We start from the raw sequence: 72,089 nt of genomic DNA, 5'->3' as shown, positions 1-72,089 counted from the left end.
CTTTCTGTACCTCTCCACGGTTTCTCCATAACGTTTGCCACCGGGTCAATGAGGTCAGGGTATCTCTAAGTTCCAGTTTGCATCTTGGCGTCTCCAGTCTCCTTCTCTCAGGGTTCATTACTCTCTAGGCCTGCTGCACAGTCATCTTCTGGGGATTTTTCCTGAGATGGAGCCCCTATATCCCGGGCCCCTGATCTCTCTTTCTTGATTTAGTCCCTTGATTGGGCATCTCCTCTAGGAGTTTAATCAGGTTCAGAGTGTCAGAGGGTCTGGTGATGACAGCCCCATCCTTTCTGCCTCTTGACCACCTTGAGGTGATCAGTTTGGACTCTCTATAGATTTCGGTCTTCCTTTCCATCACTCTGGAGACGCCCTTCCTCCCAGGTGGAATTTCCTCTTCCTTAGATCAGAAGTCTTCTTGTCTCCTGGCCAGCTCCCTTGTGTAATTTGTGATTTTGTAATACTTGCATCTTGTATTGTATTACAATACTTGTAATACTTGTGATTGTAATACAATCACAAATTGTAATTTGTGATTTTCTAATACTTGCATCAACATATTAAAATACAGTGGTTCCTCCTTATCAGTGGGGATATGTTTCAAGTCCCCCAGTGGACACATGAAACTGTGGATAGTACCAAACCATACAGTTATATAGATATATATGCTATGTTTTTCTTATACACACACGCCTATGAGTTTGTGCATGCTAAGTCACATCTGTCATGTCTGATTCTTTGTGACCCTATGGACTGTAGCCGCCAGGGTCCTCTGTCCACGGGGATTCTCCATGGGGATACTCTCTCAAGTATCTTCTGAGAAAGGAAGTGTAGGGTAAGAGTTTTTAAGATGTTCAGTTCAGTTCAGTTCAGTTGCTCAGTCATGTCCGACTCTTTGCAACCCCATGAATCGCAGCATGCCAGGCCTCCCTGTCCATCACCAACTCCTGGAGTTCACTCAGACTCACGTCCATCGAGTCAGTGATGCCATCCAGCCATCTCATCCTCTGTCGTCCCCTTCTCTTCCTGCCCCCAATCCCTCCCAGCATCAGATTCTTTTCCAATGAGTCAACTCTTTGCATGAGGTGGCCAAAGTACTGGAGTTTCAGCTTTAGCATCATTCCTTCCAAAGAAATCCCAGGGCTGATTTCCTTTAGAATGGACTGGTTGGATCTCCTTGCAGTCCAAGAGACTCTCAAGAGCCTTCTCCAACATCACAGTTCAAAAGCATCAATTCTTCGGCGCTCAGCCTTCTTCACAGTCCAACTCTCACATCCATACATGACCACAGGAAAAACCATAGCCTTGACTAGACAGACCTTTGTTGGCAAAATAATGTTTCTGGCTTTTGAATATGCTATCTAGGTTGGACATAACTTTCCTTCCAAGGAGTAAGCATCTTTTAATTTCATGGCTGCAGTCACCATCTGCAGTGATTTTGGAGCCCCCCAAAATAAAGTCTGACACTGTTTCCCCATCTGTTTCCCATGAAGTGATGGGACCGGATGCCATGATCTTCGTTTTCTGAATGTTGAGCTTTAAGCCAACTTTTTCACTCTCCACTTTCACTTTCATCAAGAGGCTTTTGAGTTCTTCTTCACTTTCTGCCATAAGGGTGGTGTCATCTGCATATCTGAGGTTATTGATATTTCTCCCAGCAATCTTGATTCCAGCTTGTGCTTCTTCCAGCCCAGCATTTCTCATGATGTACTCTGCATATAAGTTAAATAAGCAGGGTGACAATATACAGCCTTGACGTACTCCTTTTCCTATTTGGAACCAGTCTGTTGTTCCATGTCCAGTTCTAACTGTTGCTTCCTGACCTGCATACAGATTTCTCAAGAGGCAGGTCAGGTGGTCTGGTATTCCCATCTCTTTCAGAATTTCCCACGGTTTGTGATCCACACAGTCAAAGGCTTTGGCATCGTCAATAAAGCAGAAATAGATGTTTTTCTGGAACTCTCTTGCTTTTTCCATGATCCAGCAGATGTTGGCAATTTGATCTCTGGTTCCTCTGCCTTTTCTGTGAAATTATCTTCATTCTACCCTTGAGGATGATTAGTAGGTTTTGCCTGGGTGCAAAACTCTGATTGGAAAAAAATAATTTTTCCTCAAAAAGTGTTGTTCTCTTGTTTTCTAGCTCCCTGTGTATTTCTGAGAAGGACAAGGGCATTCTGAGACTTAATCCATTGCATGTAATCTATAGTTTATCCTTCTGAAATGTGTTGTGCCTGATTTTCTCCCTGTGTTCTAAACTTTCATAGTGACAGTAAAGTTCATCCATTTTGCTAGACTATTGCCCTGGACTGCCTCAGTCTGGAGAGGCACGTCTTTCAGTTCGGGAGGCTGTTTGATCTTCTTCATCCTGCTTTGTAAGTTCTTTTCTTCAGAAATTCTTATTACCTGGATATGCTTCCCCACCCAGTGGCTCAGATGATAAAGAATCTGCCTGCAATGCAGGAGACCCAGGATTGATCCCTGGGTCAGGACGATCCCCTGGAGAAGGGAATGGCTACCCACTCCAGTATTCTTGCCTGGAGAATTCCATGGACAGAGGAGCCTGGTGGGCTATAGTCCATGGGGTCACAAATCATCAGACACGACTGAGTGACTTAAAAAAAACCAAACACATTAACTTAGGTCAGGTCCCCAAGAAGCAGACCCTGAGATGAGGGTTTATATGCAGGTGACTAAAAAAATACTCCAAGGGCAACTGAGGAGGGAGTGGGGAAGAGGAGAGGGAAGGGGAAGCCATCCGGGTGAGATTTTGGTCCACTTGGTCCAGCAGGAAATTCTGGGGCCAAGTTACACTTTAGAACTTTCCCATCCTAAGGCAAGGGAGCTGGCTTTTCACACTCCTGCACCCCATTGCCCCAGGGCCAACCAGGGGATCTTGACCTCCAGCTCTTCTACCCCTCACAGCCAAACCCTCTGATGCTGGGGGAGGGGAGCATATGTGTGTGGGGCACTTTTAGTGAATGTTAATGGAATCACTACATGGTTTCCTGGACAGACTTATGTTTTTTTTTTTTTTTTTTTTAATCTTTTTATTTTTCTGCCCTATTTTCTAGTTCTGCCTTCTTTCTCTCCTTGCTGGGAGATGTTCTTGAAATTTTATCCCATTACTTCTATTAAATTTAAATTTTTTACTATCATATTTTTAGTTTTCAAGGGTTCTTTTGTTTTCTGAATATTCTCTTTTTAGGGTATCCTTTCACATGTCATAGATGCAATATCTTTTCTTGTCTCCCAGGGACTTAAAAAAAAAAGTATTTACTTTTTTTATTGAAGGATAATTGCTTTACAGAATTTTCTTGTTTTCTGTCAAACCTCAACATGAATCAGCCATAAATATACATATATTCCCTCCCTTTTGAACCTCCCTCCCATCTTCCTCCCTATCCTATCCCTCTAGGTTGATACAGAGCCCCTGTTTGAGTTTCCTGAGCCATACAGCACATTCCCATTGGCTATCTATTTTACATATGGTAATGTAAGTTTCCATGCTTTCTTTCCATACATCTCACCCTCTCCTCCCCTCTCCCCACGTCCATAAGTCTATTTCTCTATGTCTGTTTCTCCATTGTTGCCCTGTAAATAAATTCTTCAGTACCATTTTTCTAGATTCCATATATATGTGTTAGAATATGGTGTTTTTCTCTTTCTGACTCACTTCAGTCTGTATAATAGGCTCTAGGTTCATCCACCTCACTAGAACTGACTCAAATGCATTCCTTTTTATGGCTGAGTAATATTCCATTGTGTATATGTACCACGACTTTAAGTCAAAACCTAAGAATAATAAATGTTCTTCTTGAGTCACTGCTGTCGGAGTCCTTTCCCTTGCTGGAAGTCAGAGTCCACCTTATCTCCCTAAGATGCCCTCCAACACTGTGCTGATCTCTGGACCTGCTCTGGGGGCAGCTCAGATTCTAATCTGGTCCTACTCCTGTGTGTTCTTGCCTCCAATGTCCACAGCTATCAAAACTAGTGCTTTTTTTTTTTGGTGGGAGCTCTCAATGACCTTTTATATTTTCCATAGACACAGAGTCTGCCTAGTTGATCATGTGAATTTAATCTGTAGTTTGTACAGCTGGTGGGAAGGTTTTAGATCTTCCTTAGCCACACTGCCCCTGGGTTTCAATTGTGGTTTTATTTCCACCTCTGCATGTGGGTCGTCCACTGGGGTTTGCTCCTGAGGCTGCCCTGGAGGACTTGGGTTTGCCCCTGTGAGGGCCAGGTGTGGAGGTGGTGCAACTGCTTGGGTCACAGGGGTTCTGGCAGCACCAGGTACTCAAGGGGGTTGGTGGCTAGGACAGCAGGTAATATAGTGCTCTAGAAGGACGTTCCAGTATTCTTGCCTGGAGAACTCCCCACCCTGACAGAGAGGCCTAGCAGGCCTCAGTCTATAGGGTCACAAAGAGTCGGACATGACTGAAGCAACCCTGCACGCATAGATGCAAGGCTTTTTTTGCCTGAGGCAGCTCTGCCCCAGTGAGAATTGAGTGTGAAGGTGGCTCAGCTGCTTGGCTTGTGGGGACCCTGGCAGTGCCAAGTGTGCAGAGACACAGACTGCCTCCACTGCAGGAGTTAGGGTTAGGGTTATGACCCTATCAGAGTCTTTTTTGGAGCCTCTTGTGGCTGGCGATCAGAAGGTCTCTTTGGCCAGTCTTTTCTCTGTAGCTCCACCCGTTCAGGCACTTAGAGGTCTCTCTTGCCTGGGGTCCTTCTTTGTTGTTTGGTGTTTCAGGCACATAGAGGGGTCTCCCTGGGTGGGGTCCTACTCTGTAGTTAAGTGCATCAGGCTTTTGATGGGCCAGCCTCTCTATTGTTCAGCTGCGGATGCTGGCATGTTGGGGGAGAGAGGCTCTGGTGATGGCTCCATCCCCTACATGTGACTCAGCAGTATCACCTTGCTTCCATGGCTGTCTGGCTTTCCTCCACAGGCATTTCCCACTACAATCTCTTCCCTAACATACCCTCAATCTGTCTCTCCAGAGTCAAAAGCAGCCCTTGCCCTGGGATTGCTCCAAAATCTCTAAACTCCGGCCCCCAGCCACTGCGCCTTCCAGGGGACCAGTGTTCCTCCCGGGTTATGTATGGCTGTGCAAGGACTGTCTGATGCTCATTCCATTTAGGTTGCCACAGATCAGCTGTTTCACTGTCAGCCTTAATTGTTTCTCCTCTGACTCGGACAGTTGCCCTGATGTGGGGATCGGACCCCTGCCTCAGTTCCAGCACCCGCCGAGGGCAGGTCCAGTCCTACTAACACTCCTGTTTCCCCCCATAGTTCCTTCATCCTCCTGAGTTCTGCGTGGTTCCATATTTTATTTTCCTCTGGTCAGGTACTCCTATCTGCTCTCAGCTGGTGTTCTGCATGCACTTCTGTGTCTGAAGGTGTATTCCTGATGTATCCGTGGAGAGAAATGTACTCCATGTCCACCGACTCCTCCACCATCTTGTTCTCCCCCAGAGACTATTAATGATAGTCTTTCACAGGAATTTCTCTTCATGTGTGTGTTTCCTCCACATTCTCATTGTCTCTCTCTCTCTGTCATGACTGGCTTTCCTCAGGAAGCAACTAGTCTTTGGCCTCAGATCTGGGGCTAAAATGCTGCTTAGGAGCTATGAGCTATCTGTTGCAGGGGGTGGGGACGGCGGAGGCGGGGGCTCATGCGGGAGACTTCAGTGTCTTTTTCTTTCTGTCTTTCAGACTAGTAGGTTTCCTCAGAATTTGAATACCCTTTTCATCTCTTGCTGGAGGGTAAAGTCCTGCTTGCAGGGTTCTGGAGCCAAGAACGGGAGACTGCATGCAGTGGGTTACATCCTGGTGTTTGGAATGGTGCTCATGGCCTCACTGTGCTGGTCATGGCCTAGGAGCAAATCTCCGGGCTTCCTCTGGGGGGGAGGACATGTCCCTCCCCCCGTGGGTGAGGGAGGGTGGCCTCTCCAGCAAGATGGATTGAGAAAGAGGGGGCCGAGGGGGCCCAACTGCTCCTCAAACAGCTGTGGACCAGTCCTCTTTATTTCTGCCCTGTTGTGTCACTCCTGATTCTGGAAGTTCTTGGGGCTGCCAGTTCCTGTTGAGAATTTCACAATGTGATTGGGGTTGATTCGTTACTTTCCCTGCTGCTGGCTTAGGAATTGCCTTCTTCCAATTTGTCTTTCACTTTTAAAATTGTGCTGGTGTTGCATCTTTCCCTTTATCTTTGTGGATGTATGTCTTTTAAAAGATTTCTTCACTTAAAAAAAAAAAACTGGAGTGGGTTCAGGAGAAGGTAAGATTAGGTGTGCATGCTCAGTTAGGCATCCTAAGTGAGAAGTCTGTCTGTCCTTCAGAGGCCCCCCAGTGCCCCGAGAGCACAGAGGGCATGTGTATGTGTCTCTGGAGGGGCAGACTCGATGCAACCATCCCCTTCTGTAGGCCAAGCAGGCCCAGCTGCAGCCTGGGCCTCCAGGAACGGGTACCCAGGGCTTCGGACTGCGTGCCATGCTGCATGGTGCCTTTCTAATGGTGTCTGCCCTTAAGTAGCGGTATTCTTCTAGCCAAGGGGAGTGAAGTGGGGTGGCAGGATGATCCAACAAGTAGGAATGGGTCACAGACTCCTGGAGAGGGGGCTATGGAAGGTCAAGTGGTGATCCAGTGCCTGCATTTGCAGACCACAAGCCCATGAACTTCTCGATCAAGGTTGACTTGTCCTCATGTGTGTGTGTTCAGTCATGTCTGACTCTTTGCAATCCCATGGACTTTAGCCCACCAAGCTCTTCTGTCTATAGAATTCTCCAGGCAGAATACTGGAGTAGGTTGCCATGCCCTCCTCCAGGGGATTTTCCTGACCCTAACAGATTCTTTACTGTCTGAGCCACCAGAGAAGATTTCTCACTTATTTCTCATAGTAACTTTATGAGATGGTTATAGTTACACCCCTTTAAGATGAGGAAGTTAAGGCCCAGACAGGTGGACCAAGGTGTGTCTAATGGTACAGAGCTAGGAGGTGAGGGTGCTGTCATCCTAACTCCACATCCAGAGTCTTTGAAGCATCCTGGAAATAACGTGGAGGCAGAGGCTGCACAAAAGCAGTGCAGTATCGTTCATCGAACCTGGACTGGCGGGGCTACTGCACTGGGACGACCCAGAGGGATGGTATGGGGAGGGAGGAGGGAGGAGGGTTCAGGATGGGGAACACATGTATACCTGTGGCGGATTCATTTTGATATTTGGCAAAACTAATACAATTTTGTAAAGTTTAAAAATAAAATAAAATTAAAAAAAACAACAAACAAACAAACAAACAAAGAAAACAAAAGCAGTGAGGGAAGGTGTTTATGTTGGAATTAATATATGGTTGAGGTATCCATATGATTTTAAGCAATTTACTCGACTCTCCCTAGTTGATCCCTGTGAAAAAAGCTAATGAGAAAGTGTTAGTCACTCAGTTGTGGCTGACTCTTTGAGAACCCATGGACTGTAACCTGCCAGGCTCTTCTGACCATGGAATTTTCCAGGCAAGAATACTGGCGAGGGTTGCCATTCCCTTCTCCATGGGATCTTCCTGAGCCAGGGATCAAACCTGGGTCTCCTGCACTGTAGGCAGATTCTTTGCCATCTGAGCCACCAGGGAAGCCCTATTCTCTGGCCAAAGAAACATTTGGAGAGGGAAGTTTTTCTGAAAAGAAACAGAGATTGCTGGGGCTCATTAAAAACAAGTCATGGCTTAACAACATTCAGCTTCATTGGGCAGATATACTAAGCCATAAGCCCCAGAGCTCCTAAATAAAGGGCATTGTGGATTCTATAAAACATTTGGCAAAGTTTGTAATTACGTTACTGTGGACAAAATGGGAACATGGGCCTGAAGGAGAGTGACTGCAATTAGACGGGCAGAAAGTGGGCGGAGCTCCGTGCCCTCAGCCTGAGTGATGAACCTCGTTTGGTTCAGATACATTTTCTATACCATGGCTGCAGGCTCTGTGGCTCTGACAGCTCATTTTAATCCATGACCTAAATCATTGGTCATTGGCAGGCTCACTTATACTGTGCAGAAGGAAAAGAATCGGGGAGGAGAGCTGCTGTGCTGAATGAGAGGTTCCAAGGAGTACTGGGACGGTGACATAGCAGGAAGCTGGGTCTCAAAGGCACAGGCGTAGGCCTACAGTGCCCATGGGGAAAACAAGCCGCGGTTTGTCATGGGGCTTGGATGCGGGGATTGTGATGCGAAATTGAAGCTTTCCCAGAAGGTTCGTGATATTTTATAATCAGTCCTGCTACCTAGTCTACCAACACCCTCCTCAGGGTCTCAGAGGTGTTAATTCAGAGAGCTCCTGCGGGCCCTTCTTGCTTCACACTCACCCACCCACCTTCCTACCAGTCTGTTCAAGCATGCTCCATCTACCACCTACTGTCACTCACCAACTGGCCCACTCATCGCCCATCAGTCATTTAACTATCTATCTGCCCAACCTTCATTCACCCGTCTATCCACATACCACCACACCATCCATCAGTCCATCCCACCAACCCACTCATCCACGCATCTTCCCACCAACCAACCTACCCGCCTGTTCATCTACCCATCCTCCTAGATACAGCACCCAGCATATGTCTGTTCTATCTTAGGCACTGTACCAGGTGCTGGAGGGCTAAAAGATAAATTAATGTGCTTCTATTGTTAGAGAACTCATAGCCTGCTTATGGGTGGGCATGTTTGAGTGTCCCACAGGACAGAGAGTCAGAGAAGGTATTATAAAGCGTGGAAGCAAGATCAGGCTGAGGCTATGGTCAGTTTAGGAGCTCTGGAGGCCCCAGATATCATTATTGCCTGAAAAATGGAATTCTGTTATTCCCCAGGTCTGGTGTTCCTCAGTTCATCCTCTTTCTACCATGCTTGCTTCCCCTCAAACCACTCTTTCCTTTTCTAGAATTATGAGAGTTGGCAACAGCCAAGGGTCAGGGGAGAATAAGTGAATTTCCTGCTTGTAAATCATCCCAGGAGCACAGAATATTCTCTGCAGTTTCACCCTGACTGCTAACCATTTATTTGTATAATACGTTTATTTATTGCTGGTTGACTGTTTTGCATTGAGATATATGTGCAAACTTAAAGTGCCAATGATTTGCTTGCAAACATCAAAGGTAGGACAAGAAAATGAAATTGGGCATATTAGATTATTCGGTATTGAATTCAGTGTCTGCAGCCTCCCATTTTTCTCCATCTCCTGCCTTTTGTACAAATCAATATACATGACTTTTGCTGGAAATATTATTTAGTATCAAAATCTGTAGGCAAAACGCAGCCGTGGTGATTGTTCTCGTACCAGCAGGCAGTGGAACACGGAGCAGAGTCACTGCTGGGCTGGTGTCGGAGTGTCTGCGCTGAACAGACCGCCGTCCTTTCCTCCTGCACACAGGCAAACGCACACACACACATGTGCATACAGGCACACACATACATGATGAACCAAAGTCACTGTATTGTAATTGGCGGTATTAAAAGAATGACAACTAAGGAAGGTTAGGCTTGTCTGTAAAACCTGCCCGGGCTTAGGGAAATCACAGGAGGGTCTCTGGGTTCTTTATTAGGAGGGCTGCTCCGGGGTGATGATGCCCTATCTTGGGTCCATGAGGATTGAAGATGCACATGTTCAGCTGTTAAGCTCACCTTTCCCCCACTTGCCCTTCCCTTCCGTTCCCTGTGGAGGCAAACCCAGCAATGTGTGTGGGAGGCTGGCCACCATCCAGGCACCAGTGAAGACGGTCCCCCTGCCCCCACTGACCACAGCACGTGTGGCCAGGGCTCCTCTTTCCTCTCTGGGGCCCCTGCACCCATTCCTGGAAGCCTGCCTGCTTTCCTCCCAGTTGAGCCCCTCAGTTTCCTTGTCATTTGTTTAGTCGCTAAGTGGCGTACAATTCTTTGTGACCTTATGGACCGTAGCCTGCCAGGCTCCTCGGTCCATGGCATTCTCCAGGCAAGAATACTGGCGTGGGTTGCCATGCTCTCCTCCGGGGGCTCTTCCAGACCCAGGGACGGACCCTGGGTCTCTCATGTCTCCTGCACTGGCAGGTTCTTTAGCACTAGTATCACCTGGAAAGCCCACTGGAACAGTGACATACAGGCAAAGACAACAATGTTTAGTCGGCTTTGTTTCTACCTGGCTTGTAGCTCCGTGCAAGGCCCTGTGTGGGTCTCAGTGTCCCCATCTGTCAAGCAGGTAATTCCGGGCTTGCTTAGGTCATCAGGTGTTATAAGAATCACATGAAGGAAAGAATGTGAAAAGTTAAGCTATACTCTAGAGCAGTGATCAAATGCGGACCTGGCGGGGTGGAGTGAGGGTGGCTGGCTGGCCTCCACCCTATTCACCAGCTGTGTGTCTCTGGCAAGTTGTCTGGGATCTCTGGTCTTGGGATTCTTCCTGTGTAACACCTGCTTCAGAGGGTTGTCCCCGTGAGTGGTAGGGGCCTCGACAGTCCACAGTGACCAAGCAGGTGTGTGCTTACCTTGGGGCCTGCTGCATTCTGAGCCGTCAATGGCTGTAGTGGTTACTACGCACTTTTAAAATGATATTAAAGCATGGGGAAGTTGGATGATTGAGAAACTGTGATTATTTTATGAATCAGGAAAAATTCTGAAAATGCTGGGATCTTTTGGGAAAAGGGTTTGTTCTTCCATGTGGCACATCCTGTCCTCCTTTGGGGCAAGGTGAACAAATATTTACAAATATTATTAGGTCATATTTGGGGGGAGAGATTCGGAACCAGCCACCTGGAACCTGGGGCCCCGGGGGCTGCAGGTCCTCCCTGTGCTCCCCTTTCCGTGCTCTGGTTCCTGTGACTCCAGAGGCGGCTTTGCTCTGAGCAGGCAGGTGGCCATGCAGAATGCCTCCATCATACTCTTCCCACTCCTCCTGTGAGTGCTCCCACCTCCGCTCCAACCAGGGCTGTGACCAGGCCTCCACCTCTCCCCCACCCCCACCCGCCCATCCTCCCCTGCCACCAGCAGGAAGCTGGGCTAATGAGGTGCACTTGGCCGCCTGCTGGGCTGGGCAAAACCTCTCCGTCAGCATTTCTTCAGTTGCTAATAAACCGCAGAAAAATTCCCTGCAGACAAAAGCTCAGCACTGAGGCCCTCTGCTTAGAAAGGAGTTTCCTCTTGAAGTTAGAGCGAAGTCAGTTTCCAGGGCTGTCTCCCACCCCACGGTTTCCTTTGGAGAAAGGATGTGGAAGGCCAAGGAAGGAAGAAGGCAGGAGACCGGCCCTCCATCTCCCTGACCCCTCCTCCTTCCCCTTTCTCCCTCCTTCCCACTTACAGGGTCTGTGGCTGCAGTGGTGTTACTGTTTAAAAACCTACAATGTCCACCATCACACCTTCCGCCAGAGAGGAGCATGGTATTTTGTTGGTGCGAAGTGTCTCAGTCTTTAAGATGCTATATCTGACATGTGTGGTTTTTTTACATGTTACCACTTGGTTCTGGCTCCAAACTGTTGAGCTTCTGGAGTGAGGTGGACCTGGATTATGTTTCCAAAGCTTCCTTTGATTAGATTGGGGATGTGTAGATTTTCACATCCGTGTACACGTAAGTGCACACAGCTGCTGCCTAATAAAGGTGCAAACTGGCATGCATCTCTGAAGATTCTCTACAGTTGCTCTCACACGCATCTTTTCTTTTGGGTGCTGCACAATAGGAAATGACTTATCAAGTCTGAAGTAGCCTCTGAGATAAACAGCCAGACGCGGGTTAAGGAGTGAGAAAGTTCTACTGTGTAAGCATTGCAGTGAGGGGAGAGCTCCATTCGGATTTAGCAGAGGTGACTGGTGCCCTAATGTGGGAGTAGGGAGAGTCAAATGAAACATCACAAGACACAGGTGAGAGGCTGGACTACGTAGGTGCCAGGTCTGCATCACACCGGGACAAAGGGCCCATCCTTCCTGATGATTGCACTTTTAAAACTTTATATTTTATGTTAGAGTACAGTTGACTAACAATGTTGTATTAGCTTCAGGTGTACAACAAAGTGATTTGGTAATACCTATACACGTATTTATTCTTTTTCAAATTCTTTTCCCATTTAGGTTGATGCATAATATTGAGCAGGGTTCCCTGTGCTGTACAGTAGGTCCTTGGTGATTATTAATTTTAAATATAGCAGTCTGTACACCTAAGTCCCAAACTCCCGAACTAACCTTGCCTCCATCCTTCCCCACTGGTAACCATAAATTCATTCTCTAAGTCTGGGAGTCTGAAGGCCTGACTCCAAGCCCTTGAGAAAGAGACTCCCAGGTGGCAAGAGATACATATACATCTCAACAGAAGGAAGGATTTACCATTTTAATCTTTCTAAAAGAACTAGGGTGAAACAAATTTTGGCTGAAACAAATGTCACATCCTTTGGCAGCCTCATGCTTCCTTCAGCGGCAGTTCTTTGCAGGTAGATTGTGACCTTAGGCTGCTAGAAACCGTGTTAGAGTTGTCCAGGTTTCCTAGTGTGGGTGTGGATGGGTGGAGAAAATTGTTTACGTTGAAAGTTGCAGTTCTTTTCAGCTCCGGTGGAGGCCTGGTGGCAGAGGGCTCAGGGGAGCCAGGCTAGAATCAGTCAAGAGGCATAACGATGTCAGCAGTGGGAGTGTAAGCAGGAGCTAGTCCTCCCATCTCACCAAGGAGCAGACTGAGCCTGGGAGAGATCTGCCCAGGCACACGTGAGTGACTGGGGGAATACCGTCATCCTGGGCCCATGCCGGGTTTGCACCTCTGGGTGGAAACAGGTGTGACAACCTAACTGGTCACTCAAAGGAAGGGCAATGACTGTTTGTACACCAGGCCTCAAGCTACTCAGAACCAGGCCCTGAGACTTTCCTGCTCTGGGTCCATGGATGGGAGGTTTTTGGACTCCAGGGACTTTTTGGATGGAACTTCAGGGGCCACTGTCTGGGCTGGACACAGGGGAAGAAGGTGGTGTCAAATTCATGCTGTTATTCTTTCTGAACCCTTAGTTCCTGAGAGCTGACTTCCCAGGGGGTGGTGTGGGGAGAACCGCATTTGTCATTCCCTTTCTTCCTGGTGTACGGGCCCTCCTTCTTGAGCCCTCAGTTTAGGGGGTAGTCACCAGCTTGGGCCTTCCAGGACATATTTCACTGTGACCAAGTTCTTATGTGTGAGTAAACAGGGGTGCCAACTAGTGTTGTCCACAAGTAGGGGCTGCTCACATCTCCCTGTGTCAGGGTTTATACCAGCTCAAAGATGTCCACTGGCAGCAGGCCACAGAGCCTTGCTTCAGAACTCCTGGTGGCATTGCTTAAAATACAGACCTAGGGATCCACCTGGGCCTAAGAACTGTATCGATTCAAGTGGGCTATAGGCCTGGGGGCTGGGAGTAGAGAGTGGCAGGCTCCCTCCCAGCCTGAGTCTGATGCTGGGCAAGGCGTGGGCAGTGTGGCCATTCCGACCTTGGAATATTCACCCTTGAACCTAGCCCAGCACTCAGAGGGGCTCCTTCCTGCTGCTGGGGCATGTGCAGAAGTCAGGGAAGGAGCGCCTTTCCTGGGGTGTTTTTCCAACAGGATTCTGACTGCCCGGTATGCATCAGGCTGTCTGTTTCTTTCTGTGTGTCTTAAAAACACCATTCCTTTTCAGAGGCAGCTATTATGACTTCAACATCTGGGCCATTATTATTATTATTGTTCCTTCTTCTTCTAGGATTCAGGAAGGAAACCCCTCCCTCCTTTCCTAAACTGCAGCATCCTGAGCATTAGTCCATGACTAGAACGGGCAGGGGCACAGAATCTGCTCATGGCTGGCTGGGGAGACAATTTCCCACGACCCACCTGAGATGATCACGCTGTTTCCTCCCCACATCATGATTTCCCCTTCCCTGTCAAGATACAGGTTTTAGGCCCAGCACAATGCTGGCTGACTTTGGACCTTCGTGTCTCAGATGTGGGACCCCCTGATGCCCTCCACACCCCATGTGAGAGCTCAGCTTGTCCTCTGGCCTCCAAGATTCACAGACCCGGGATCTAGGCTTCCTTCTAGGAGGAGCTTCGGGTCTGTGGTCTGGGACGAAGAGTGGGCCCATCGTCACAGCACTTAGCAGACCAAGCCTCCTTTTCCCTGGATACTGGTGAGAGATGGATCTGGGTTTGATACAGTCAAATTCTCTGGGAGGGGAACTCTTCCCCAGTCTGTTGTGTACATCTCTTCCCATAACCTCTGTTTGGTACCTTCAACCCCCTGGAGTGGGGCAGGACCATCCTCACTGTGCTGGTGAGATGCTTCTATTTTTTGGCTCAGAAAGACAGACCACCTGGGTGGGACCACAGCAGACCCATCTGAGCCTGCTTTCCCCAGTGGTCACTCAGCTTTCCCAGCTCATACCTGGGATAATCAGAACACTGCGCTCAGGGACAGTGGAAAGCTCCCTCTGGCCTGGATGTCATGCACAGATCAGCACTTTTCCTGCCTTCTTCTGATAGGAGACATTTTGACTTGAGTTGCAATATTCTTTCAAAATCTGCTTTCTTTGCTGTCCTCTGGCTCAGCCTGGAGAGAGGCAGTGTGGTGAGATGCAAAGAGTCTAGCCTATGGGAGACGGCTGACCTAAATTTGAACCCCACCCTAGCAGTCATTTTCCAGAGCAGCGAGTTTGCATGTTTTGCTCACTTGAAAGCCTCTAGCTCCTCGATCACGTGGTGGGTGCACTGTGCATACCTGCTAAATTCATGAACAGATACATATAAGGTATTGGTACCAACGAACAACCCACTCCAGTATTCTTACCTGGAAAATTCCACCAACAGAGGAGTCTGGAAGGCTACAGAGTCTATGGGAGTCATAAAAAGTTGGACAGGACTAAACAGACAGACAGACCAATAAACAGAAGTAACAAAATGAAACAAAAACCAAGATAACCCCAAACTTTGTAGCATCTTTTCCCCGGGCTTCTGCCCAGCCAGCTCTCCCTTATTCTGTGTATTGAAGTATGAATTTTCGGGACTTAAATCCAAGCAGTCAGATACCTACGGGGCAGCCTCCAGTGTGTGTGTGTTGGGGCTCCCCTCCTCCTCGCTGAGCATAAGTCCCTCCTGCATGGCCCACAGCCAGCCTGCCCAGATTCCTTCTCCTGCTTGGTCTGCACAGCATGCTCTTTGCTCGCAGGAGCCCCCTTGGGGGGTCCTTGGCCTGGGCGCACTCTCAGTCTCCAGCAGCTGGGCCTGTCCCCTGTGCGTCAGGAAAGCCTAGCTAATCGCACACATGGGCCCTGCTGCTGGCATTCTGATTTGCATTGTGGGTGTATCCCTGGTCTCCCGGGGGTCTTGTTCTGGTGCTCTGCCCCTGTGCTCATCCTAAGCCGTGTCTGTTCCCCATTATGGCTTCTTGTCTTCTGGAAGCTATGAGTTTGGGGCCCTTGGGAGGTGCTTGGGTCATGAAGATGGAACCTTCATGAATGGGATTAGTGCTCTTCTAAAGTGTTAGTTGCTCAGTTCTGTCTGACTCTTTACAATCCCATGGACTGTAGCTCATCAGGTGCTTCTGTCCATGGAATTCTCCAGGCGAGAATACTGGAGTGGGTAGCCATTCCCTTCTCCAGGGGATCTTCCTGACCCAGGGATTGAACCTGGGTCTCCCACATTGCAGGCAGATTCTTTGGCTCTTTATCTGAGCCACCAGGGAAGCCCACCCTTATAGGAGACCCCACAAAGTTCCCTAGCTCCCTTCTACCAAATGAGGTTCCTAGAAAACTGTGACCCAGAAGAGGGGCTTCACCTGACGGCGCTGGCACCCTGATCTTGGCCTTCTAGCTCTAGAACCATGAGCGATGCATTTCTGCTTTGTAAGCCACCCAGCCTGTGGTATTTTGTTATAGCAGCCCAAACAGACTAAGACAGTCTATCTCCCTAACAGCCTGGCCCCTGAAGTCAGCTGCTGTGTCCTGCACTTCTTTGAATTGGACCTTATGTGAGCATGTCCTGCATTTATGTTGAATGATCTGTGTACAGAGAGTTTCAATGACTTGAAATCTAGGACAAATAGCTTTTCAGACCTCTGGATAGGAACACTAGCCTTATAATCTTAGTGTGGCAATATGCAGGGTTTAATTGAGTTATGCTGGGACAATGTTAATCCAGGCAACTTAATAAATGTCTTAATAAATGTCTGCCTGAGTGTAATCTCACTGAGATTACAGGCAGAGCATTCTCTGTGAGCAATGTTGAACTTTCATGGGGAGGGAGCTAATGCAGAATGAGGGTGGGGGTGGTGTCTGGGGCAGGAATGCCCGAGACTCAGCCTTGAGATCCCATTTATGGTTCTAACAGGGCTGGTGTGGATGGACATACTCAAACAGAATGCACACAGAATAGCTTGGGTCCTTCTTGGTAAAGTGAAGTATCATGGGCATTTTTAACTTGTGTTTGATGATGAATCACTGTGAAGAATCCTAGAACCCACTGATGATGGGTGGTTTCTTCTCTGCACATGGAAGTAAAGGATGAACTCTTTTGACTCAGAACCTCAGGCTTTGCCTAGGGCAGGTAGGAGAGGGGACTCATCCATCAGAAACTGCAGCTTTTCATTGGAACATGCTTCTTAGTGCTCATTCAAGGTGGCCTTCCCTGAGCACCCTGGCATCGAGGTGCCTCCAGGGCAGGATGCCAGTCAGAAGCACCTGGCATTGTTGTTACCGTGCAGATTCTCAGGCGTACTGAACCAGAGCCTTTGGGGGAGGGGTGGGACATTTATAGCTTCTAGAAGCTTCCCAGGTGTCTCTGAGGCCACCAGCTCAGCTGGCCTGCAAAATGACACTTCGGATCTACTGCCAGGGCAGGAGAACACCCCAGCAGATCGACATTGGAGGCGATGTGACATTAGGGACGTCTGAAAATGTCACCTCACTCCCTAAGCTTGTGACCTTTCTGCCGAAAGGTAAAACTTACATTGGCTGAATGCCTACTATGTGCAAAGCTTCTGCAACTCTGTGAGTCAGGCACTGTCATCGTCCCCACTATACAAACAACACTACCGAGGCACAGGGGGCTTGAGTAACTGGCTCGAGATGTCAGGGCTGGATGGTGGCAGGGCCAGCATTCGAACCGGGTCTGCTGACTTCACACCAGCTCCAACCCCCACTCTGGACTGCCTTCTAGACCCAAGTGTCCGGCCAGCCCCAAAAGTGTCTTAGCAAGAGCTGAAGTAGCATTCCAGGCGCTGCTGCTCCTGGCTGAGTGTCGTTGGAAGGCCGCCTCCCCCCCACTATTCCAGGAAGCACAACTGGTTCACAGAGCTGCCCCTCAGCCTGAGGCCCCCACTTCCTTTCCATCTGGTTTCCTGGTTCCCAGGGGACTGAGCCATTGTCCAGGTGAAGAGTTGGGGCTGCCTTGACTTCCTTTTCTAATTTAGGCTCCCACCTCTGAAGGGAAACACCTTTCTTGCTTTTTCATTTTTAAAAATAAATTTTAAATCAAATTGTATGTGAAACTATGCTCATTTTAGTAAATTTGGAAAATTAAAAGTGTAATGATGCAGAAAATTCACCCTCAGTTTTTCCATTTGTTGTTAGCATTATCACTTTTTATCTTTCCAGTATTTTTAAAGCTTATTTTCATTTTCTTTTCTTCTAGTTTTATTGAGATATAATTAACATACAGCACCACATAAGTTTAAGGTGTACAGCATAATGATTTGTTCTTTTTCTTAACTGAGTTCATACTGTAAATAAAGTTTTGCATTCATGTTTTGGTTCAGTATTAAACCGAAAACATTTCCTCACATCTTTAAAACTGCTTTTTTGTTAACGTATTTTTCATAGCTGTATTATGTCCCATCACTGTGATAATTTATTACTTAACTACTTCCTAGTTTGGGTTACTTTACCATTTCTTGCTTTGATGTGAATGCTCGCCAGACATCTTTATGTATTGGCTTTTATCCACATCTCTGTAAGATTATGTAGAAGCAGTATCTGTGAGTTATTGCAAGGGTTCTTGATACAAATTTGCGAATTGCTTCCGTGAATACTTGTGCTAACTCATCTTCCTGCCCTTATGAGTTAATACTTGACCTCAAAGAGATGCTATGAGTCCTCACTTATGAAGTGACCCTCCAAATTAAATTGGAACAGAAAGGACATGGGAGCAGCCCATTTCTCCATGATGGGGAGCCCCCTGGGACATTTAGCCTCTATTAAGGGAGCACGTGGTCTGCTGGAATAGGAAGAACAAAGCTCACCTTTAGGCAGATTAGGTAGGTCGAATTTGCCTGTTAAGCCTGTTATTTGTAATAGATTTCATTTTAGAAGGGCCATTGCCCAGTAACATCCGAGAATATCACATAGGGATGGCTTTTAGATTTTGACAGTGTTCTTGCTGTCACTTAGAGAAGTCATTATTTCAATCTTTCTTTTTAAATGTTCCAACTTTTCATACCCCCTCCCCACTCAACCAGCCCCAGCCCCAGAGCGCTTGGAGGGGGACCCGAGGACTGAGCACCTCTGCGGGTGTCCACACCATGCGGGCTCTAAGATGAGCATGCGTGAGCCCACAGCGCAGCTCACAGCCTGGGCTCTGTCACGGCCCCCTCCCTCCTGTGCCCAGGAGGGACTTAGCCGTTGGGTTTCTGTTGAGCCTGGAGACCTCTTCAGAACTTTCTCAACACGTTTCCCCAGGAAGTCGTTGTCATTCAAAATGAATTCAAATTACTTTGCACAGAAAACTGAAGCGCATCTCCATCAGCATCTAGCACATCTTAAAGGCTGCTGTTACCCAGCCCCGCCCATCCCTGAGCCTCTTGCAGGAAGAAAATGGAAATGAGAGATGGGGTGACCTCTGGTGGGCTTTGTGTGGCCCTGGGTGATATTCTGAGGTGCAGTGGTCCATGCAGGACTTCACCAATGGCTGCATCACCTGCCAGGGCCTCAGGCTGCGGTGCCCCTCTTCCCGACCTTCGCTGGAGCTGCTTATAAAGTATCAGCTTTCATGCCCTCTCTTGCCATATCTCTTCTTTCCTGCCTGTCGTGGGTTTTTTGTTTTTTTTTTTTTTGCTACAGATTCCTCTAAGGAGTCCTTTTTCAAGGGGAAACTTAGGAAGATGATGGGAGCAGAGGGAACTTCTCAGGTTGTGGAGGCAGGTGGCTCTCGGGGGCTGAAATACCCACACCTTCTCCCTCCTTCTGCCTGCTGTTTGCCAACCTCTGTTCCATGGGGTCCTAAGCCATTAGCAGCAGGAAGCTGGGCTCTGGTTGATGAAGCTTCTTGAGACCCATTGGAGTCTCTCTAGGAAGTACCTAGGCTCCTCATATCCAAGGCCTTCTCCTTGAGTGAACTGTGAAGTCCTCAGAGAGGGGACCATGCCTGACAATGCTGCTTCTTCCCTCAGTGCTGACTCTCTGTAAACTCATAACTGACCATGTTGATTCTTGTTCACCAACAGAATCCTCTGAGCAGACACTGCTCTGGTGCTAGGCATCTCTTGCTTCCATGAGCCTACATTCTTGGGGGAGGGAGAGGGATTAACAATAAGCACAGTGTGTTTCATAATTCATGCACTGTGGTGGAGGTGATTAAGTGTCTGTCACAGAGACAAAGTAGAAAGGTGTCAGTGGCCTGCGGGTGCCAACTGTAATTTACCTAGGTGACCATGGCAGGCTTCTGGCCTTTCAGCAGGGACTTGAAGAAGGTAAGAGAAGGTGAGGGTGCTGGCCATGCAGATGTCTATGGAAAAGATGTTCCAGACAGAGGGAATAGTGAGTGCAAAGGCCCTGAGGCAGGCATGAGTCACAGTGAGCCCATGTGGCTGGAGAGCTCAAGGGCACCTGGAGGGAAGGCCTCAGAGAGCTGGAGCCAGGCCCATGGGGCCTGTGAGGCTCAGCACTCCAAATGAGTCAGGAGCCTGGCTGGGATTGTGGGGATGGACTATGGATGCGCCATTATAGGACTGGGCAGTGATCTGGATGGATGCTGATGGTGGATGGGACAAAAGTGTTAGCTGTGAAGGGGGTGAGAAATAGCCAGATGCTGGGTGCATTTTGCAGGTGGGGCTGACAGGCTTCCCAGGATGGAGGCTTTGGGAGAAAGAGTTAAAAACAATGTCAGGGTTTTCAACCCAGGCAGTTGGGAGCACAGTGCTGGCATCAGTGGGGATGGTAAAGGCTGTAGGTGGCATAGGTTTGGGGACAAAAGGTGGGCACACAGAGCTTGAGGAGGTGCCCACCAGCATCCAAGAAGCCGTGATGATGGGTTGGAAGCAGGCTGCAGACTGAGGCCGGTGGATAAAGGCAGCCTATGGAGGCTCTCTTCTGTGGCTTCTGTTCCATCCATGCAGCAGGACAGTCATCAGGTGAGGGTGAGGGCGATGAAGGTGTTGGAACATTTCAGGAGAAACAAGCAAGTGAGGGCACCACCTTGCTGTGCAGAAGAGGACAGGCTGGGGCACTGCAGTGGGTGAATGGAAGAGAGCAGAAACCTAGGGTGATGAAGAGATCACCAGCACACAAAGGGCAGTCAGCAGGTGCTGGCTGAGGCCGAGGAGATGTGTGTGGAGGGCAGGAAAATATATCTATAAAGGCAATGGGGTCTGGGATGGCTGTGTATGAGTTCTTTGCTTTATTATGTATTTGTATGCATTTCCCCATTTGTTTCGCATCTCTTGTCCTCTTCTTGCTAATATAAAGCCCAAATAACTGCATCTCAGGAAATAGGACACAGTTCTCCAGAGACAGAACAGTGGGCTTCGCCCCTTTGCTTCTGAGCAGGGCTTGTGTGAGGGGTGGTACATGGAGAGGCGAAGCTGCATTTGCCCCTATGGTTTGGAGGTGGCCCAGTTGGCGAAGGTGGAGACTGTCTTGTCCATTGCAGACTCTGCATCTCTCCTGCATTCTTCTCTGCATTACTGCATATAAGGCACAGAGAACTATACTTCTTAGGGTCCCCTTTCTCACAGTCTGGCACAGGCAGCTGAAGGGAGGTCCTGGTGTGAAGCCTGGCAGGTGGAAGAGAAAGAGACCCCATGCCTGGGTGGTGGTAGTGGGTGGAAGCTTCTGAGGGACAGCTGCTCGGTGTAGGGGGCACTGGGACAGTTTCTGTGATCTCCTCGACTCTCGCCCTCATCCTTCCAGTAGTTGTGAAAGCCTCCAGTTCTCCACTAATAAATGGGATACCTTGAGTGGCTCTGGTGCTGTTCACCAAACCCTCCTGATGCATTCTGGGCAGCTGCTGTTGCTGGATGCTGGGCCATGTGCCCTGATGGTGCTGGCATGGGAAACACAGTTACTGATAATGCCTGGATGAATGGACACAGGTGCCCAACCAGCCCTCTCTGTAGGGAGGGTCACAAGGCCCTGCAGGGCTCTGGGCTCCCTCAGGGAATGTTACAGTGTCTATGTGCCGGGTTAGGTGGATTTATGGATGGATTTATCTATGTTTAAGATTTCTTCATAAAATTGAAGAGTAGTCGAATATTATTAAGCTGTGAACTGATGATGATAGTAATAATGAAAGCAGAAGCCATAAGAAGTAGTAGAGGAACTTCCCTGATGGTCCAGTGATTAAGATTCTGAGATCCCAAGGCAGGGGGCATGGGTAATTCCCTAGTCAGGGAACTAAGATCCTACATGCTGCACAGTGCAGCTGGGAAAGGAAAAAATAGCAGAACGGGCACTTGTATTCCCAGCGGGGCATACACCATACTACTTGCCATGTGGGATCTTAGTTCCCCAACCAGGGATCAGAACTTTGCACCTGCACAGGGGGCACAGTGTCTTAACCACTGGTCCTCCAGGGCAGTGCCCAGAAGGGACTTTTTTTCCTTCCACATTATGTAGTGAAAACATTGCTGAGCTGGTTGGATGCTATTGATATATATTTGTATCATTAATAAAATTGGAAGAAATTATGCAATTTAAAAATAATTATCTGTGTAATGTTTATCCTACCAATCAAGATGATATTCTCAGGGGTAATTGTCCAGTGAGTTACAGGAGAATCCCGTGGTTAACATCCTTGAATAAAAAGGCCCATCTGTGGGGGGTCTGAGGAGTGGGTCATGTGCACGTGGGGGGAAGTTAGATGGGGAAAGGGAGTCTTTATCTTTCCATCATACTGTCTAACTGGTAGTTTTCCTCCAAAAGCCAATTACCTTTGAGTATAATTCTATATTTAGCTACTTAACTAAATTTTCTTACTGTTTAAATAGTTTTTCAATGCATTCTCTTGGTTCTTCCAGATATACAAATAATAATTTTGTTTCCTTCTTCTGAATTTTTATACTGAACCACTAGGCACAGATTGATTTGTGTATCATCAAAGAATAGAATTTGAATGCACATGTAAGCTATTCCAGAACTTTAAAAAAGGCAACTTCAAAATTATTTCCTGGAGCTAGCATAAAATTCAGCCCAAAATCCGGTAAAAAGAACACAGAAGTAAAATTTCATATTGATTGATGCAAACCCTTAAAATAAAGTTTTAGCAAGTGAGATCTCTAAACAAAAATTTAAAATAATGCAGTACAACCCATTGTAAGAATGCAAGAATATTTTACTGCAGGAAATAATTAATTTTTGAAAAAGAATTGAGAAATAATTTTCTGTATTAAAGAGTCTTAAGAAAAATAAAACACCATCTGTGATTATCACCATTAAAGCCAAAATGGTATTTGATAAAAATGTGCTGTCACACCTAAAATAAGAATTGATAAACACTCCCCTCATGTAGCAAGCGGAGAAGGCAATGGCAATCCACTCCAGTGTTCTTGCCTGGAGAATCCCAGGGATGGCGGAGCCTGGTGGGCTGCCATCTATGGGGTTGCACAGAGTTGGACATGACTGAAGCGACTTAGCAGCAGCAGCAGCAGCAGCATGTAGCAAGAGAGAGAAACTCAAACAAGAATCCAGCTCCCATGGAATGGTACACACCGAAAGCCTGTCATTAATGGCAGAAATAAGTTAAAAATGATCATTTTCATTATGATTCTTTGAAACTGTCCTGAAAGGCCTAGTTAATAGAACTAGAAAATGAAAAGGAATAATATATTAATATTGAGAAGATGGGAGCAAAATTGTCATTATTGTCAAGTGATTTAGTCATGTACCTGAAACAAACAGAAGAATCTACTGTGAACTTTTTTGAAAATAAGAGAATTCAGCAAAGTGTCTGATTATGGAATCGATATACAAAATATTTTCCTATAATAATTCATTTGTTAATTTTTCTACATTCTGCATATTATTTCCTATATTCAAATTTGGTAACTTATGTTTTCCTGGAAAGTCATTCATTTCTTCCAGGTTTCATAATTTTTGTATGGATTTAAGCAAAATTTGCTTTTATTATGATTTATAATTTGTTTTTGTGGTTATTTCTCATTCTCACTTTTGGGGCATCTTGCTTTACCTTTTTTCTTGGTTGGATTCGTGTGCTGTGAGTTCTGTCTTTGCTCCTCCCCCATCTGTTTTTCCCCTGCCTTGTTCTGTCTTATCTGGTTCCAGGAGGCCAACCTGTGTGTCTGAGTCACCTGAGCAGCCTTGTCTGTAGACTGACACCCAGCTAGGTGGGGTGGCAGGAAGAAGGCAGTGTCATGGCCTCTCTAGCCCCAGCACGCTGCAGCCCTATCCTCACCTGGCTCACACCTGTCTTAGCATGGCCTTTCCTCACTTCTTCAGTTCTGGGGGATGCCTTCATCTGAAGCTGGCCCCTAAGTGCCCTCCTTCCCCTTGCCTGCCCACACCTCTGTAAATACTTGGGCTCTTGATGTCTGAAAGTGCCACTGTTCGTAATTGTTTCACGGGCATTGAAAAGGCAGGAATTTTGCTGGGCAGGGCTTGAAACATATAGATTCATTCTGTGACATAGGCCAACTCCCCTGAATCTTTTGTCACTGCATTTCTGTGACTGGTTATAGGCAGAGAGTGTGCGCTGAGTTGCTTCAGTCGTGTCCGACTCTACGAGCCTAGGGACTGTAGCCTGCCAGGCTCCTGTCTCCATGTGATTCTCAAGGCAATGGCGGGGGTTGCCATGTCCTTCTCCAGGGGATCTTCCCGACCCAGCGATGGAACCTGCGTGTCTCAGTCTCCTGCATTGGCAGGCAGGTTCTTTACCACTATTGCCACCCGGGAAGCCCTATAGGCAGAGAGATGAGTTTGGTCTTTCTGCTGCCATTATGTCTCTATCTCTGTATATTTACTGTAGTTTTTCCTTTATAGTTTGGTGCCACATTCATTGGCACATACGTTTTCCTGACAGAGCTTTATCACATATTATCCTCGTTATCATTATAAAGTGTCTTCCTCCCCATAATGCATCCCCTGAATGGTCTTGATGGACGGTGCTCTCACAGCCTCAGCCTTGCCCGCCATGGCTCTGCCCGTGCGTTTACTCTCTGGCTTCCCAGCATCTTTGCTTTGGTACAACTCTTTGTCTTTTATTTTTAGCAAGTAGATTTTTCAAATATAATTTTTAAGGTATGAATTTATCCAGTTATACTTATTGACTTATCTGTCAAGTTTGATTTTGGTTCTATTGTTTTGTTTATGCTACTTTACTGAGTGTTAATGCTTTATGTGTGTGCATGTGTGTGTAGCTTGAATATTTTCTGCCAGTTTATATGTTAGTTTTATATTTATAATAATATTGAAAACTCCATTCATGATTTATCAAACTTCAGACTGTAGTTGACAACCCAGTATGAGACATTAGAAAAAGAAAAGATTTAGACTTTCTCCCAAATCCCTTTCCTGACCATACCTTCAAGTTTGATTTGTTTATATCATTCTCATGTGGCTAATATTAGAATATTGATCTCCTGGAATCATATTCTGGTTCTCTTTAGCCTTGATGCTGTAAGTAATTTGCTTCCAGGCCATCTCTAGTTTTTCTACCAGGTATCTCCAAGTATGCCATGGCTGGTTGTCTGGTTGTTTTTAGGACTTTTGAGAGACCTTAATGGATGCAATATTTTGGGTACTTGCATATTTGCGGTTGTCTATTGCTCAATTTAGTATACATTTTTTAGGTCACATTTTATTTCCCATGAATGTTGAATACATTCCTTTCTGGCCTTCTGGAATTTAGTGGTGCTGGGAAAAATCTGAAGACAGCCGTATTTCCTTCTTTGTAACGAGTTACTTTTTTTTTCTTTTTTTTGCCTAGATGTCTGTAGACTTTCTTTCTATCCTTTATAAAGTTCCTGTATCATTTTCTTCTGGAATATAAAATACCCTTTCAATCTGTAGCTATACAGTTTCCTTTTTTAAGAAATATTTCCTTCTCATTTACCTTTGAATATTTTTATTTCCATTTGGTAGGTTCTCTATTTTAGGGATATCAATTATCCGTAAGTTGGATACTTGCTTGCTTTTCATGTCCACTGATTTTTTAAAATTACTTTAATCAATTTGTCTTTTCATTCTGCATTCATTTTGATTATAGTCAGTGTTTCCATTGCCAGAAGTGTGATAATCTACCCAGTCTTTCCTTTGGTATTTTTAATTTGTTGGTTCTGAAAGGCACTCTATATGTTTCCTTATCTCATTAATCTCTCTTTGTTTTTCTGTTATACTATTTAATCATTTAAGCAATCTGCAAATCTTCTATAGTGTACAGAGCCCTTCCACATTCATTATCTCATGTAATCCTTGTGATAATTTTGAAGAGAGGGTATTACCTGTTCCCCTCAACATTTTATCATAAAAAATTCGCATATGGAAATGATGACAGAATTTCACAGTGAATCTCCATCTGTCCATGACTAAATCTCATTGACCTTGTCTGATACTTGCTTTAATACTGTTTCTCCATCCCTCTTCCTTTCCATCCATCAATCCTTACTTTTGATGCATAACAAAGTTGCAGACATCAATACACATCCCCTTCCTCTTGAATACCTCAGTAGAGTCTATTTTTGAGTTCTTGACTTTCATTGTGAACGTGGTCTCTTGCTGTTTCTTCCAGATTGCTGGGCAGAGCTGCACCAGGAGTGCTTCCTCCTGCTTCTGGGGAGGCCCCACCCCAGCACTCAGAACTCCTGCATCTCCTCTCCTTCCCACCATCCCCCATCCTGCCCCCTGTCCTTTCCTGTGATTATTCAGTTGCTTCCTTAACCATTAGGAGCTGTGCCATAACACCAGTTCCAGCTCATTTTGCCTGTCTCCTTTTCTTCCTTTGCTTTCTGAAATTTATGTTATGGATCTGAAATTCATAGTAAGTTAAACTAAGTTTTATTCACTTAGTAGTTATTAGGTGTGATGCAGACACTCCTGGTTGCCACAGTGAGTGAGGCTGGGGTGGCCAGTAAGGTCACCGCTCACTTTGCCTTTCTAGCACTGTGGGACCCCACAGCGCAGATGATGGTCCTCTGTCCCACTATTCCCACAGAGCCAGGGGATGGGGAACCACCCCTGAGATCCAAGGCACAAACCCTGATGGAGTTGTTCTGCTCTGAGAGAATGTCTTTCTTGGTCCACTCAGGAGGCCATATCAGTTCATGAAGGGACCTGACAGAGCAAGAAAAGGAGAGGAAGAGCACTCCTTGTGCTCAGCTCAGGTGGGAGTCTCTCATCCAAAGGGAGAGTCAGGGGAGACAAAAGCCGAGCAACTCTCGAGAGAGTCATGGGACAGGACCCTGCAATTCTTAAAGGGCAACATTTGCAGGGGTCAACAGGTGCAGAACAGTGCCTGCTTAATGGCCAGGTCTGGAGAGTTGTCACTTAACTCGACCAAGGAGCATGGCTAGAAAGGGCCTACAAGGACTAGAGTGATCAAGGTGGGAGACACAGACTCTTGCTCCCTGCTAGGAAGACTGCACACTAGCAGAGGCCTTTGAAGGCTGCTGCTGCTGCTGCTAAGTCACTTCAGTTGTGTCCGACTCTGTGTGACCTCATAGACGGCAGCCCACCAGGCTCCTCTGTCCCTGGAATTCTCCAGGCAAGAACACTGGAGTGGGCTGCCATTTCCTTCTCCAATGCATGCATGCATGCTGAGTTGCTTCAGTTGTGTCCCACTCTGTGTGACCCTATGGACAGTAGCCCACCAGGCTTCTCTGTCCACAGGATTCTCTAGGCAAGAATACTGGAGTGGGTTGCCATTTCCTTCTCCACCTTTGAGGGCTAGTTGGGCATCAAACATATAACCCAGAAATCCTTCTGCAAGTCACCCTCCTCAGGGAACTCCTCCATGTGAAGATGAGAACACGACCATGAACCGAGCATTGTTTATAGTAGTGAAAAATCAGAATGCATTCCAGGAAGGAAACAGCTAAATAAATCATGCTATATTCACATGCACATGTTCTAACAGCAATTGAAATAAATGAGATTGATTTATAGGAATCAACTACAAGAGAGCTTAAAGCTGCAGTATGAATATGCTGAATGAAGAAAGCATATTTCAGAAGTATAAATTCAGTATGACTTTATGTAAACAGTAAAAACAATAAAGCTTTGCTATCCTGTGTTTTTGGATGCATGTCCATAAAACAAAATAGATTTGTCAGGATGGAAAGAACACACACACTCACTTCAGATGGGGTTTGCTTGTTGGGCCAAGGAGAGGGACTGGGGCTGATGCAGATGAAGTGGTAGCTGTATGATTTTCTTATTTTAGAAATCTCTCAAGCACTTATAGAGATGTTCAGTTCAGTTCAGTTCAGTCGCTCAGTCGTGTCCAACTCTTTGCGACCCCATGAATTGCAGCACGCCAGGCCTCCCTGTCCATCACCAACTCACTCAAACTCACGTCCATCGAGTCGGTGATGCCATCATCTGTTAACTGTGGGTAGTGAGCGTACACGTATAGTCATTCTCTTTGTAATTTTTCATAGTCTGAAAATATTATGCTTTCTCCTCCCTCATTTCTGTAAAAAGGTCCTGGAACCCCAAATGTGGATGAGAAAGCGGCCGTGCACAGAGGCTGGGGTGGCAGCACCTGCTGGTCCCCTCCCCAGCCTCTCAGTGGCCTGAGTTGCTAGATGGTTGCAAGGGCCCTGGGTTGTAAGCCGGTGAGCCCAAGACCAGGGTAATTCATGACTGATTCCCTGGCCTGGCCCCAGGGCAGAAGGACAGCTCTCTGGGTGATCTTGTTTGAAATGAGCAGAGCGGTGACAGGAGTGGGAGTGCTGTCCTCCTTGCTCCTGTCTGTAGCGGCCACCCTGGGATCTTGCTCAAGGGTCAATGCATGTGGCTGTGGAATGGACAGGCCATGAGGCATGGGGTGTGGGGCAGGGTCCGGCAGAGGATCGGTCCCCTCCCCATTGAGAAGGGCTTGACAAGGGAAAGAGTGGGCACTAGGCCAGAGAGGGCTCTGGGAGGGGAGCTCTTTCTTCTCCATCTCCCCCCTGACTTCTCTAGACCCCTGTGACAGACCTTGGAAGGGAGTGTTCCCAGGATCATGAGTCCTCACCTCTATCCCTACCTCAGAGATGCAGGAACAGAGCTCCAAAATGCTTCAAGTGCCTGCCCTGGGCTTAGATGTGGAAGGAGGTCTGGCCGAATGATCCACCTCCACCACTACAGTATGATCCTTGAATTTTGAGTGCAAAATGCTCACAGCTGCAGGATACCTGGCATCTCCTCCATCGAGAAGCTGATTGCGAGGGACCAAGAAGGGGCACTTTTGCATAAGTTTGAAAGTACAGTAAGTCCCCTACATGCAAATAAATTCCGTTCCGAGAGCACATTCGTTAAGTTCGATTTGTTTGTAAGTCCAACAAAGTTAGCCTAGGTACCAAATTAACACAGTTGGCCATACAGTACTATACTGAATAGATTGATAATATTCTTCACACCAATAAAGACATAACAGACACAAAAGGTAAAGAAAACATTTTTAATCTTACAGTACAGTACCTTGAAAAGTACAGTAGTACTTTTGTGCTTTCTCCTCCCTCATTTCTGTAAAAAGGTCCCGGAGCCCCAGATGTGGAGGGGACAGCGGCCGTCCAGCACTGCTTTTACACTTGCTTCCAGACGTCCTGGACCTGAAGTAAAGATACGTATACTGTACTTTATATAAACACTGCACAGTGAAGCACACAAAAGCTCAAACACTTGTAGAGGATGCCCGCACTTGACGGTATACACCAGATGAATGAACTAAGTTATGTGATTGGATATGTGAATATATGTTCGCATCTTTGGAAGTTTGAATCTTGAAAGTTCATGTGTAGGGGACTTCCTGTGGGGAGGGTGTTGGCGGGTATTTGGCCGGGCGGGCTCTGAGTGGCTGGTGAAGCCAGGAAGAGAGCCCAAGTGCACTTTGTTTGTATTTATGGGTTCTGATTTTAAAAATAAATTGTCATTTATCTTGACTCAATTCATGAAACTGGGCCTCCTGCTGGGAGGGCTGGGAAGAAACACAGGCTGCCACCCGTGTGAAGCTCCCTCTGGGAGCTGGAGGACACTGTAGGTTAGAAGGGGCTGGATGCAGCCTGCAGGGCGGGGTTGACAGCCTTAGGAGCAGCCTGTGTGTGAAGAAGGTCAGGGGCCTGAGGGAGTGCAGTGCACTTAGGGAACTGCAGGCTCCACGTGTGTGTGTGTGTGTGTGTGTGTGTGTGTATGTGAACACACTGGTGGCCCTTGCCTGGAAGCGTGTGTGCATGTGCTTGCTGTATGATTGTGCGTGTGTGTCTAGAAGGACCTTAGTGACCCAGGCAAGGTGGCCGGGCTGGTCTCCTACAGGTGGGGCGATCACTGAGGTCGTGACAGGGTCAGACTGGCTGGGCCGGAGGCGAGAACAATGGCAGAGGCCACGAACTTGGGTCAAGCCTGCACGTGGCCCTTCATATGGGTCTGGGCTGTGTTGGTTGAGACCCATCACTGGACCAGCTTGGACCTGGGCAGCACAGGCCTTCCAGTTTCTGAGGAGCATGGAGTTGGTTCATTTCTGACTCTGGAAGCATGACAGAACTGAGGTGTGGAGGGCTGACAAAGAGTGATGGAGGGACTCGCCTAGGACTGTGCTTTGAAAACAGGCTCACTCTTCTTGAGGCACCGAAGGGCCCCAGGGCCCCAGAGTTTGGTCCAGAAGGGAAAAACAATTACCACCCAACGAACCAGGTCTCTTGTTAGATCCCTGCTCTGAGGGATACTCATTTTTTTTTTTTTTTAAGCTTTAGTGAGACCTCTCACTTTGAAAAGGGTCAGCTTTAGAAAGGGCCACATGGAAAGTCAGAGGCAATGGGAAAGGTGGGCTGAGAAGTGGATGCATGCATGCCCAAGACCAAACACATTACTCCAGGACGGAGTGAATTCAATGTAGGACGAGGCTCACTCAAAGAAGTAAATAGATTTGGAGGACAGCCATATAAATCTAGGCCCAAGTGAAGATAATTATGTTAGCTTTTATATGACACAATTTATGTTTACTTAAGAAGATAATGTTGACTTGTTTCTTTGTGGATATTTGTATCTTCACGTATTTGGGTACCTCTGTTGTCTGCAAACCCTCCAAGGCAGTGTGGTGGGGCAGTAAAAATGTCAGGAAGACTCAGACTTATTGTAGTCCTGATGTCTGACCCTGGGTGAACCTCTTAACCTCTCTCAGTCTTTGTTTTCCTGCTGGTAAGATGAGGGGTTGCACTAGATAATCTCCAATGTGGCCTGATTCTAACATTCAAGATGGGGTAGACTACGTGCAGGAAGTACCTGATGTGTGTGGCATGGTATTGGGCTGTGTTTTGCCATAGAATTGACATAACAAACAAACATAAAGATTGGATAAAATAGGAATAGAAAAGTGATACTAAAATCTTTTAGTCTCAAAAGTTTGCATCTCCTAAATTTCTAGCTTTTTCTTAAAAAGAAAATTTGCTTTCAAATCCCAACATGATTCATTTTTTGATTTTTCCCTATGCCTGGTTTCAATAGTATGCTCTGCTTTCTACAAAAGCCCAGGGGCATGAAATAGATTAGCTCTCAGAAAACTGGAAGGTCAGTCTATTTTTCACTTGATTATAAAATTCATATATTCGAATAGGGAAATTTTTTAAAGGACAGACAAACCCTAAAAAGAAAACAAAAATTGCCCATAACATTACTATCCAGAGGAAAGTATTATTAACCCTTCCCTTTAAACTTTTAAAACATTAAACATTTTAAACATTAAACATTTCCCCTTAAATATTACTGTCCAGAGGAAAGTATTATTAACCCTTCCCTTTAAACTTTTCTGCAGCATATAAATTCAAATACAGAAATCTTAAAATACAGAAAACTATAAATACAACAAACACCCATATATCCACCATATCGAATGAACAACTGTCAATATAGATCACATTTATAACATCTTTTTTACTTTCTAAAGAATTAAAACTTATTGTAAATTGGCTTCTCCTTGACCCCTACCACTGCAACAAGTATTGTGATTCCATAAGTATCTTTTCAGTCTGTTTTTTGAGGGCTTGTATATTATATACTAGTATCCATGAGTAATTTATAATATTGTTTCCTATGCTTCAAAAAATGCATATAAATAATATCATACTAAAAGTTTTGTTTTGCAACTCTTTTCATGATTAAACACTATGTTTTTGAGAAATATCGATGGTGATACACAGAGATCTAGTTATATACGTGTAGGATAGCATTTTATTGAATATTCCATGTTTTATTTATCCTTTCCATGAGTGGTTTGAGTTTTTATATATGTATATATGTTATTTTGTTTACATTATGCTTTTTTTCAAGAAATATTTCATGATGAAAATTGCCTTGCATCATTGGCAATTCTTTAAGAACATCAGTTTTGAATGTTGAATATCATTCCATTTAGTGGATGCAGTAAAGTTTATGTAACCATTAAAGCTGTGGTCTAGTATTGTTCAGTGGACACACCAAACTCTCTAATACCATGAGCCCACAAGAATAGAATTTGAGTTTGATGGAATCCATGGCATCTGTGGGATCCAGGCTGACTTGCAATACATTTCCAGCTTTGTCTCTTACAAACTGGGTGAACTAAACAAATTCTTTAACTTCTGGGGGCCTCCAAATTCCTACCTGGACCAGAGTGAGGTTGTAATAATATACGCAGTTTCCAGGGGTGCAGGGAAAAATCCAGGCATGATGCCAGGCATATCACCGACCAACACTGCTCATCATAAGCAGAGTTATTATTGAACAAAGAACTGTTGAGATTAGGTTTCCTCTATGGAACTGGTTTTCTCTTGTGTACCTTGGAGTTATAGGTGGTGCTTTGTTTTGGAGATATAAGCACAGCCTACTTCAAGCTTTCAAACTACAAGGTGCACAAGCATCTCTTTGGGGGTTCATTGAAATGCAGATTCTGATTAGTAGGTCTGGGGCTCCCAAGAGCCTGCATTTCTAAGCAGTCCCATGGGTGATGCTGGTTGGCACTGCTGAGCTGGTCAGCAGTGAGGTTTTGACCACGTGGGCCTCTTTCACAGGCTCACTCTCCCCTCGGCTCTGGTCTTCATCTACATGTGTGGGTGGTTGCACATGAGTGCTGGAGCCAGCCACAGGAAGGCTCCCTCCTTCCCTCACTCCTTTTCTTGTTTCAGGGGAGTTCTGGGGGCTCTCCTGTGCCTTAGGGTTGCTGAGGAGTGTACATGCTTCCATAGGTATTGTGGTGATAATGAAGTCCTAAAGAAAAGTGCCTTTTCTTTTTCTTTGTTATGTTCCTAAATCCATTCATTGTGGCAATCAGGGATACATGGTGGAAAAAAAATTCGCCTTTATTAGGTGGTGTGCCATCCTGTTGTCAGTTACTAATAGTCAATTTTACTTAAATTGGATTGACTCAGTAAACATTTTAATATTATTTAATGTTAATATTAAGTAATATTTGATAATATTATTGATATTATTTGAAATTGTTTTATAACCCAAAGATCTTTGACCACTAATTAAACATAAAAAAACAAAACTAACCTGTAGATCTTGGATTAAGGATGAAGATTGTGCTAACAGGATGTTACAACAACATCCATATAAAAATAAGAGAATCAGTCAACAGGAAGCCAGATGCTGTTGACAGATCCAGCTGTCTGCATCTGCTGGAGGGGATGGGGGAGGGAGTTAGCTTCCTCACTTGGTCCCTCTGACCTTCCATCCAGAGACACGCTCTGCCTAATCAGTGCATGGTTGGCCGGTTGGCCAGTTGGCCCGAGGCAGAGAAAAAAGAAGTGATTCCTGCTGTCTGCACTCCATCCCCTCCTGTCACTGCTCCTCTGGAGATCCGGGTGTTCAAGACCTTGGGCAGAGCCCTGGCCTTCCTCTGTGACCATCTTCCAACATGTCCCCACCTTGTCAGGCCCTGTTCCTGAGCTGTTTCTTATTGTAACCCTGCAGGTCATCCACCCTCTTTGCTCTCCTTCTTTGCTGTGTTAGTTGAGAACTTCCAGGACTCGCCTTCATCTTCCAGCCCTTGCCCCCTCCTGCTTCTCCCTGAGCGCACTCAACCTCATTCCTGCCTCCTGCCTAGAGGATGAGAGCTCCCATCTCCACTCAAGACCACATTTTTTGTGTGTCTTGGCTCTCTCCTGATGCTCATATGTACTTAACATCTATTCTCTCCATCCGACCCCATCCCACACTCTGAGTTCTGGAAGGTCAGGGACCGATTTCTTACTTAAGGCTTATTCTTATTCAATAATTTCTTATTCTTATCCTCATGCTCAAAATGGCCTTCAGTAAATGTTTGTTTGATAATTGAGTACTATTGACTCTCAAATCCATATTGTTAAATCTGGCCTCTTCTTCTCGATGGCTCATATACCAGTTGGCATCTGTGAGATGTGACAAGAGCAGTCCAGACTCAAGGTGTCCAAAATTGAAGCCATTGTTTTTTTCCTTCAATTGGCATGAGTTTACTGTCCTCATTGCTTGGCGTTCATCATAGAAAGCTGAACTTATGACTGGCTTCTCTTGACCTAACGGGTGTCCACGGGCGTCCAGAGACTCAATCCCACTGCATGTACCTCTTGTTCCCTGCTAGAATTCAGATGGGTTTCAGATGAGTCTTGAACCCAGAACCTCGTGCACAGAGCCAAGAAATGGCTTTCTACTCCAGCCATAGGACCTCAGGGAAAGACAGGGTCAGGGGCCCACCAAAACCCCATATCTCAGTTTGTGTTGCCAAATGAATAGAGAGGGACAGGGGATTCCCCCTCCATCATGGTATCCAGATCTCCCCAGTACCAGTGATAATTTGGCAAGTAAAGATTCCAAGGTCACTCTTATTTATGGTGGGAGCCTCATCTATTCTAGACACCTCTGCAAATTGAAACAATAATTCTCCCAGTTAATAGAAAATAAGGATCACAAACTTACTACACAAAAGCTGTCTATAAGAGGACGTAATGGTGTAGTCTTTGAGACTGAGAAGCCTCCCATTTTTCAATAACACTCAATAGTGAAGACTATACAATGCTCTAAGGCAGACAAACTCACACCCTCAAAACGTAAACTCCCAGTACAATATTGTAAAGTAATTATCCTCTAATTAAAAAAACAAACAAACAAAAAAACCCAAAAAAACTTAAACTCAGTGTGAGGAGTGGCTGGGGAGGGAATCCCAGATTCCACTTCTGGACCATTATCATAAAGAACTTTAGAAATATGAAAAAGAATATTACATTTCTGGCTGAATGGGTCAGCTCAGTTCCCAAATTTAATGAAGATCAAATAAAGCCACTAATAGAACCATTAATCAAGTCCAAGAAAATAGGGTTTGGGGAATCAGCATTCTCTGTTGAGGACAGCTTAACCTCACACCCTTGCTTTCCCAGGAAAAGGCTATAAATAAATGATTGGGGTTGATGGATTCACAAGGCATCTGCTTTTCTTTTTTGCACCTTCTCTCATTGCTGTCCGTGACTCCAGGCTCCCATAAAAGGCCATTTTGTATCTGAGCTGATGAGACAGTGAATTAAGTTATCCTGCTCCACCAGGAACCATGCTGTGTTCCACAGGGGTGGAATCTTCTCCCAGAATCTGAATGGCAGGCTCCCTGCATGGGAGGGATGCAGCTTTGGACAAAGCTTGGCTTCCCCAAGGTTCAAACTAGAAGTGAAGGGCCTTCAAAAGTTTGCTGCATCTGCTGTCATTTGCAAGTTCCTCTGATTCGGCAGGGCCAGGAGGGTACTGCGTGAGGCCAGGCTCCCCTGACTCAAGCTCAGGCTCCAATTCCCATCTCAGGGGGCACAGGGTGGCCAGGAGCTGTGGCTGCCAAGGTCGGGGGAGCAACTGGACCTTGGGGCGTGGAAGAGTGACCATCAAGAGCCTTCTGGACTGCACTGCGGGCCACTGTGTTTCTTTCTTTGGGCAGTTAGTTCTCTGCTTTTATTGCCACTTCTCCCTTGCCCCGGGTACAAGGAAGAAAAGGTTTCCCACCATTTCAGTTCTACAAGGATCAAGTCATCACCCGCTGCTGTCACTCACCCCATGACAGTGAGCCTTAGGGAGACTCAGGGTGGAGGAAACCAGAGAACACTCTGTGCTTCCGGTGAATGGGGCCGCCTGCTGTTAGATGCATATCTCAGGAAGAATTTCGATGACTCCAGATCTTACATCTTCCTGTACATAGAAAAGCACGAAAAATCATGAACTTGAGATGTCTGTTCTTTGTGATTAGCAGTAGTCTTTTGTTGCTCAACTGCATGTTTTTCCCAGGAAAAAAAAAAAAAATTGTTCAGATATATCCTGACCCTCCCCCTACCTCTTTGGAATAGTCCCTCAGAGTTACGGAGAGGCTGTCTCTCAGGCTGTAGTCCTTAGTAAAGTCTCTGAATAAAACTTCCCTATTTGCAACACTCTGCGCAAAGGGCTGCAGTTTGAGTAGACTTGGACTTGTCCTTGAGCACACAGTTGAATGCCACCCGCCGGGACGTCATGGCCTACCTCATCTGGGTCAGGCAGTGGTTGTGGCAGCACTGCACCTTCTCTTCTGCAGTGCTTTGCTTTTCAACCTTGCCGTGGCCTGTTGAATTGTCGCCCTGACCGAACCGGAGGCGCTGTGACGTCAGTGACCCGCTCCCAGCGGCATCGCGGTGGGCGGAGCCCCATCCTGCTCCCTCGGTTTCCTCCGCCCGCATGTTACCACGCCAGTGGGTTCTGTGGGGCTGGAGCCAGCGCTCACCCTCCTGCTCCCTGTGGGGGCCCACCAGAGCTATGTGACTCGCGTGTGGTTCAAGGAGGTCCCTTGGTCACATGAATACTGAAGACTAGTGGCTGGGCAAAGGCACTAGGAAGTCAAGTCTCAGGGAGCCTGTGGAGGTGACTCGAAGTTCAGAAGGGAGGAGGGAGTTCGGTTACTGTCCTTGGCCTCTGGGTGGAAAGGTTCATTGTGGTAGAGGCGAGGCGGAGGTGTTGGAGCTGCACCTGGATCATCACCCCATAACCCACTGCTGAAGCCTTCTTCACCACTGCTCAGGGTGGGGCTCTGCCTCTGTTCTCTCCCACTGATATATTTGTCTGTTTATGACGACACCACAGTGTCTTCAAAGTACTGTTGTTTACAGTGAGTCTTGAAATCAGGGAGTGTTGGTTACCTGATTTGGCCTTCTTTTCACAATTATTTTGGATATCCTAAGCCTTTGTTTTTATGTATGAAGTTTATAATCAGTTTGTCAATATGAACAAAATTCCTATGGAGATTTTGATTGGAATTACATTGGATTAATTTGGAGAGAACTGATATCTTAATGATATTGAGGCTTCTGATGCATATATATGATGCATGTCTCCTTTAAATTCTCTCAACAGTGTTTCATAGTTTCCAAATCTTCAGATTTATCCCCAGTGCTTAATATTTTCTAATGCTATTATAAGCAGTATTTTAAAATTTTCAATATATGATTTTATTGTTAATATATGGAAATATAATCAGGGTTTTTTGTTTTTTTTTTTTTGTATATCAGTCTTGTGTCCTACAAATGTATTAAACTCGCATATTCAGTAACTAAAAAAAATCCATTGGATTTTTTTACGTAGATAATCATGTCATCTGTGAATAGAGAGTTTTACTTCTTCCTTTCCAATCTGCATGCTTTTTACCCTCATTGAACTGACTTGAACCTCCAATGCAATGTTGATGGAAATAGTGAGAATGAACATCCTTGTCTTGTTCTTGATTCAGGAGCAATGTATTCAGTTATTTATTCTCCACTGAATATGATGTCTAGTCAAGGCTATGGTTTTTCCTGTGATTATGTATGGATGTGAGAGTTGGACTGTCAAGAAGGCTGAGCGCTGAAGAATTGATGCTTTTGAACTGTGGTGTTGGAGAAGACTCTTGAGAGTCCCCTGGACTGCAAGGAGATCCAACCAGTCCATACTGAAGGAGATCAGCCCTGGGATTTCTTTGGAAGGAATGATGCTAAAGCTGAAACTCCAGTACTTTGGCCACCTCATGCAAAGAGTTGACTCATTGGAAAAGACTCTGATGCTGGGAGGGATTGGGGGCAGGAGGAGAAGGGGCCGACAGAGGATGAGATGGCTGGATGGCATCACTGACTCATTGGATGTGAGTCTCAGTGAACTCCGGGAGTTGGTGATGGACAGGGAGGCCTGGCGTGCTGCGATTCATGGGGTCGCAAAGAGTCGGACACGACTGAGTGACTGAACTGAACTGAACTGAACTGAACTGAATATGATGTTATTGTAGTTTTTTTTTGGTGAATATCTTTAATCAGGTTGAAGAAGCTCTCTTCCTTCTATTCATACTTTGCTGAGTGTTTTTTTAAATCAGGAATGGATGTTAGATCTTTTCAAATACATCTATTGAGATGAACTATGGTTTTTCTGTTTCAGTTTATTAATATGGAGATTACATTTGTTGATTTTTGAATGCTATACCAATCTTGCATTCCTGGGATAAACCTCACTTGGTCATGATATATTATTCTTTTGTGTATTGCGGGATTTGACTTACTAAAATTTTGTTAAGAATTTTTATATGTATAATCACAAGGGATATTGAGCTCTAGGTTTATTTTCTTTTTCTGGTTTTAATAGTAGAGTAATGCTGGTTTTACGGACTTCCCTGGTGGCTCAGTGGTAAAGAATATGCCTGTCAATGCAGGAGACATGGTTTTGATCCCTGGTCTCGGAAGATCCCCTAGAGAAGGAAATGGCAACCCACTCCAGTATTCTCACCTGGGAAATCCCAGGGACAGAGGAGCTGGTAGGCTATAGTCCACGGGGTCTCAAAGAGTCGGACACGACTTAGCGACTGAACAACAGCAGTAACAGCAATGCAGGCTTTATACAATCAAATGGGAAGTATTCCCTCCTCCTCAGTTTTCTGGAATAATTTGTGTAGTACTGGTATTATTTTTTCCTTGAATTTTTGGCAGAAGAAATTAGTATATTCATCTGGGTCTGGAGTTTTCTTTGTAGAAAAACTTTAACCACAGTTCTGTTTTCTTAATAGATATAAGGATAAATAAATTATCTATTTCTTTTTGAGTGAGCTTTGGTAGTTTCTTTCAAGAAATTTGCCACTTTATCTAAATATTCAAATTTATTGGCTAATTTAGAAAACTATTAGTTTCCGAGGGTTTCTGTAACAAATCACCATGGCTTAAAACAACAAAAATATATCGTCTCATGGTTCTGGAGGGTAGACGTCCAAAATCAGGGTGTTGGTAGCATTGGTCCCTTCTAGAGGGTCCAAGGGAGAGTCTGTCCCATGCCTTTCTCTTGGCTTCTAGTGGTTGCTGGTGATCCTGGGCATTTCTTAACTTATAGATGCTTTACTCCAATCTCTTCCTCCCATCTATGCATGATCTTCTTCCTGTGTGTCTCTATATTCAAATTTTCCTCTTAGATGGACACTGATCATTGGATTTAGGGCTCAACCCAATCCAGGATGACCTTATCTTAACCTGATTACATCTGCAAAGACCCTATTTCCATAAGGTCACATTGATGGGTGTCAAACACCTGTGTGTGTGTTGTCGCTTCAGTTGTGTCCGTCTCTCTGCGACCTCATGCACTGTAGCCCTCCAGGCTCCTCTGTCCATGGGATTCTCCAGGCCAGAATACTGGAGTGGGTTTCCATGCCCTCCTCCTCCAGGGGATCTCCCCACCCAGGGACTGAACCCGTGTCTCTTAGCCTTCTGCATTGGCAGATGGGTTCTTTACCACCAGTGCCAACTGGGCAGCCTAGGTGTCAGGTGGACAGGAACTTTTGAGAACATTAGTCAACCTTATCTTACATTTATTATCTGTAGAATCTATAGAAATGCCTCTTCTTTCACTCATCATTTTGGTAATTTGCTGTGTTTTTCTCTTTCACTTTTTCTGATGAGTTTGATTAGACATTTAATAGTATTATTGCTATTTTCCCCTAAGGAAATGGCTTTGGTTTCATTCTGCTGATTTTCTGCTTTCTGTTTTTATATTTCTATTATTTCCTTTCTTCTACTTACTTTGGGCTTAATTTTCTCTTGTTTTCTAACAGTTCTATCAGTTTTTCATTCATGTAATTTAAAGCTTTGATATTTGGCCATAAATGGCTACAATTTTTATATCCATGTGAGGAAATGACTATTTCATTGTTATGAAAAAGTCATTTTGGAGAATGGTAATTTTTTTGTTGTTGTTCTGAAATCTACTTTATCTGACTTTAATTTAGCCCGTCCAACTTTCTTTTGCTTATTGCTTAGTGTTAGCAAGGTTTATCTTTTTTCCATCCTTTTATTTTTGATGTATTTGTCTCTGTATTTAAAATGTACTTCTTATAGGCAGCATATAAGTGGGGTATGGCTTTTTCATCTAATCTATCAATATTTGCCATTAATTGAGAGGAGAGTGAAAAAGTTGGCTTAAAGCTCAACATTCAGAAAACAAAGATCATGGCATCCGGTCCCATCACTTCATGGCAAATAAATGGAGAAACAGTGGAAACAGTGACAGACTTTATTTTATTATTGTTTTTAATGTTATTTTTATATTTTTAATTTATTTTAATTGGAGGCTAATTACTTTACAATATTGTTGTGATTTTTGCCATCCATTGAGATGAATCAGCCATGGGTGTACATGTGTTCCCCATCCTGAACCCCCATCCCACCTCCCTCTCCATCCCGTCCCTCTGAGTCATCCCACTGCACCAGCCCTGAGCACCCTGTCTCATGCATCAAACCTGGACTGGTGATCTGTTTTACATATGATAATATACATGTTTCAATGCTATTCTCTCAGATCATTCCACCCTTGCCTTCTCCCACAGAGTCCAAAAGACTGTTCTGTACATCTATGTCTCTTTTGCTGTCTCACATACAGGGTTATCATTACCATCTTTCTAAATTCCATATATATGTGTTAATATACTGTATTTGTGTTTTTCTTTCTGACTTACTTCACTCTGTATAACAGGCTCCAGTTTCATCCATCACATTAGAACTGATTCAAATGTGCTCTTTTTAATGGCTGAGTAATACTCCATTGTGTACATGTACCACAGCTTTCTTATCCATTCATCTGCTGGTGGACATCTAGGTTGCTTCCATGTCCTGGCTATTATAAACAGTGCTGTGGTGAACATTGGGGTACACGTGTCTCTTTCAATTCTGGTTTCCTTGGTGTGTATGCCCAGCAGCGGGATTGCTGGGTCATATGGCAGTTCTATTTCCAGTTTTTTAAGGAATCTCCACACTGTTCTCCATAGTGGCTGTACTAGTTTGCATTCCCACCAACAGTGTAAGAGGGTTCCCTTTTCTCCACACCCTCTCCAGCATTTATTGTTTGTAGACTTTTTGATAGCAGCCATTCTGACTGGCATGAGATGGTACCTCATTGTGGTTTTGATTTGCATTTCTCTGATAATGAGTGATATTGAGCATCTTTTCATGTGTTTGTTAGCCATCTGCATGTCTTCTTTGGAGAAATGTCTGTTTAGTTCTTTGGCCCAATTTTAATTGGGTCATTTATTTTTCTAGAATTGAGCTGCAGGAGTTGCTTGTATATTTTTGAGATTAATTCTTTGTCATTTGCTTCATTTGCTATTATTTTCTCCCATTCTGAAGGCTGTCTTTTCACCTTGATTATAGTTTCCTTCGTTTTGTGAAAGCTTTTAAATTTAATTAGGTCCCATTTGTTTATTTTTGCTTTTATTTCCATTACTCTGGGAGGTGGGTCATAGAGGATCTTGCTGTGATTATGTCAGAGAGTGTTTTGCCTATGTTTTCCTCTAGGAGTTTTATAGTTTCTGGTCTTATGTTTAGATCTTTAATTCATTTTGAGTTTATTATTGTGTATGGTGTTAGAAAGTGTTCTAGTTTCATTCTTTTACAAGTGGTTGACCAGTTTTCCCAGCACCACTTGTTAAAGAGATTGCCTTTTCTCCATTGTATATTCTTGCTTCCTTTGTCAAAGATAAGTCCATAGGTGCCTGGATTTATCTCTGGACTTTCTATTTTGTTCCATTGATCTATATTTCTATCATTGTGCCAGTACCAGGATGACTGTAGCTTTGTAGTAGAGCCTGAAGTCAGGCAGGTTGATTCCTCCAGTTCCATTCTTCTTTCTCAAGATTGCTTTAGCTATTCAGGTTTTTTGTATTTCCATACAAATTGTGAAATTATTTGTTCTAGTTCTGTGAAAAACACCTTTGGTAGCTTGATAGGGATTGCACTGAATCTATAGATTGCTTTGGGTAGTATACTCATTTTTACTGTAGTGATTCTTCCAATCCATTAACATGGTATATTTCTCCATCTATTTGTGTCCTCTTTGATTTCTTTCATCAGTGTTTTATAGTTTTCTATATATAGGTCTTTTGCTTCTTTAGGTAGATACATTCCTAAGTATTTTATTCTTTTCATTGCAATGGTGAATGGAATTGTTTCCTTAATTTCTCTTTCTGTTTTATCATTGTTAGTGTATAGGAATGCAAGGGATTTCTGCGTGTTAATTTTATATCCTGCAACTTTTACTATTTTTTTGGGCTCCAAAATCACTGCAGATGGTGACTGCAGACTTGAAATTAAAAGACACTTGCCCCTTGGAAGAAAAGTTATGCCCAACCTAGACAGTATATTAAAAAGCAGAGCCATTATTTTGCCAACAAAGGTCTGTCTAGTCAAGGCTATGGTTTTTCCAGTAGTCATGTATGGATGTGAAAGTTGGACTATAAAGAAACCTGAGCACCGAAGAATTGATGCTTTTGAACTGTGGTGTTGGAAAAGACTGTTGAGAGTCCCTTGGACTGCAAGGAGATCCAACCAGTTCATCCTAAAGGAAATCAGTCTTGAGTATTCATTGGAAGGACTGATGTTGAAGTTGAGACTTGAATACTTTGACCATCTGTTGTGAAGAACTGACTCATTTGAAAAGACCCCGATGCTGGGAAAGACTAAAGGCAGGGGGAGAAGGGGAAGACAGAGGATGAGATGGTTGGATGGCATCACTAACTCAATGGACATGAGTTTGAGTAAACTCCGGGAGTTGGTGATGGACAGGGAGGCCTAGTGTGCTGCAGTCCATGAGTCGGACATGATTGAGCGACTGAACTGAACTGAAGTCTATCATCTTGCTATTTGTTTTCTGTTTGTCTCATTTGTTCTCTGGTTTTCTTTTTCCTCTTTCTCTGTCTTGTTTGGGATTAATTAACTATTTTAGATATGATTTTATGTTGTCATCTTTGTTAAGTTCATTTTTGTAGTTGTTTTGGGTTTTACAGTGTACATCTCTAACATCTTTTTTTTTGATATTTAAATATTTCTTACAAGATATATTTCATAGTATATTTTCTTGAGAAATAATTAGATTCAGGCATTAATATGAAAAACAAATTGTTTTACTTCTACAGTTTCATATGCAATTGTAGGTTATTCATAGATATGAATATACAAAGTAAAGCTAATGTATAATAATATTTTACTCATCAGTAAAGAGGCTCTGTAGATACAAAGAAAGCCTGTTTTTTTTTTTTTCTTTCTGTTGTATTTTTATTTACTTCTGTGATATTTAGCCCAAGCAGTAGTATCATAGTATATTTTATGTGTTTTTTCAATGAGTCATCTAATATTTGCTTTTTTGAAGAATTTCTTGGTGGCCTAGTGGTTAGGATTTCCAGCTTTCACTACTGTGAAGTGAGTTCAATCCCTGGTTGGGGAATTGAGATCCCTCAAGCTGCATCACCCCTGCTTCTCCCCAGAAAATAAATAAAATATGCTTTTTGAAGTGAAGTCTTCAAATTTAGAGGCCTATGCTGCTGCTGCTGCTGCTCAGTTGCTTCAGTCATGTCCGACTCTGTGTGACCCCATAGATGGCAGCCTGCCAGGCTCCGCCATCCCTGGGATTCTCCAGGCAAGAACAGTGAAGTGGGTTGCCATTTCCTTCTCCAATGCATGAAACTGAAAGGTGAAAGTGAAGTCGCTCAGTCATGTCTGACTCTTAGCGACCCCATGGACTGCAGCCTACCAGGCTCCTCTGTCTATGGGATTTTCCAAGCAAGAGTATTGGAATGGGATGCCATTAGAGGCCTATAGATCTATATAAATGAGAGTTCTTTTCCCTAAGTTACAGGATTACAGCTACAGAAGTGTTCAAACCAGTAACTAACAAATCTGGCACAATAAGGACTATTCATTAAAGAAAAACAAACAAACAAACATGAAAACAAAACCTATTAATTATGCACACAAGACACCTGCTTAGTAGTTCCAACCTGGGTTTCATTAACCATATGCTGCTGTATTCCTCATCAGCCCCTTGGGCCACCAGTGCTGAGAAAGATTCATAGGATACTGCTCAAAAGACTTGGGGGAATAGTAGAATAAAAACAGGGCCAGTAGAAGGAAGAGGGGCAGAAAAATGTTTCAAGATCTGCAAAGCTCTTCTGTCCATGGATTTCTTTAGGCAAAAACACTGGAATAGTTAGCCATTCCCTTCTCCAAGGGATCTTCCTGATCCAGGGATTGGACCTGTGTCTCCTGCATTGTGGGTGGATTCTTTATCATCTGAGCCATCAGGGAAGCCCAAGAATAATAAACTAGAAAAAGATGAAAGACTCAACTAATGAAGTATGCCAAAGAATGACTTTCCAATGCCAGCCTGATGTCATTTCATAACAAAGTTCATGCCTACCTAACCAGTCATGTTCTGTAACGACTTTACATGAACTATAACTATAAGCTCTTTCCTCTCCATTCATTTTTTACACCATATTCCTGAGATGCAGTTTATTTTTTCTTTTAAATTAATATATATATATATATTTTATTCATGTATAGTTGACAGAATTTATTTTTTTTTATTTATTTTATTTTTTTGAAGTATGGTTGATGTGGTGGTGGTGGTGGTTTAGTTGCTAAGTTGTGTCTGACTCTTGTGACCTCATGGACTGTAGCCCACCAGGCACCTCTGTCGATGGAATTTTCCATGCAAGAATACTGGAGTGGGTTGTCATTCCCTTCTCCAGGGCATCTTCCCAATCCAGGGGTTGAACCTGTGTCTCCTGCATTGCAGATGGATTCTTTACCACTGAGCCAGGGAAGTTACAAGTGTATAACATAGTGATTCACAATTTTAAAAGATAACACTCCACTTATAATTATTATAAACTATAAGTTATATTCCCCATGTTGTACAATATATCCTTGTAGCTTATTTTATACCCAACAGTTTGTACCTCTTAATCCCCTACCCTTGAATTTCCCTTTTCCCTCTACCCACTGGTGACCATTACTTTTTTCTCTATATCTGTGAGTCTTTCCTTCCTCTTATATTCACTAGTTTGTTGTATATTATAGATTCTGCATCAACATTTTAGGAATCAGTGAACTAAAATGGACCAGAATGGGTGAATTAAGTTCAGATGGTCATTATATTTATTACTGTGGGCAAGAATCCCCTAGAAGAAAGGGAGTAGCTCTCATGGTCAACAAAATAATCCAAAATAGAGTACTTGGGTGCAATCTCAAAAATGACAGGATGATCTTTGTTTGTTTCCAAGGCAAATCGTTCAATGTCACAGTAATCCAAGTCTATACTCCAACCACTTATGTTAGAAAAACTGAGGTTGAATGGTTCTATGAACACCTACAAGGCCTTGTAGAACTAACACCCCCAAAAGATGTGCTTTTCATCATAGGGGACTGGAATGCAAAAGTAAGAAGTCAAAAGATACTTGGAGTAACAGGCAAGTTTGGCCTTGGAATGCAAAATGAAACCAGGCAAAGGCTAACAGAGTTTTGCCAAGAGAACACACTGGTCATAACAACACCCTCTTCCATCAACACAAGAGATGACTCTACACATGGACGTCACCAGATGGTCAATACTGAAATCAATTTGGTTATATTCTTTGCAGCTGAAGATGGAGAAGCTCTATACAGTCAGCAAAAACAAGACTGGGAGCTGACTGTGGCTCAGATCATGAACTCTTCATTGCCAAATTCAGACTTAAATTGAAGAAAGTAGGGAAAACCACTAGGCCATTTAGCTATGGCCTAGATCAAATCCCTTACAATTATACAGTGGAAGTGACAAATAGATTCAAGGGATTAGATCTGATAGACCGAGTGCCTGAAGAACTATGGACAGAGGTTCATGACATTGTACAGGAGGCAGTGGTCAGGACCATCCCCAAGAAAAAGAAATGCAAAAAGGCAAAATGGTTATTTGAGGAGGCTTTACAAATAGCTGAGAAAAGAAGAGAAGCAGAAGGCAAAGGAGAAAAAGAAAGACACATCCATCTGAATGAAAGTGAAGTCAAGTGAAAGTGTCACTCAGTCCTGTCCAACTCTTTACGACCCTATGGACCAAAGCCTGCCAGGCTCCTCTGTCCATGGGATTATTCAGGCAAGAATACTGAAGTGGGTTGCCATTTCCTACTCCTGGGGATCTTCCCAACTCAAGGATTGAACTGGTGTCTCCTGCATTGCAGGAAGATTCTTTACCATCTGAGCTACCAGGGAAGCCTCTATCCATCTGAATGCAGAGTTCCAAAGAATAGCAAGGAGAGATAAGATAGCCTTCCTAAGTGATCAGTGCAAAGAAATAGAGGAAAACAATAGATGGGAAAGAATTGAGATCTCTTCAAGAAACTTAGAGATACCAAGGGAACATTTCATGCAAAGATGGGCACAATAAAGGACAGAAATGGTATGGACCTAAGAGAAGCAGAAGATATTAAGAAGAGGTGGCAAGAATACACAGAAGAACTATGCAGAAAAGATCTTAATGACCCAGATAACCACAATGGTATGTGATCACTCACCTAGAGCCAGACATCCTGGAGTTCCAAGTCAAGTGGGCCTTAAGAAAGCATCACTATGAACAAAGCTAGTAGAGGTGATAGAATTCCAGCTGAGCTATTTCAAATCCTAAAAAATGATGCTGTGAAAGTGCTGACTCAGTGAGCCAGCAAATTTGTAAAATGCAGCAGTGGCCACAGGACTGGTAAAGGTCAGTTTTCATTTCAATCCCAAAGAAAGGCTATGCCAAAGAATGTTCAAACTATCGCACAATTGCACTCACCTCATATACTAGCAAAATAATGCTCAAAATTCTCCATGCTAGGCTTCAACAGTACATGAAGCAAGGACTTTCAGATGTTCAAGCTGGATTTAGAAAAGGCAGAGGAACCAGAGAACAAATTTTCAACATTTGTTTGATCATGCAAAAAGCAAGAGGATTCCAGAAAAACATCTATTTCTGCTTCATTGACTACACTACAGTCTTTGACTGTGTAGATCACAATAAACTGTGGAAAATTCTTAAGAAGATAGGAATCTGAGACCACCTTAACTGCTTCCTGAGAAACCTGTATGCAGATCAAAAAGCAACAGTTAGAACCAGATATGGAACAATGCACTGGTTCCAAATTGGGAAAGGACTACGTCAAGGCCATATGTTGTCACCCTGTTTATTTAACTTATATGCAGAGTGCATTATGCGAAATGCCGGGCTGGATGAAGCAGAGGCTGGAATCAAGATGGCAGGGAGAAATATTAATAACCTCAGATATGCAGATGACACAACCCTTATGGCAGAAAGTGAATAGAAACTAAAGAACCTCTTGATGAAGATGAAAGAGGAGAGTGAAAAATCTGGCTTAAAATTCAACATTCAAAAACGAAGATCAAGGCATCTGGTCCCATCACTTCATGGCAAATAGATGGGGAAACAGTGGAAACAGTGAGAGACTTTATTTTCTTGGGTCGCAAAATCACTACAGATGGTGACTACAGCCATGAAATTAAAAGACGCTTGCTCCTTGGAAGAAAAGCTATGATAAACCTAGACAGCATATTAAAAAGCAGAGACATTACTTTGCCAACAAAGGTCTGTATAGTTAAAACTATTGTTTTTCTCATAGTCATGTATGGATGTGAGAGCTGAACCATAAAGAAAGCTGTGTGCTGAATAATTGATGCTTTTGAATTGTGGTGTTGGAGAAGACTCTTGAGAATCCCTTGGACTGCAAGAAGTCCAAATCAGTCAACCATAAAGGAAATCAATATTCATTGGAAGGACTGATTCTGAAACTCCAATACTTTGACCCCCCCTAATGGGAAGAGCTGACTCATTAGAAAAGACCCTGCCTGATGCTGGGAAAGATTGAAGATAGGAGGAGAAGTGGACCACAGAGGATGAGATGGCTGGATGGCTTCCCAATTCAATGGACATGAGTTTGAGCAAGCTCTGGGAGATGATGAAGGACAGGGAAGTCTGGCACGCTGTTGTCCGTGGGGTCGCACAGAATCGGATGTGACCGCGTGACTGAACAACAATTGATTCTGTATATTAAATGATATCATACGCTATTTGTCTTTCTCTGTCTGAGTTAATTTCACTTAGCATGATGCCCTCCAAGTCCATCCATGTTGCTGCAAATGGCAACATTTTGTTTTTATTGGCTGAGTAATATTACATTCTATGTATGTACTGCATCTTCTTTGTCCATTCATCTATTGATGAAGACTTAGTTTGCTTTCATATCTTGGCAATTTTAAATAATGCTGTCATGAACATCAAGATGCATGTATTTTTTCAAGTTAATGTTTTTGCTTTGGTTTTCCACTTATGTACCCAGGAGTGGGATTACTGGATCATATGGTAGTCCTATTTTTACTTTTTTCAGACTGTAACTTATCTTTGATCTGTACTTGTACAAACCTGAGAGTAGGTTACCCCTGAACTTTTGTGCCTAGTTCTGGCTCTGATTTTTATGTCTTTATCTGCTAATTCTACAGAGGAGCCTGGTAGGCTGCAGTCCATGGGGTCGCTAAGAGTCGGGCACTACTGAGTGACTTCACTTTCACTTTTCACTTTCATACATTGGAGAAGGAAATGGCAACCCACTCCAGTGTTCTTGCCTGGAGAATCCCAGGAACGGGGGAGCCTGGTGGGCTGCCGTCTATGGGGTCACACAGAGTCGGACACGACTGAAGCAACTTAGCAGCAGCAGCAGGAGCTAATTCTAAAATCTGTGTCTGTTGTGGGTCTAATTGATTGTTTAATGTTTCTCTTCATTGGCAATTCTATTTTCTTGCTTCTTTTCAAACCTACTAATTTTTTAAAAAATTAATTAATTAATTTGGCTGAGTCGGATCTTGGTTGCATCACGCAAGATCTTGTCATATGGTGTACCAGCTCTCTAGTTGTGGCTCATGGGCTCAGTAGTTGTGGCTTGTGGGCGCCAGAGTGCACATGCTCTGGAGCACACATGCTTCATTAATTGCAGCATGCAGGCTCAGTAGCTGTGGCATGCAGTTTTAGTTTCTCTGTGGCAAGTGGGATCTTAGTTCCCTGTATGTGTGTGTGTGTGTGTGCGCGCGCGCGCGTGTGCTCAGTCTCTCAGTCATGTCTGACTGTGATCCCATGGACTGTAACCTGCCAGGCTCCTCTGTCCAGGCAGGAATGCTGGAGTGGGTTGCCATTTCCTACTAGGGGACTGTCCTAATCCAGGGATTGAACCTGCACCTCCTGAGTCTCCTGCATTGGCAGGCAGATTCTTTACCATTGTGCCACCTGGCAAGCCTGTTAATTCGCTGACCAGGGATCAAACCTGAGTTCCCTGAATTGCAAGGTGGATTCTTCACCACTGGGTCACCAGAGAAGTCCCCCTACTAATTTTTGGTTGACACTAGACATTGTGAGTTTTACCGTGTTGGGTGCTAGATATTTTTGTACCCTGTTTAATATTTGTGAGCTTTGTTTTGGGACATAGTTATATACTTGGAGGCAGTCTGATCCTTTTTTGTCTTGCTTTGGAGATTTGTTTTGAAGCAGTGCTTATTCTAGGTGTAGTTTATTAATAGACTGTTATTGAGAGATCCAACCAACCTTCAGTCTATTCTGAAGGAGATCAGCCCTGGGATTTCTTTGGAAGCAATGATGCTAAAGCTGAAACTCCAGTACTTTGGCCACCTCATGCAAAGAGTTGACTCATTGGAAAAGACTGATGCTGGGAGGGATTGGGGGCAGGAGGAGAAGGGGATGACACAGGATGAGATGGCTGGATGGCATCACCGACTCGATGGCCGTGAGTCTGAGTGAACTCTGGGAGTTGGTGATGGACAGGAAGGCCTAGCATGCTGCGATTTGTGGGGTCACAAAGAGTTGGACATGACTGAGTGACTGAACTAAACTGAACTGATTGAGACCCCATGGATCTTGAGGTTTTCAGTGTGGTTTCCAGCCTGTTTTAGTGTTAGGCACCATTACCTCCAACATTTGGGTGTTTCTTTCCTCAGCCCTGAGTAGTGTAATTTTCTCACAAATACGCACTGATTAGTTCTCAGCTGAAAGGTTGAAGCAGGACCTCTGTAGTTACCAAGAGTTTTTTTCTCAGCAGCTTTCTTCCCTTCAGCACTGTTCTGTGGACTGTAGGGCCTTGGTCCTTGATCTTCCCAGCTCTGTTCCTCAAGAATTTGATGTTCCTGTTCTTTGGCCTGGACACTTTCCCAGGAAGATAAACTGGGGCAATTTGAGGGCTCATTTCTCCCCCACCTCTCAGTAGTTGTTACCTTTTGTTGTTGTCTTAAGTACAGTGTCTTGCAGACCTTTGTTTCTTGTATTTTGTCAGTTTCTCTTGTCATTTTGTTTCAGGTGGGAGGGTAAATCCAGTATTTGTTATCTCAACTTGGTTTTACACAGAAGTCCCTTCTTACCATCTTAGGCCCAGTTTTAAGTGTAAAAATGTGCTCAAAATCTACCTGTAGGAGATATATGGAGAAGTTCAAAATCACATCCATTTCACCTTGTCTCATCAGAAATAGGCTCTTATCTTCCAAAACTCTTGAAACTCTGATTTTGCTACTTGAAAGTCACAGCATAATTCTTTTATTGAAATTAAAATTTTTCTTTTACCTTTGGTGTGATTAATTTGTCAAGTTATGACAAATTCCAACCAATAGTTTTACCACACATGAGTAAACATGATCAGTTTTGTAAATGTTTTGTTTACACATTGCAAAGTATATTTATCTGCTCACTTTTAGTGCACGCATATATACAAATAATGCATCAGATTCAGGGATGTTGAAAGATAGAATGAAAAGTGCATTGGCTTTTGAATAGGGTACATTTGTTTCTTTTGAATCCAGCCATGTCAATCACACTCCCTTCCTCTTAACCCTTGTTTTGTGAGCGTTAAATATGTGAAGTACTAGGTTTCTCCGGTGACTCAGCTATAAAGGATCTGCCAGAAATGCAGGAGATGAGGGAGATGCAGGTTCCATGCCTGGGTCGGGAAGATCCCCTGGAGGAGGAAATGGCAACCCACTCCAGTATTCTTGCCTGGAAAATTCCAGGGACAGAGGAGCCTGGTGGGCTGCAGTCCATGGGGTGTCAGAGAGTCAGACACGACTGAGTGAATGAACACACGCAGGAAACACTTAGTAGCTTAGTAGCTGTTAACCCCCACTCACTCACCTCTCCCCATCCTCCCCGGAACCCATTTCTTTTCCCTCGTTTTATGCAATTTATTCTAGCTGAAATACATAAAAAACAACAGGGTTATTTCTGAAATATGCTGAAATCACTTCATGGGGTGAACATTGGGTGAGTAGATTAGCAGTGTACTCAGTTATTTTGGGGCTGCATTTTGCCAGATGGACTTGTTTTGCTTCAGGGAATACATTTTCCCTAGTGGTGGATCTGAGTCACCAGCACGTTTATGGAGTCATAGCTCCTCAGTGTAGCAAAGATCTCAAGGGAGCCAAGAGATGGTGCCGCTCTGGCTCCCTGATGGAGGGAGGGCTGTGCTGGCAAAGCCTGGGGAGGGAAGGCAACCAGAATGGAGTCACGGCCCTGGTTGTGGGAACATGGATTTAGAGCTCATGTTTCCTGGTTTCTGATACTGTGCTTTTTCTTATGCTGTGAAGAGTTCCACCCTTGCAGAGAAATGTTTCACACAAGTGACAGGGATTATTAGAGTCATTTGAGGTTCCTTTGTACTGTGACTCAAGTCGTGGGGGACTCAAAATGCTTTTAGCATCATCTCAATTCTGTTGGCACCAAAGAGGATAAACAGAATCACCCAGTTGTGTCCACTTCCTTCTCATGTGTGAGACAAAGCCTGCCAAGTTAAATTGCGCCCTTCTCCCTGCTGCTGTGAATTCATAGTTCAAGGTCTCCTTTCCCCTTCATTAAAAAAAACAAAACAAAACACATGTTCTCTATTAACAAAAATGCAAAAGCCAGAGAATTAGAAAGAGGAATTTAAAAAATTCCTGTAGCCCCTCCTACCAAAGAAAATCACTGTTAATATTTTGGAATATATCCCCCATTAAAAAATCTAGTTACGATTTTATTGCTTTCTGGCTTTTTTCGCATAGTTGTGACCATATTCCATATAAAATTTCATATTCTTCAGTTTTTATCCTACATGGTAACAGAAGTCTTTCCCATAATTATTGTAACTTTATAAAAATAATTTTAGTTGCTGCAAAGTATCTTATTCAGGCAATATAATAGAGTACTTAGCTGACTGAACATTTAGTTTTTAATGTAACTGAATTTTAGATCTGAAATTAATAGACAAACATTTAGAGTATTTGATACTATTTTCAATCTCAAAACGATACATGGACATTGTAAAAACATTGGCAAAGAGGAAGGATCAAATCCAAGAGAGTAGAAAAGAAAAAGCAAAATTCTTCACCTGACACCTTTCAGCACCCACTCTCTAGCCCATCACCCTCTTTTAACCGCTTAGGATTTTTGTTTTTCTGGAAATTTCTCTTCAGCCATAAATAAGGGTTGTCAAACATTCTAAACCTCTTCCTAGTAATTTTAGTCTTACTATTGAGTAACAGCAGAAGTTATGTCCAACTAGCAAAGTACCCTGCTAATTGCCCAGTAAGTATTATGCAACCGCTAAAATTATTTTTAGAAAGACTTCCTAATAAATCAAGCATGGTCTGTTCTTGTTTTGTTAACTAAAAGCATACATGTAGTCTTCAGTGTTATACTGAGGAATTTAGCTCTCTCCAAGTACCCTGTACTCACCTTTGCCTCCTTTCATTTCTTAATATTTGTATTCATTACCTGAGATCTACTGTTATTCTGGTTAATTTGATTGATGGGCTTATACCTCTATTTCTTATACACTCTGGGAAGATGCCTGCTCCCTCACACATGAGGGAACAGCCTGCACCCTCTGCTTCTTCCTGTCTTCTTGTCCTCTGTCCCACTCTCAATTTCTTCACTTCTTACATGCCAGGTTGTCAACATTTACATTTTGTTAAGCTTTCAATGAGGTTACTACTGACATGAGATTCTTTTTGAAGCTGTAGTGACCACAGTTGCTCTAAAGTGAAAAATCCAGGAGCCGAATGGCCTATATATCACGTTTAAAGACAAGGTGGGGGACTCTCCTGGTGGTCCAGTGGTTAAGACTCCTTCCTTTCAGTGCAAGGGGCCCTATGTTGGGAAACTAAGATCTCGAATGCCACATGACTAAGCCAAAAAAGAATAAATAAATAAAGACAAGGTAGGGCCTAAGCAACCCTACTCCATGACTGTAATCCCTGAGGTGTGCTTGTGCATCATGACTGGTCCAATAGCAGGAAGGGGTAGCTGGGTAGACAGGCCATGTTCCCTGCTGCCTGTCACTTAGAAGTCTCATGCTGGCTGGAGGAAATGTCATTGGCACCAGGATAAGGAAGACATTGACAGGGGCCCCCTCCCCCTGCCCTCTCTCTCTGCTGGTGCAGAGGGCTCCTCCTTCTCTACACAGAGGGCTGATGCAGAGGGCTCCTCCTTCTCCCTCTGAGCTGGCTGCACCATGGTTGGCTGATGTGTGCCCTGGGGAGAGGCTCAGGGACTCAGATCCTCAGCATCCTGATGTAAAGACTGGAAGAATAGCACCTTCTTCTGAGAATGCACACGGGGTATTTGTGTGGATGTGTCCAGGATAAAGTCTGACAAAGAGCTGGGGCTCCTTGCCATGAGTGGAACCTGGCCTTCACCAGCCGCGGCTCCCACCAGGCCATGTGGGCATCCAGCCCCGGCCCTACCAGGCCATGCTGGCAGCCAAGGTGTCCTTGTTCTGGGCTCTGGGGGTATGGCAGTGAACAGAAGAGAAAGACTCTCTCTCCTTCAGGAGCTGAGAGTCCTTAGAGGGAGGCAGATAAGAAGCAAAATCAATACCATCCATCATGTGGGGTACTGGAAGGTGGTGAGAGTGATGCAGAAAAGTACACAGAGAAGGGCTGGGAAGGCAGGTGTGGGCCGCCTGGATCCTGCCGTCTCTCAGGCTCCCCCTCCCTGCTTTCCCTGACGTCCCTCCTTCCCGCATCCATCTGTGCCTCTCCTATTTCCTAGTGTTCCCAAGCCCTGCACGTGATGCTCCTGGCAGTGTCCTGGGGGAACGATGGGCAGACCGTGGCAAGGAGAGGTAGGGGAGTGATCACTGAGCCCTCATCAGGTGACACTGGGCAGGCATAGGGGACCAAAGAGGCGGGAACGAACACTGGGGTCCTGCATGGAGACCCTCTGCAGGGTGAAGGCAAACCCTTGGCCTTTAGTAAGGGTCCCTTATGTGTTGGATGAAAGAGGATGACCCTTTCCTTCCTGGTGGGTGCTGGCCACCAAGGCGGGGTGAGCTGAGATGGGTTGCCATGGAGCCAGGGGCGGGGTGCCCGCTGCCCTCCAGCCCCTCGGCATTGCCTGGAAGCGTCAGCACAAGCACAGACTAGGTTCTAGGCCTCCCCTGCCACTAGCTTTGTCACTTAGTCCTCAAATAACCCAGCAAGCCTGGTTGATGTGACAGAAAATTCTCATTTCTCCCGTTGCTGTGTCTGGTGCAAGGCTGCTCAGACACTCAGGAGGCGCCAGCCGAAGGCGCCAGGCCCTATGGTGAGACCCTGTGCTGCACGCCCCCAGCACAGAGGCCCATGGTTATAAGTGGCCCCCTCATTCCTCACCATTGCAGAGAAGAGAGGCGTGGGAGCGGGCTCTGGGAGGATGCCAGGGAATGATAGGGCAGGGGCACAAAAGCCACCTGGGCAGGGCAGTGCGGTGATGGCTGAGGGGGCACAGTGCAGGACCTGGCACCCAGCCTGATGGGAATAGGGTTATTTCCAGGCCATCTGGGGATGTCTTTTCATTATTCTTTCGCTCAAAATAGAATTATCTTTCAAAATCAATTTTGACAGGCAGCCTAGGCATCTTGCCTGGGCTGTCTGGAGGAGCTGGCTTTCTCGCCTACACATACTTTTTTTTCCTTCCAAAGGAAGAAGGCGGTAACATTCTGCTGGTTTAGAAGACAGTGGGAGAGGAGGCAGGAGGGCAGTGGGTAAATTGGGGTGGGTGGAAAAGGGGAGCAGCAGAGGCTGCCATGAAAGAGAATGGCAGCCAAGCCCAAGGCCAGCACCTCTGCAGCTAGAAAAGCAGACCCTGCTCGTCTGGGTATGCAGGCCATCCTGGCCTCCAGGGCTGCCCTGGGCAGTAAAGTCTGTGGACCCCCAGGACTTCCTGGGATGCAGCACATAGCACAGGCCCCTGGACCAGACATCACTGTGAAAACCACAGAAAGCTTAGTGTGGAAACCAGGGGAAGAGAGCAAAGGGCAGAGAGAGGAAGGGAGTGATGGATGCTCACAGGAGCAGAAGGGAGGCATGGTGAGAGACAGCAGTAGCAGGGTTGCGAGCGAGATGGCATGAGCCCAGGCCTGGACTGCCAGGACCATCCTCAGCTTTCCTCTCTGAGAGGGTGAGCTGGCATGGACCTGTCCCGCTCTTGCTTGGGGGGTCCAGCAGCAGAGCTAAGGGAGGCTCTGCACAGTCCCTGTCCCGCTCTGTGGCTCTGGACCCTTCATCTCAGACGAGGACAGAGGTAGCCACCCTCCCTCACTGTTCTCACTGGGTTTGCTCTGCACGAGCCTCCAGGCCAGGGGCTCCTCTGTCTGGGGCTCAAGCTTTGCCTTTGTGGAGATGCCAAGAGTGGACCAAGCCTCTGCCCCAGTAGGGCCTGGAGCTGGGACACATGATGGGGACAAGTTATTTTAGTAAAACAGCAGTGCCGCCTTGCTGAGTCTTAAAGCTAAAAAGGCAAAACTCGGCCCAAGTGTGCACTCAGTTGTGTCCGACTCTTTGTGACCCCATGGACTGTATCCTGCCAGGCTCTTCTGTCCATGAAATTCTCCAGGCAAGAATACCGGAGTGGGTTGCCATTTCCTCCTCCAGGGGATCTTCCTGACCCAGAAACCGAACTCTTGTCTCTTGCCTCTCCTTCATGGTCAGGCAGGTTCTTTAACAGCTGAGCTACATCTAATGCAAACAGCCCACTAAGCACTGAGTACAGGAGAAGGCAGTGGCACCCCACTCCAGTACTCTTGCCTGGAAAATCCCATGGATGGAGGAGCCTAGTGGGCTGCAGTCCATGGGGGTCGCAAAGAGTCAGACACGACTGAGCGACTTCACTTTCACTTTTCACTTTCATGCATTGGAGAAGGAAATGGCAACCCACTCCAGTGTTCTTGCCTGGAGGATCCCAGCTATGGGGGAGCCTGGTGGGCTGCCGTCTCTGGGGTCGCACAGAGTCGGACACGACTGAAGCAACTTAGCATGCATGCATACATTGGAGAAGGAAATGGCAGCCCACTCCAGTGTTCTTGCCTGGAGAATTCCAGAGACAGAGGAGCCTGGTGGGCTGCCATCTATGGGGTCAAACAGAGTCGGACACGACTGAAGCGACTTAGCAGCAGCAGCAAGACACTGAGTACAGGGTGGGCTTTCCAAAGGGAGAGCTCATGCCCCAGTTACTGGGAGCTGCCGTGTGTTGGGGCTGGCAGACCTCCCACTCCTCTGTTACAGAGGCCTGAGTCGGGGCCAGGCCGGGGGTTGGCTTTTCTGGAGGCACTTCCAACCCTCATCTGCCTGCTGGCCTGGCCTCTGGCTCCCACTGTCCTGCAGTTACCTGTGCTCAACAGAGCATCCATGCCTCACCCTCTGGACACACTAGCCAGCCACTGAGCTCAGCTGCACAGGTCTGTGCCTGGAGAAGGGCAGCTTTGGGGTGGAGGGGGCAAAGACCACATGGGGGCCGATGGTTGGGCAGAACGAAGCACAAGGGCCCGTGGAGGCAGGTAGGAGGATGTTCAGGTGTGCAGGGCAGAGCCGGACATGAAAGAAAGGGGGCAATCAGGGGTGGGGGACACCGGAGCAGCAGGTACAGAGGTTGGGGGCAGGACGACCACACGAGGCAGAGCCTAGCGATTGTAGGGCCTGGGGAGAGGATGGACGAGCTGGCAGAGAAAGTGAGGCTCACATCCCAAAGGCAGAGTGAACGAGCCTGGGGTGTGTGGCTGGGCTTGGTGGGGAGTGTGCCTGGACAGACGGCATTGGAGCTGCCCTGTCCTGGCCCAGTGTCTGGGCTCCTCCAGGTGCCCATCTGTGCCATCCCTCCCCCAGGCTGTGTGTCCTTCTGAATCCCACCCCCGAACCTGACTTGGGGCCTATAGCACCTCTGTGTGCTGAATGGATCAGCACGGCAATTAAAAACTAAAAACTAAAGGAAACCTTTCTCAAGGGCAGGGAGGGGCTTCTTTTTAAGCAAGGAAAATGGAACATGAGCAGCATTCAAAATTGCATTTAAAAGACAGGAAAGGAGTGAAAAAAGTCTAAATTCCCAAGAACAAGAAGAGACCAGGAGGAATGTGCCATTAGACAAGAGAAGTTTGGAATACTTTGGAAGCCTGCATGCCGACAAAGAAGGGGCTAGTGGCTTTGCACGCCAGAGGAGGCCGAAAGCTGACCATCTGTTATTGATGCAAAACCCTTGCAATTCTCCATGGTCAAAGGAGGGGCATCGAGGAGGGAGTGGAAACCAGAGACTTGGATGAACATTTGAGGAAAGCCATCCCATCCGAGGTCGACAGTGGCCCCCTTGACCAGCTCTTGGCCCGGGTCTGTACTGTTCCTGCCCTAGAGGGACGGGGTGCGGTTTCTATGCCCGTGGAGGTTCAGGATGTAAGGCTGAGCCTGGTGAAGTCACCAGAACCTGGTGAAATCTGGGCTGTAGAAGCTAGATTCTTGTTATCAGGCCCAGAGCAGCCACAGGGAGGCATGAAAAGCCTGGAGGAGAGTGCCCGGGGCTGTCCTGAAGCAGGGACACTCTGCTCCTGAGAACTCCTTGGGCACCGAAGTGACTGCTGGTTAAGACCTGCACTTTTCCTGGATCATGGATGGCTTCATCCAGGGAGTGAGACATGGGAGAGACAATTTACCTTTTATCTCTGCACACAGCAGATTGCCAGAGGTTTCAGCTGCCCTGACCTGGCTGCAGCGTGCTAAGCTGATTATGGAAAAGTGCAGAGCACTAACAGTCTTGTAGGATTTTCAGTAGAGATAAGGGTTTGCCGAGACTGACTGTGATGTGGACCCAGCATTCTCTCAGCTTTACCGTGGCTATGGCCCTCAGACTCCATCAGTCCCTGGTTCTACCAGACAGAACCTGGGTCTGCAAAGCATCATCTCAGGTAAGACAACAAAATGGGCAAGGTAGGGCTGGAAAGAAAAAGAATACCTTGCAGGTTCTTCAGAACTCCCCTGACCAGCTGCCTAGAATGGGAGGCTCAGATGTAGATGTGGTTTTACTGCTTCCAAGGCCAGGTGAGCTCAGGGGGTGGGGAGGGTAATACACCTGTCTTGGTCATGTCTCACAGGATGGATGCGGTGGCTCTGGGCTGGCCTGGCTCACAGTGTCCAGCAAGGGTTCCCTGCACACGCATATGACCCCTGAGATAGTGTCCGGAGAGAAGAGACAGGATCTCTTAGGTGTCAGCAGTGGATCAGAGAGAACCAATTCCATCTTTCTAACTGCTCAGGTCAGAAGTCTCAAGTCACCTTGCCCCCTCTTCTCTGATTTCCCACATCAACAAATAGATCCAGAATCAGGCCTCTCCTCCCACCGCCCCCTTTCGCCCTGGTCCGCGTCCGGCCGCTGTGGTCGAGGTGGCGCCCACCTGGCTGTGCTGCGTTCACTCTGCTCCCTGCCGGCTGAACCTGGCACAGCAGCGGGAGCGATGCTGTCACACCTGAGTCACATTGGAGCCCTCCTCTGCTCCCATTTCTAGAGCGAGACCCAAGGCCCTCAAACAGGTGAATGCAGCCCTACAGGCTCTCCGCCAGAGCCCACTGCCAGCTGCAGGCCTGCCTGGCCGCGTGGGAGCCCTGTTCTCCATGTCCCAGGGCCTCTGCACAGGTGTTCCTGCACCGGGGTGTCCACATGCTTGCTTCCTGCTTCCTTCAAGTCTCAGGGGTGCCAGGGGCTTTCTCTGCCTCCCAACTGTGCAGTTGCTCATACTCCCTGTTGCCCACACTCCCTATTGCCCACCCTGTGTGTTTTTCTCTGCTGTAGTTGTTTCTAGCTGACCCAGCTTATGTTCATGTGCTTGTTGGCATTTTTGAGGCTCCCTGCACAGGAGCGGAAACAGCAGACAAATAAGGACTTGATTTGTTCAGTCAGCTACCCTACCCCCAGTGCCTGGGCTGGGAGTCCTCGCTGAGCACTCGCTGCCGGCTGCTGTGCGTGCTTCCACGCTAGTCCATGCAGCAGCCCTGTGAGGTCGCCTGCAGTCTTACAGTCCAGGCAGGAAGGAGTCCTAGCCACGCGGCCAGTAAGGCAGACCCAGCTCCTCACCCCCACCCCTGGCTGTTCCTGATTCAAGCCTGGGTTCTGGTTCCTCGGTCAAGTTTCTTAAGCTCTCTTGGCCTCAGTGTTCTCATCTGTAAAATGAGGCAGATAACACACTCCCTCAGTGGCAGCAGTGGTGATGGGTAGTCTCCAAAGTGGATGAGGCAGCCGGACTGGTGTTGCTTCCTCAGTCTGCAAGGCCGCTGCCTGGTGGGGTCTCTCTTTAGGAGTCTGGGTGAGCATTTCCCTGAGCCCTGAGTACTAGGCTGTCTGACATTCTGCCCTGTAAGTAACCCTGAAAGTACTTGTTCATGAATTCAGAAGTGGGTACCTTGTGCAAAATCTGTTTCTCACAGGTTCAGAGCTGACCTGTGCTGCCTTCCCAGCTCACGCCTGGCAGGGAAGAGAGAGTGAGGGACTGATAACTCCATCATGTGCCCTGTGAGGCTGGCTGGCTTCTCCACTTGCCACTTTGGTTTGACCCACAGACCAGGGACTGGTGCCAGGGCCTCCACCCTCCTCTTTTACTTGCTGGGGAGCTGGGATTCGGTCCCCACTGCCTTCTAGGGGTGGGCTGCCTTCCTTTTCCTGCTCAGTGGGGAGGGTTAGAGCCACAGCACTTCTCTTAGAAGATCCCCATCCTGAGGCATGGAAGGTCTGGCCCTTTCAGGAATGTCTGTCCTTCCCAAGCCTCACTGAGTTTGCAGGCCTCCCTGTCTCTGAAGGGATGGTGAGAACAGAGAACTCCTGAGCTTCTGCTGACTCAGCTGTCAGCTTGGGTCCAGAGCATCTGCCTGAGAAGACAGGGGACTCCATGTTCCTCTGTCAGTCTGTGGGAGCACCCCAAAGACCTCTAAATGCTGGCTGGGCTCTACTGCTCCCTAATACGGCACACTCCACCTGCCGCCCATGTGGTGGGTGCTCCACAGCCAGACAGAGCAAGGGTGGCTGCGTGCATTCTCAAAGGCGGGCTGCCCACCTCCGGCTCATGATGGAAGGGACCCCTGTTCTGTCTGTGGGATGAATGCAGCCCTGGCCTCTGAGCTTGGTCTGAGCTTCATATAGGTTGTTCTGGGGTCATGTGGCTATGATAAGAGGGGCCTTTTGGCTCCTTTGTCCAGAACAAAAGGCTATTGGTTAGAATGCTGCAGGGACTTGAAATCTGCTACATGAAAATGAATGCAGATGCTTCCTGTGTCACCCCATTAAACCTCCAACTACTGTCAGCCCATGGACTCTGCTTCTTAGAACCTTGTGACACCCCAGTGCATCTCCCAAAGATTCAGGACATCACAGGCATGTTTCACGAAGACTACATTAGTCGCTTCAGTCGTGTCCAACTCTTTGTGACCCCATGGACTGTAGCCTGCAAGGCTCCTCTGTCCATGTAATTCTCCAGGCAAAAATAGCAAGACTACTGGAGTATGTAGCCATTCCCTTCTCAAGAATACTGGGAAGACCTCTAGGAGATCTTCCCAACCCAGGGATCAAACCCAGGTCTCCTGCATTGCACATAGATTCTTTACCATATGAGCCACCTGGGAAGCCCAATATTTCAGACAGAGGAGGGCACTGTAGGAGTTCAAGCTGGGCATGATAAGGTCAGATTTGAATCTGACATAGTGAGGGAGTGGAGAATGGCTGGAGGCTGTGGCAGCAATTTCAGCCAGGTGGGATAAGGTCTTTGATTGAACACTGAAGGCAAGCCAAATGAAGGAGTCTTTTGCAACAGCCATGGGAATAAAGGACACTGGAGGTGTCCCAGCTGAGCCCTCCTGGGGGAATATTTTGCTGGGAGAATCTTCCTTGGTGGGGCCCAATGCAGCTGGGCGGGGTGGCCAGAGGCTCTGGGGCTGTCAGCGAAGAGCATTCCCATGCTGCATGTCTGGCAGGCAAAGTGCTTAAATACTTATTACAAACAGATATTGATGTTGGAGAACTAAATTTTCAGAAAGGAAATTGAAAGGGAAGGGAGGGTGGGGCCTCTAAATCCCAATTTGTAGTGCCCAGTCTCTGCGTATTTCATTAACTCCTCAGAGTGCTGAGGGACCAGATGTTCAGGATGCGAGGAGGCTCAGCTATTCACACTCTGATGCTCCTTGTGGTAGCAGCTCATCACTCTGTGGCTGTGTGAGGCAGGTCAGATGCAAAGATACTTGGAAAAAGAGTGAATGAAATGGTGATGGATGGGGGAGGACTTGTGTTGAGCTGCTGAAGGAAAAATAGATATGAAAAGTGAGCTGAGAATTGAAATGAACATCAGGAAAAGGTAATGGGGTGTTTGGAAAGAGCACTGACAGTGGACTCAGCCAGATTTTCATCTTTTTACAAGCTCTAAGAACTCGATTTAAATGTCTTAGTGTCCCTGGACTCTAGTGACGTACAAGTAATGTGATCTACAATCACCATCACCATCGTCGTTATTACCACTAGTATCATCATTCGCATCATCACCATCATCACTGCCGTCACCAGCACCATCATAAGACAATCGCCATCACTGCCATCGTCATCACCGTCAGTATCACTGTCGTCACCACCCTCCTCCTCCTCACTTTCCGCATCCTCGGGACTGCCACCATCCTCATCACCCCGTTATTGTCACCATAATTATCATTCTCATCATCACCGTCACCATCAGCATCGCCACGATCATTATTACCATTATCGTTATCATCATCAGCATAATCATTACCAGCATCATTACGGCCAACCCCATCCTCCTCATCATTACCAGCACGACCATTATCTTCACCATCACTATCAACACCATTATCATTACCATCAGCATCCCCACTACCATCCTCATCACCGTTACTAGAGTCACCACCACCGCCAGAATCACCATCACATTCCCTGGTGGCTCAGACGGTAAAGTGTCTGCCTGCAATGCGGCAGACCTGGGTTCGATCCCTGGGTCGGGAAGATCTCCTGGAGAAGGAACTGGCACCCCACTCCAGTGCTCTTGCCTGGAAAATCCATGGACGGAGGAGCCTGGTAGGCTGCAGTCCATGGGGTCGTAAAGAGTCAGCACGACTGAGCGACTTCACTTTCACTTTTCACTTTCATGCATTGGAGAAGGAAACGGCAACCCACTCCAGTGTCCTTGCCTGGAAAATCCCAGGGACCGGGGAGCCTGGTGGGCTGCCGTCTACGGGGTCGCACAGAGTCGGACACGACTCAGCGACGTCACTTTCACCATTACCATTTTCTCCATCATCAGCATTGGCATCACTACCAGCATCACCATCGTGACTGTCACCAGCACCCCATTTTCATCACGATAATCATTACCTTCAACAATGTTATCCCGTCACTATCGTGGCTGTCACATCACCATTATTATGACCATTACCTCCCCATTATCGCTACGCCATTATCCTCATCACTGTCACCATCACCGTGCTTAACCGTGATTGTCACCACCATCATCGCCGCAATTTCCAGCATGTTGACCACTTACTGTGTGCCCCACACATGAACCCTCTATTGCTCAAAACAAGCATATCACTATAGATGGTTGTCTGTGTCCCATTGCACGGTTGAGGAAACTGAGGCGTAATAAATTAGGTTTAAGTTGACCAAGAGCCAGTAAGTGGCAATGCAGTTCTGTCTGGCAGCACAAGTGTGCTCTGGGTTGAGTGTTGCTGTGAGCATTAACTATGGTGATGTTTGTACATTGCTGGTGCAGAGTGGGCCCCATCTCCTGGGCCTCGTTGCATGTGTCTTTACGGATAAAGAGCAGCTGCACCATGTCCTAGTCCAGGAGTGGTGTGAGTCAGATTGAGCCCTGGTAAGTATCAACAAAATCCAAACACATTTGGGGGACCCTTCTATGTGCTGGGCAATGTGCCAGGAAACACTGGTCTCTGTGACCCTTGGGGCAAGCACCAAGATGAACATCTGCAGCCTAGTCAAAATCGTGCTTAATCTGGGTGAGGGGCACACATTGGCAGGGTCTGGAGACTCCTGCTGCCTGCTGCCCCATGAACCACTGCCCAATGTCTGCTGTGTCACCTTCCAGACACAGAGAAGGAGAGAGAAGACCTTGGTCAGAGACAGTGGTGTGGCTGGTGGGGGCCACAGGCCTGGAGCGTCCTGCTCAGGTGCTCAGATGGGTGCTTGGCAGCCACACCAGGTCCCAGAGGGCCAGCAGAAATGGCTGGAATTGGAAAACTGGTCTTTGACATTTTGAAAGCAACTGGCTAATGAATTAGAATAAATTTTGATTACTTTAATAAAGCAGACTCTACAGAATGCATTTTCAGGGCAGAAGGAAGGAGCGAAGGGCCTTGCAATCAAGCCAGCCCACTGCGTAATTTATTTTGTACACTATAGAGCACCTTAGACATCATAGGAGTTATCTACCATGCTTTTGTCATGGTAGCGGAAGCAGGTAGAAAAGGGAGACTTTTCTTCTTTTTGGATTAGTCATAGCCACATTTAAAGGATCTAAGTTTATTTTAAAAACCCAAGTCAAGGGACTTCCCTGGGGATGAAGTAGATAAGAATCCACATGCCAATGCAGGGGACACAAGTTCGATCCGTGGTTTGGGAAGGTTCCACATGCTGAGGAGCAACTAAGCCTGCGAGCTGCAACTACTGAAGCCCATGAGCCTAGAGCCTATGCTCCACAACAAGAGGAGCCTAGCAGTGAGAAGCCTATGTTTCGCAATGAATAGTAGCCCGTGCTTGCCACAACTAGACAAAGCCAGTGCAAAGCTACGAAGACCCAGTGCAGCCAAAAAGGAAAAAGCCCAAGTCAGAGTCTGGCAACCCAAAGATGAGCCTTTTGTTTATAATTTGTAAATATATCCTCTAGTCTTTTCCTCAGTAATTGTATTTAAAAAAGAAAGGGAATAAAAAGAAACAATTTAGGGTTAAGAAGTGTCTGGCGGAAGGAGAAGCTCTCAAGAGACCGGAGGGTTTTGTGATGTTCAGTAAAGTGGGTCGTTCTGTGGTCAGGTAAAGGCAGGTTAGGGCTGCACCCTTGGCCCCTTGGCCTGTGCCTTTGACAGCTATCGGGAGTCTCTGTGCTTCAGTCTCCTCATCTTCAAGGTAGAAATCAGGGCACCTCCTGGTCAGGGCCTGGGAGAAGGGAGGTGTGCTGTAGGAAGCACTAGGCAAGGACCCCAGCAGAGGCTGTCCTGCTGCTGCTGGGCGCCTGGGTGCTCTGGGCCACACGGAGGGGTGTGCTGGGTTTGATGGAGGGCCTGGGATCAAGTCATTGCCCAGCAAGGATGACGGACTGTTTGCATGAACATGTGTACACATACACAGACACACGCGCGCGCACACACACACACACATGCATGTGCACGCACACATACACAGACACACGCGCGCGCACATACATGCACACACACACGCACAGACACAGACACACAGACACAGACACACAGACACACACGGACACATATGCACACACACAGACACACACATAGACACAGACACACCCATACACACATACACACAGACACACGCACACACACACACACACACACACACACACACATGCACGCACACACACACACACACACAGTGGAGCTGGGACACAGCTAAGCAGGATGGGAGGACCCACCAAGGGGCCAGGAAGCCTTCAAAAGGCCACGAGGGCTTTGCAGCCAGCACCGTACGTGGCCCTCTGTCGGCTGCAGAACTGTTTGCCGAAGCATCCAGACCTCTCTGTCCTGCACTCCTCCTTCTAGAAGCTCCTGTGAGGGGAGGCTCCACACTGTCACATGTTCCCCAGGTCATGGGGCAAAGGCCCCGTGAGGCTCTGAGATAGCTCCTGCAGTATGGGAGCTGGGTATGTGGTAGGGCCGAGCGCCCTGGCCCAGGGAGATGTTGGGAACAAAACGGTAGCCTCAGCTGGAGCAGACCAGAGAGTGTTCTGGGCATAGCATTCACGGCTCCCAGGGGCCCTGGTGCTGGAGAGGAGATGTCAGGCCTAAAGACTTGTCTGAGATGAAGCTGTGCCAGTATCTCCTGAGAAGCGGGCTCCCTTGGGATGTGCTTCTTCATCCCATTTGCCTTTTTAAAGTAGTTTATTTATTATTATTTTTGGCTGCAATGGGTCTTTGTCGCTGCACGTGGGCTTTCTCTAGCTGCCGACAGTGGGGGCTACTCTAGTTGGGGTGCTCGGGCTTCTCATTGTGGCGGCTTCTCTTGTTGCAGAGCACAGGGCCTAGGCACATGGGCTCCAGCAGTTGCAGCACTGGGGCTCATTAGCTGTGGTTTGAGGGCCCTAGAGTATGCAGGCGTCAGTAGATGTGGCTCCCAGGCTCTAGGGCACGGGTTCAGTAGTTGTGGAACATGGACTTAGTTGCTCCGAGGCATGTGGGATATTCCAGGACCAGGGATTGAATCTGTGTCCCCTGCATTGGAGGCAGATTCTTATCAACTGCACCACCAGCGAAGTCCCCCCATTTGCATTTTTGGAAGCCTGCTCTTGGGGTGGCTGCCATCATCACCTCCCCTTTAATCTGGGCTGGCTTGTGGTGGCTCAGACTGATTGAGAGCAGGAAAGTTCAGCCTGGTGAGAGCTAGAGAGAGTTCACAAGGGGATAGGGGCTCCATGTTTTCCCCTCCCAGGTGCTGGTTCTTCCACCATGACACACTTGTGGGTGCTGTGGGGGGCTGCACCCAGTGCTAGCCCGAGGGCAGGACCTTCTGCAGTTCTGATGCTGATGCCCAGTTTGTAAGCTGAGGAACGAGGAGGTGAGGTGAAATCTGTAGCACCCACCCTGGAGCTTATGTGGCACAAAGCCATCCTTTATTCCACCCTAAGTTGTAAAAGTGTGGCAAGTGGGGATTTAAAAAAGTCTGGACAGGTGTGTTCAAAAGGTGAGCTATGAAAGTGGACTGCACCATATCTTAGAGAGCCGAGTTGCTGGCATGAGGTTGTGGGAGTTGCTCTGATGAAGGCTGGGAGCAGCCAGTTCCCCTTGGCCACCTTCCTGCAGGGCTTTGGCAGTCCCAGCTGCAGTTGTCAGGGGTTCCACAGTGCGAGAGCGTGGTGTGTGTGTGTGCCTGTGAGTGCGTGTGAGTGTGTGCCTGTGGATCTGAGTGTGCCTGTGAGTGTGGGTTGGGGGGAGGGTGCAAGGGGCACCAGGGCAAGTGGTGCAAGCCCACCCCATGTTCTTGGTGTGGACACTCTCCTCCATGGTTGGCATGGGCTGGCTTGGGGACAGGTCTTGAGCTCGTTCTATGAGGATGCAGCTGTTCTGTGTTAGGGGCAAGGTGGCCCAGGTGGAAGACAGGTTCCTATCCCAGAATGTGCCTGGTCAGACATCAGTCAAGGACAGCAGGGTGCAGGCAGTGACTGCCTGGCATAGAGTGCAGGGGTGCACCAGCCCTGGGAGCAGGAGCCCCGATGCCATTGGTCCCAGCTGTGGGTGCATCCTCAGGTCAGGGAAGACCTCGGGAGAGGGTGCTGCAGGACTGCAGGAGGCGGTGCTGCTAGGGACAGAGAGGGCACAAAGACCAGAGGCAGGGGGGATAGACTCTGGGGCCTTAAAGACCTGGCCCTTCTCCTGGGGTCCCAGCAGGGGCCAAGGGCAGACATGCACGAGGACTGGCTGGATCAGCACTGGGGGTTGGCAGAACTGGAGGAGGTGCCCTGTGCCTGGAGCCAGAATCAGAACAGTGGCGGGTGGGTGGAGAGGACTGAAGAGACTGAAAAACTGGAAGATGGCACTTCAGCAACTGGTGACCGAGGGGATGTGGCGGCTGGAGCAGAACCCAAGATGCCAGTAGAGGCTGACACCGGGGATGGAGAAAGGGTGTGTGTGGGCCCCCAGGGCGGTGTGGGCCCTTCTCACCCCTTGAACACCTCCAGAGCTGTGAGTGGATGGAGCGCAGGTACTCACTGGTCCTGTGTGTGTCTGACATGGGCTGAGTGTGCCGAGGGCAAGCTGGAAGGTTGGGGCTGACCAGCATGGCCGTCGCCAGAAGCAGGATGCCCTTTGCCTGGGCCCTGTGTGCACGCAGCTGAACACTGACCCTCTGAAGGGCTGGGTGGAATTCCCCGCCTTTGGTGCCGGCCCCTCAGGACCAGCAGTGAACCGGGTGGATTTCTCCCAAGGGGAGCTCACCTCAGTCCATCTCTGGAGCAGGGAGGCAGTGATGGAAAGGAGAAAGCCCCAGGAATGCTTGGCTTGTTCCTTAATGGCAGGGAGACATTTCCTGGACACCTACTGTCTGTCAGTTCCTTGTAGGAAAGGTCCTGTTCCTGAGGTTTCCTGACTGCCCAGGTGACTTGCAGAGACACTGGGACATCTGTGGAGGCTCTGGCAGCCCTGCTCTGGCGGGAGGCTCTGGTGGGAGGCTCTGCAGTGCCTTGCCCCAGCACTGCTCAATGGAGCCGTTCTTCACCCCTTGGGGACCACTGTTCTGAAAGCAGACCTGCCGGGAACTTCAGGGCTGGGACAGTCAGGGCAGGCTTTGGTACCCCGATCCCCTGTGTCTACTTCTGGAAGCTCCAAGGGAGGGGTGCTGGGTTGAGTCTCTGTGGGGAGCCCCCACGCTCTCTTCTGGTCCTTATGGAGGCTCCAGGGCAGAATCATTTTCCTCACCCTTTCCACTCAGGAGGCTCAGGCAGCCCTGAGCTTGCAGCCTTTCCCCCATCTTCACAGCTCATCACCCTGACCTCTGTTTCTGTCAGCACGTCACCTTCCCTCTGACTCCTCCTGTGTCCCTCTTATAGGGACCCTGTGGTTACACCAGGCTACCTCCATAATCAGAATAATTTTCCCATCTTGATCCCAACTTTATCACATCGACACAGTCCCTTTGTCCACAGAAGGTAACGTTCTCAGGTTCTGGGGATTAGGGCCATTATGCAGCTTTCCGCAATGGCTGTTACTATTGAAGTCCTCCTCCCCAGGGTGGGATGGTCAGGGCACTATCCTGACTGCATGAACACTGGCCTTGTGGGAGCTGGGGAAGGACATAAGCCAGTGCATTGATGAAGGAGCCCAAAGGGAGGGTGGGCTGCACCCCATCCTTTTTCTGCACCGCAGATGCTATTCAGACCCTGTCTCCCTCTGCTCCAACCTTCCAGGGGCTCCCGTCTCTCTCAGAAGGTCCCCAGGCCCTGGCTCATGCCTGCCTTTGCCCCACATGTGGCTTCCTGAACATCCCAAGGACAGTTCTGCCCAGGGTGTTTGCACATGCGGCTCCCTCTGCTGGAGAGACCTGCGCCCAGACCTCCTGTGCGTCTTTCATGTTTATGTGATGGAAGGTCCTCTACGACTAAGCTCTCCACACGAGTTCCCACCCCTCTCTTACTCTTCTTGATTTTTCTTCTTGACATTGTGGTACAACTGACATACATTTATTTGGTGGCTTGTTTTGCTTCTCTCACCCCAGGGTGAGAAAAGTGAGCTGCCCAGGATGGGGACTTTGTGTTCCCACTGCCTGAAGTGGTGCAAGGCTTGGTAAATAGCAAATGAATGAATGTCATGCACTTTGGGGCAAAACTCTCAGAACAGGAGGCCCAACATCAGCGAGCTGGAAAAGAAGGTTCTGGATTGGGATTTTGGCTTCAAGTTGTTGAGCTGCTTTCCTCCCTTCTCAAGCTCAGAGCTTCCTGAGCTCCTGGGAAAGGTGCCATGTGACCCTTCCTTTGAGGGCTGTGGCCACCCCTGGAAGTAGAAGAGGCTTTACAAAAAGCCAGGTGGCATCAGCGCATCGAGGGCAGGGCTCTTCAGGCATCCGAAGCTTCTTACGGACAGACGTTGAAGGAGAAAAGATGCTTCATAAATATTCTCTCTCAGACTGAAATTAAATTCTATGTTTTCCTGAGCTCATGGGAATTGACACTACCATTAGTCTGTAATTTGTTTCTCAAAATTTTTCTATTTTGAGAAATTAAGCAGGAGGAGAAGAGGGTGAAGAACAAAAGCGGGGGGCCAGGAGGAAATGAGGACACTCCAAAGGCAGACAGAGTGGGAGGGGGGTGTGGGATGGTGGGGAGGGGAGGGACACAGGAGGTGTGAGACAGACTGTAGCCTGCGTTCATCTTTTTCTTCCCTCTGGTCGCTGCAGCTCTTTCTCAGCTGAGAATGACTGTGTGGAGAGCCTGATGAAAGCAAGGTGTTGCGGCTGTATTGGAAGCAAGGGTGTCTCTTGGTGAGGCATGGAGTCCCAGGCTTCCGTGTGCACTCAGGGTGCAGTGATCAGCCTGACTTGGCCGACACCTTCAGTCTCCAGGAGGTTAGACAGAGCATCCTTCCCCCCAGACTCCGCTCAAACAAAAGTGGATTTTCGGGAATCCCTGGTGCCCTCTGAGTTGGGGGATGCTTGTCAGAGAGGCATTTCTGGGCCCTCTGTGAGCACACACACCACAGCTCTTCAAAAGAATGGAGGGTGCTGGGTTCTTGGGGTGCTGGAGCCTGGCTTTCTGGGTAAGTATGGACACACCCAGGTGTGAATGCTCCCACATTTTGTCACAGAATTTGATCCACTAATTTCAAGCAACCTTAGAATCAATGCCATTAAAGAAAATCATTAGGGTCAATTGGAGCTGGTGCCTACTTATGGATGGGTGATACATTCCCAGCTGAGGGAGGTGGAAATGAACCTTGAGGGGTGTATTTGAGTTGAGTGATGTTTGGGAAAAGCAAGTGCAAAACCTGAGGCCTGAGCCTGCTCCTGGCTTGTTTGAGGATCATTGGGCAATCCAGAGGGAATGAAGGCTGGGGAGAACAGAGGGTGTGCTTAGAGGCCATAACTCTGTGGGCTTTGACATTTCTCTGAGTGAGGTGGTCTGACCTGCACTGTAGAAGGATCCCTCTGGCTGCTGCTTTGTGAGAAGGCTGTAAGGGGTGAGGGTTTAAGTGTGGAAATGTGTTAGGAGGCCTGAGATGAGGGTGGGCTTGGATAGGATGGAAAGCAGACTCAGATAAGAGGTTGATCTGGGTAGACAGTATTCCAAGGACAGATCCATCCAGATTTACTGATGGACCGGATGGTGACTGGGAAAGGAATGTGGCCATCAAGTCTGATTCCTGGGTTATGTGGAGGACAGCTCGGGTCTGAGAGGTGACAGGCATGAGTGACAAGGCATGTGATGGAGAAGGTGTGTCCAGGTCGGGCAGTGATGGTGGGTAAATTGGAGGCACTGCAAGCGTGCCTGCCTGAGTCTCTGGAGAGAAGGGCCAAGCCTGTAATGAGGACCACATTGAGCCCCCATTTCTGGCTGATTTTGGTCCAGAAATGGGTTCTAAGCTGAGAACAAATGCCCGACTTTGCCTCCCTTTGACTCGGCCACCCCGGGGTGTGGGTGAGGTTGTCCTGCTTCCCGGTCGTGTCAGGACCCTCTACGGCTCTGCTCCAGGAGGTGCCCCCTGCTCCCTAATTTCTCAGGCCACGTGAGTTTTAGTTTATTTCATATTTGTACCATGCCTTTCAGCTGAGATATTTATTCTTGTAGCTTCTTTTATTATCCTTATTGTGTTGTCATTTTTAGCTTTTTCATTATGTGTTTTACCCCAAGATTTCCCAAGACTTGTATGGATTCTCCAGCATTTCTGTAATTGGTACCTGGAGGGTAGGACAGGGGAGAGGCTCACTGTCTGAGCCTTGCAGCACAGCTGTTCTCCTGGGTCATTTTTACCTTTCTCGGGGTTGGAACCTTAGTTTCTCTGTTTTTCTTGGTTTTCATTCTCACTTTGTTGGAAAAAACTTCTTAAGAAAGTAAATTTTTAGAGTGAATTTTTTTTTAAGCATTGTGGTTATAAAAATCTATTTATTTTGCCCTCACATTTTCTGATAGTTTGTCTAGGTAAAGACTTGTACAACTGCATATTTCTACTCAGAACCTCATAGGAACCCTCCACTGCCTTCCAGGATCCTGTGTTTAAAGTGTCTGATGTTGCTGAGATGTTTGAATCTTTCTGGATGATGTATTCTTTTGTCCAGAAGAATTGTATCTTCCTTTGACTCCAGCAAATTTCTCTGTATTACTTTCTGAATAATTTTTCTTCCCTTTATTTTATTTGCTCTACCTTTTTGGAAAGTGAAAGTGAAGTTGCTCAGTCATGTCTGACTCTTTGCGACTACATGGACTGTAACCTACTAGGCTTCTCTGTCCGTGGGATTTTCCAGGCAAGGGTAGCTGAGTGGGTTGCCATTTCCTTCTCCAGGGGATCTTCCCAACCCAGGGATCGAACCTGGGTCTCCCGCATTGCAGGCAGACACTTTACCTCTGAGCCACCAGGGACCTAACAGAAGCAGAAGATATTAAGAAGAGGTGGCAAGAATACAAAGAAGAACTGTACAAAAAAAGATCTTCATGACCCAGATAATCATGAGGTGTCATCATCAAACTAGAGCCAGACATCCTGGAATGTGAAGTTAAGTGGGCCTTAGGAAGCATCACTAAAAACAAAGCTAGTGGAGGTGATGGAATTGCAGTTGAACTATTTCAAATCCTGAAAGATGATGCTGTGAAAGTGCTTCACTCAATATGCCAGCAAATTTGGAAATCTCAGCAGTGGCCACAGGACTGGAAAAGCTCAATTTTCATTCCAATTCCAAAGAAAGGCAATGCCAAAGAATGCTCTAACTGCTGCACAATTGCACTCATCTCACATGCTAGCAAAGTAATACTCAAAATTCTCCAAGCCAGGCTTCAACAGTACATGAATCATGAACTTCCAGATGTTCAAGCTGGATTTAGAAAAGGCAGAGAAACCAGAGATCAAATTGCCAAAATCTGTTGGATCATCGAAAAAGCAACAGAGTTCCAGAAAAACCTCTACTTCTGCTTTATTGACTATGCCAAAGCCTTTGATTGTGTGGATCACAACAAACTGTGAAAATTGTTCAAGAGATGGGAATACCAGACCACCTGACTTGCCTCTTGAGAAATTTGTATGCAGGTCAGGAAGAACAGTTAAAACTGGACATGGAACAACAGACTGGTTCCAAACAGGAAAAGGAGTACATCAAGGCTGTATATTGTCACCCTGCTTATTTAACTTCTATGCAGAGTACATCATGAGAAACGCTGGGCTGGATGAAGCCCAAGCTGGAATCAAGATTGCCG

The 72,089-nt window shown here is 46.6% G+C and overlaps 1 long non-coding RNA gene across 1 annotated transcript; it reads right to left on the bottom strand.

Annotated features, from left to right (window-relative positions):
• Window positions 1-28,788: 28,788 nt before the first annotated feature.
• Window positions 28,789-35,951, bottom strand: LOC112581252. The gene is made up of 3 exons (XR_003105759.2): window positions 35,837-35,951; window positions 35,378-35,512; window positions 28,789-28,953 (listed from the first exon to the last, which is right to left on the bottom strand). It is a non-coding gene; the product is annotated as an uncharacterized LOC112581252 (long non-coding RNA).
• Window positions 35,952-72,089: the final 36,138 nt, after the last annotated feature.

The sequence above is a fragment of the Bubalus bubalis genome, chromosome 2 (assembly GCF_019923935.1).
Source record: "Bubalus bubalis isolate 160015118507 breed Murrah chromosome 2, NDDB_SH_1, whole genome shotgun sequence".
NCBI lineage: Eukaryota > Metazoa > Chordata > Mammalia > Artiodactyla > Bovidae > Bubalus > Bubalus bubalis.
The sequence above is the reverse complement of the archived record's forward strand: the minus strand, read 5'-3'. Positions and strand labels throughout refer to the sequence as shown.